Below are 60,948 nucleotides of genomic sequence, written 5' to 3' on the forward strand. Positions count from 1 at the left end.
TCACCTGTCCCCTAAGACCAGGCTTTTTGTTGCTTCCTGCACATGTAAAAAAATGCCTTTCTACATCTGCAGAGAACAAGCAGTTGTTGTCATCACTATACTTGCCCTGTGAAACCTTAGCAAGGTGATAGAGTTACACAGTCCATTCCTTCAAGAGGAGCACAGCGTTTCAGCCCTATCGTCAGGAGTTGCATCCAGGGGACCTCATAAACTTGGCTTTTGAGTTTTGTGCATTTAGACACGGAATTATTTTTTAAAAGAAAATAAAATCTGAAACGCTTTTCACAAACTAAAAAATGATTTTTACAAAAAGGAAAGGGTTAGAAATCTCTTGGCTGATGAAAATAAATTCATAGGGAAATGTCCAGTTGTTTTTTTAAGCTATTACATAACTGTGTGTTGTATGTGGTACAGGAAGTCATTTTGCCCGTGCACCTGCACAGAGAAACCCACATCAACAGGTTTGCTTCGGCCATCAATCTGTGGGACCAAGAGCTAAGCCTGAAAGCAGAGGTGAAATAAAATACGAAAATTGCACAGCAGCCACAGAGGAGTCAGCTATCCAGAGGCCCCCGCTGAAACCCCATCTTTAGGGTAGAGTTTCAGACACATTTTGATGTTTTGGTCACATGACCCAAGTTCTGGGGCCTGATTGGCCTCCACATTTACAGGCTAAGTAATGATGTAACCAGAGTGTGTGGGAACCAGAAGGAAGAGACAGATACAATTTTTCCCAGTCGTTTATTAGACTTGGCTACTAATTCTGCTTGTTGCTGGATTTGACTGCTGGTTATCAGGAAATTCGAACTACTTAAGGGACATAATGAGTTTATCTATCCCCAGGGTAGAATTTAGTCACATTCATATAAAATTAAACCACAGTTATGGAGAGGAGTAATTTGTGAAATTCAGTTATTTATGTTTGAGTATGGTAGCAGCTATCTATATTTTGTTTTTCCTGTCTCTGCTTTTCTTTTTTTTTTAACTAAACATCATTTACATTGCTTACAATATCATTCTTATGTTGCCTTAAAAAAATCCATCAAAACAAATGTGTTGATTTATCCATGATTTTTCTATTTTTTTCTTAATCTTAAAGAGTTTTCGTCTAAACAGAATTACTGTTTATGCTCATGTAATTTATCACTATGGCAACTTTGGCCTTTAAAATGCTGACACTATATCAGAGACAACCAAGAGAAGAAATTATCCTTGTTTGACAAGAATAAGCAGAACCAGTTTGGCAAACTTCAGGTATAACCAAACATAGCAGGGCAAGGATGCCTAAGGATAAAAAGCATTTGTTGTTCTACCCATATGACCTCATGTCAAGGAGAGCCAGAGCATATTCAGGTTTCATGGCAAAACTGGAGATGTAATGCCAGTAGCAAAACTTAAAGGAAGGTTTTTCTTTTCCTTTAAATTTCTTATACCTGGCCCCTTGCCCCCCCCCCCACCCCGTCTCCCCTGCCCAACCAAAGAAAACATTCAAGTAATTTCTAACACTCACACTGTATTATTACCTTTCTGAGGTGTCAGCATGGGTTCGTAAACAATTTTCCAGCAGTTGCACCTCACAAGAGTTTATCAACAGTTTTACAACAGAAAGAACATGTCATAGGTCTCAAAACTGGTGGTATGACTGGACTTTCTAATGAACTCCCCACATGATTTTTTTAAATTAACTGATGTTTTATTTCAGTGGCATTTATACTCATAGAAAGTAGTTCACATTCTCAAAATACTTAAACTGGGTAGCACAGATGTCTTTAGGAAAGAAATCCCTTAAAAAACACTTCTTTGTCATTTGTCCTATGTGTGTCATGCTCAACACGCATGCAATAGATATGGTGTCTGGCATCTACTTAAACCTGTTGGGAACTATATCAAACATTAATGGAGATCTGTGTTAGAACTGGTGTAAACATAGCAAACAACCTGCTGAAAGTGCATACTCACATTTCCATATGTTATGCGGTAAGCAGAGTCATTTAAGAAGTAAGATACTCAGGGAGATGGTGTTCAGGTAGCCAGTGTTTGGCTGGTGAGAAGTCAACACACCCTGGATGTATTTACTTCATAACGCTAGCATACACATCTCCATCCTTAAGCCTTGACTCAAGCAATAGGTCAAGTTCAAGATATGCAGTTTCATTATGAAAAGCTTCTAAAACACAGATAAAAAATGATTTAGTACTTCCAGGTGCACTGTACTTCTTGGCAGAAAAAGTTAATTCCAGGTGTGTAATCTCCTCAAGAAATCTGTTGTCAAAGCTGGATAAAACCATCACATTAGAAAAATAGAAGTTCACCCATGAACAAAGTACAAGGTATGGCTAGGAAAACCCTCTGCTCCTTGCAGAAATTACAGCATAAAAGTGAAACTCCCTTTTACTTATGTAAACATTGCTTGGTTTTGGGCATCATTTCAAAAGAGGTAGAGCTGAACATGCACGAGCATATAGAAATATGACATACTCTTGGTGGGAGGTTTGGGGTGGGGCCCTCGTGCCAAGCCAGACTCTAATACACAGACAAAGGAAGAAAGAAGATGCATTTTATAGCTTACAGATTTTTTCTTCATTTTTTTTTTTTTTTTTAAGCAGCGGACCAACCAAATAACTCAATCGACAACAACAAAACCGAGATGTGCCACAGAGTGGAAAATGTTATAACAACTTGAATAACAAGGGGGCCCTGGCAGGGGTGGGAATGAGGGTAGAAGGGGCAGGGACAGAGGTCCCATGTTATGGAATATTTAAACCTTGTAATTCAATGCACATTTATTAATTGGGTTCTTTTTAAGAGGCACTTATTTATGACAGGTTTATGAACAATATAGTATGTACAGAGCACTGAAGTTTTCCCATGACTTGTTTTTATTTCCATATGTTCAGATGAAATGAACATCACATTTAATAGTAGTACTAGCCTCTCTTGAAGTGCCTGCCAGGGCTACAGCCCTTGGGAGTTGTTACCACCAGATTAATATCCTGTGGGTCACTTAATTAAAAAAAAAAAAAAACCACATTATAGAGGCATTATATGATTAGACATACTGCTTTTACAAGCGAGTTGGGGTGTGTACTTCGCATCTGGGCTGGCGAGGCCAACTTATGAAGACCTCCAACCTGGAGTCTCTGAGAGGCCAATCATTGTCCAGACACATGGACGAGCAGAGAAAAACACGTCCTCCATCTACCCTCAGAAATGGCCTTGAAATCTCCATCTAAGAGGAACGACTCACTTAGTCAGAAACAGGCCTGCACAGCTGGTTGGAACTGGCTGCTTCAGAGAGGGAAGGGAGGTACACTCCGTCCCCCATCAGGCCGGCTTGTCACCAAATGCTCACAGTAAACAGCGGGTCGTGCCATTCCCATGTTATGCTCTCAACACGGAGTCCTACCAATTGTAAAGTATTTTACTTGTGAATTTAAAATATGCTCCTTATTCTTCCTTTAAACATTTTCAAATCTGGGCATTGGGCAGACCACCCAAAACAACAGGAAATGTGCCTTTTGAGTGAACAAGAGGAATTTGCCATTGGCCCCAAGGACACCCTGGAGGAGCATGCTCGGCATTTCTTGCAGGAGTTTCAAATAGCATCAGGTGCAGAAGCTCCAGGCAACATGGAAGCATCCATCAACGTTTACAGTCCACTATTGATTATCTGTAAGGAGATCATTCATTTAGGCTTCCTCCGGGCCAGGCCCAAAGAGGCCTCAGGCTCCCATCAAAAGTGAAAGACTCCAAAAGGCATCCAGGTGGGACACTGTGAGCTGGACAACCTATGAAGGACATTGTAGGTATTTCTGGTTATATTCACAGTCAAGTAAAAAGCGCTTTCCTTCGTAGAACAAATCTGCAATACTTACCTTTACAAATACTGTAGACTGAAATGATTGTTTTAAAATAAAATCATTTGGGGGCACCTGAGTGGCTCAGTTGGTTAAGTGTCTGCTTTCCGTTCAGGTCATGATCTCAGGGTGCTGGGATCCACCTGCACCCACTCCTCAGCAGGGAGCCTGCTTCTCCCTCTGCCTCTGCCCATTCCCCTACTTGTGCACAGGCATGAGCTCGCTCTCTCTCTCTCACTCTCTATCATACACACACATGCTATCTCTTTCTCTCAAATAAAATCTTTAAAAAAAATAATAAAGTCATTTTGTTAGTCCTTCAAACGATGGGTATGTTTTGGGAAATGTTTTTCTTTCCTTTTTTTTTTTAATCAATTATAAACTGAACTGATCAACTGTAAAGTTCATTTCACTTTGTAGAGGAAGAGGAATTTATCAGGAGTGAAGGCTCTTGGAAGTGCATTGGACAACAGAAATGGCCTCCCTATGGATTTGCCAAAGCAGAAAATTCCTGCCAGCCTCCCTGTAAGTACAATTGAGTTCTTATTTTTTGGAGGAAGGTGAGGTCCTGGAGAAAAGAGGCATCTCCTGTGGTTGCTTTTGAAGCTCTGCTTACAGGTTTAAGCAGTGAGGATCACAAGCCTTTCAGCCTAACCACAACCATTCAGGCTTGCCCATTACTTTATTTTTTAACCTGAAGCAACAGGAAAAATGTGGAAGTGAGAAAGGGAGTGCTGAAAAGATGAATCATACTCTTCATATTCTGTTCTGCCACTTGCCACATTTCTAAAATACCGAGGTTCCCAATCTCAAGAGGAAGCATGAATCTTTTGTTCTATTCATCTTAAGACAAAGAACTAATAATTCCCAATGGCTGAATAATGACGAGAAACAATTTCCAGCTTCTTGCCTTTGTAGCTTTAAACTGATAACAGGTGAAGATCCTGTTGGTACTGATGGAGACACTTAGATTCTGCTCCAAACTGTGCCACCTGGAGTGGGTCACAGAGCTGCTCTGTGTCTGTTTCCTTATCTGTAAAATCTTCATATTATCTCTCTGTCAAATTCACAAGGTTCCAGAGAATTAAATTTGCACATGACTATGAAAATAGCTTCAAGAATATGAAGCTTGCAACAAATTCCAGGAACAGTGGCAGTTACAAAGGTGACAATGACAACAAGAGAGAATGTAGGTGGGAATTGTGTACATTTATGAAATTACCTTTAGTGTTTGTCATTGGGGATCTTTATATTTTGGGACATCCCGGACTAGGATACCAATGAAAATTTATGAGCACGTGGTTATCCTTGAATGAAATATGTTTTAAATATACAATGTACACTATTTAAAAGAAAATTAATGATTCGCCTATTTCTGCATTTACTAGCACTACAGAAGCAATAAAGATATTAATGCAAAGTGAACAACAGTGTACACACTTCTGGAAGTTATCCTTCTCTGCTTTGCGTGCGTGAATCACCTCCTCTTGAATGATACATGGGAAAGCCTGGTGATGGTCACAGACCTCTTGTCTGAGATACTGTCCTGTCCTATTCCGGCACTGTGGTTTCTGTCAAAAGAGGAAATGAATGTGCTCCTCAGTAACATCACTCCAGAGATTGTACCCCTGACCCTCTGCATCTGCCTCAAGTGGCCACTGAGCCATGGAAGGATGAGAAAGAGGAAGAGAACATCACTGTGAGAACTAAAAAATATGCCCTAAAAGAAAGTCTAGTTTTCCTAGGATAAGATACTGATTTAATTTTGCAATATCAACCGTCACCCTACTAAACAAGCCATTGCACTATAAAATATTTCATCTTTCTAGATATCTGTATGTATCTCTGTGCACAGTGCCCTCCTATCACTAAGGCAAAGGAAAGCATATTGATTTTCCTGTAAAGTCCCATAACTTTCTTTTAAGTTAAGCCAGAAGTCTGCTATCTAAATAGGAAGCTTTGTCCTGCTTAGGTAGCTGCAGTTGCCAGCAGAGCTTTAATTGATAATATGACACTGAAGGACAAAAGCACTAATTCAAAGTGAAATGCAGGGGGCGTCTTCTTGGGGCTGCTCTGAGAGGACAGCAATTACTTATACTCCGCCTTATTACTCAGACACACAAAATAAAGCTAAAACAGGAAGAGCATTGCTCTCTGTGGAGAAATGAGAATTATGGCATTCTGGATGGATAGATTTTGACTATCTCTGTTTCCAGATAAGGAAACAGAGAACCAGAGTGCATGGATTACTCTGTGAGCGGAGGGTAGTAGAAAGCCCGTGCCCTATTTTCTTGTCTACTTTCAATATCCTGTGCAAGGAGTTCGAGAACACTTGAAATCCTCTTGCTTTCCTCTTTTTGCCCATTATATCCCTTGTCTACAGTGGGCATTTTCAACTCTGCCAGCGGTGTCTGTGAATCTGTGCTCTGGATGTCAGGACCCCAGGACTAGGTTTGCTAATTATCCTAACTCCCCCTGCTGGTGGGTTTAACTACAACCCAAACTCCAAAACCTCCTCTCCCATGAACACAGTAACTATTAAAATATCTTCCAAGTTAAACCGCATAGTAAAAGAGTAGGTCAAAGGAAGCAAAAAAACTTTAAAAGAAGGTGAATTTTACATGAGAAGGTAACCCACTCTAATATAAATAAATTGGAGGTCTGATATTATTTCTAAAGCTAGCCTTTGTGATTAGATTTATAAAATAAAAAAATAGATTCCTTGGTCTAATTTTCCCCTTATTCTCTTTGTGTTCCCACACCTCTTTTCATTTTTGTGGTTTGTGATATTTCCCTTTGTCTCTAAGCTCTAGACTTCTACTTAATAAGTACCAATAAAGATTGGATGTTATCCTTAAACAGTGGTAGCATTCCCCACCTGCTAATTGCTTTATTTGTACTCACTGTTTCCGTCCTCTCATCAACAGGGGCTTTAGCATAAAGGGCAATGAAGTAGAACGTGATGAGGCGAACAGGAGCCAGCCGAGTGAATGCTTCTATAATTACACAGTAGCCTGGAGTAGCTCTTCTCAAATCAAATTATGAGCCTGGATTACCTAAAACTCTCAGGACACAGCCTGGGTTTTCATTTGTCTGTAGGTTACTGTCTACAAGCAGCCCTCTTTCCTCTTGCCTTTATTCTTCACAGAGATTATCAAAACTCCAATTCCAATGCAATATTCCCAAAGCAACGAGATGTCGTGAATGCCATTTTCTGAAATGGCTTGCCTGACCCCGCGTGTTTTATAACTTATTAAAAAATATTTTTGAGAATCTTTCGTGTTTATAACCATCTCTGTCATTTGCATATCAAAGCTTACTCCCAGTTGAGCTAGTTCATGATTTTTTGGCAAATATTTATACTTATCGACATCCCAACCACCCACAAGACAGCTGGAAGAGGAATCATTAGGCCCCAGCAATGTTTGGGGTTTGAACACCTGATTGTTCCCTTGGAAATGTACACTGCACTGGAAATAACAGAGTAATAAAAGGACCAGACTTGAGGTCAGGCCATCTGGAATAGAGACTTAAATCTGAGGCTGACTAGCTGTGTGGCCTTGAACCAATTGCTTAACTTCTCATTTTCTCTGTCTGAAACCCAAGGAGATTGAACTGGATAATCTCAAGGTCCCTTCTAGTGCTGCAGCTTCATATATTCATAGTATTACATGGATAATGTACACAGAAGACCATACATATTTGATTGCAGTAGCTAAGCAAAGTTAAGTAAGACCATCTATTCCTTAAACAGTTTAAATGCTTATTAAATCAAGATTTGGTGTGTCTAAAATCATGTCAAAAGCAAAAAAAAAAAAAATGTATGGCAAGTCTTGGAGGGTTGATGGCTTCTGGAGAGAAGGCTGGGTTCATGGCTGAGCACTGCCAGGCTCTGAGCGGAGCTGGGTCAGTCCACAATTCAGAGAGGAGGGGGCCAGATGATCTCCAAAGTCATTTCCAACAATGAAATTGTGACTCAAACAAAAAAAAATTCAGATCACACCATTCCTTTATGTATTCAGTGCATTTGACTCTATATTCTTTTTTTTAATTTTTTACTCTATATTCTTAAGGAAAAATGGATATTTGAATAATTATGAAACAAATATTCTATGTTCCATATTACTCCATATTGAAGAATTTTCAGTCGATTTACAAATACGTACTTAAAGTGGGCATCGTTTTGGAGAAGACGAATAAGATTATAACCATCACAAAGGTAAGAAACCTTTTTAGATATGGTCATCATAGTGATGTGTTCTGACATCATGTGCCAATTTGTTAAAGTGACTCTTACTACCATTTAAAATATAATGGGATTTTTATTTTTATGGCTAATATCTTAATTTTAAAAGCCACACCAAAACCAACTGAAAATGTTAGTTGTATGTCTATTTGTTTTAAAAGGCTATGTTTCCCATACTACACTCCCTTTTAAAAGCCACTCATTAGCTAAAATGTTACAAAATAAGCTGAATTTTAAATTGATTCCACTTGAGAACTAAAGGACTTAGTTAATGATGCAAATTTAATTTACTTTTCCATATTATTATTCTTAATTTAAAAATTATAAACATAAGTGTTAGCACCTTCTAAGTACTTTCAGTACTTATTTAAAACGCAAGCTCTATCCTTAAGCGCAAGCCACCCAACCAGTCAGATGTAAACAGAGCTACTCAATGCATGAAATGACAATGGCCCCAATATGGACATGATCCTTGTTGCAGGCCACTGTTGTCCTTTGTGAGATTAACTGAGATGGATGGGCAAAAGAACATCAATTGGGAATGCATTAAGTAAACAGATTACCAAAGAATTTAGGACTTTGAAGTACACAAATTACACACAAGGTAACAGGAATTTGATTTCTGGTATTTCAAGTCAAACTTGAAGACCTTATTCCAGAATTTTCCTGAAACATTTGAAAAAGTTTTAAATCTACTTCACAAAACTGAAAGTTTACAATAATATTAAGATTAGCCCATTTGGAGTTTGCTCCTAAGCACTGTTTCCCTGTTTGGCTTGTGGTTGTGGCAGGGAAAGTAAATTTAATCAGGAGAATTATATATTATTTGTCATTTTTCAATTATAATATCCTTTCCCTCCTATCTCTGTACTTGCCATTAACAATACTATATCTGACTTGCTCATCTCATTCAGGTGAAAATTTATATGCATGTGCATGAATTTATATGTACTTTATACATATTTAGCATGTGTTTTATGTATTTTATACACATACAATATAGAAGGGAAGTATAGTTTGGTTTTCTGGCTGTTCTTTTTAAAAAAACAATATTGCTTTCTGTGCCTTCATTTCTTTTTTTTTTTTTTGTCTCTTTTTTAAAAAATATTTTATTTAAATTCAATTTGCCAACATATAGTATAACACCCAGTGCTCATCCCATCAAGTACCCTCCTCAGTGTTCCTCACCCAGTTACTCATCCTCCCACGCTCCTCCCCTTCCACAATCCCTTGTTTGTTTCCCAGAGTTAGGAAACTCATGGTTTGTCTCCCTCTCTAATTTTTCCCACTCAGTTCCCCTTCTTTCCCTTATATTCCCTTTCATTATTTCTTATATTCCACATATGATGAAACCATATGATGATTATCTTTCTCCGATTGATTTATTTCACTCAGCATAATACCCTCCAGTTCCATCCACATCAAAGCAAATGATAGGTATTCGTCCTTTCTGATGGCTAATGTTCCATTGTATATTTATACCACATCTTCTTTATCCATTTACTTGTTGAAGGACATAGTGGCTCCTTCCACAGTTTTGTGCCTCCATTTCCAATTGGCAATTGATTCTCAAAACTTTTTCCTAAAGAAGCCAATAAAATATGCTTGCATGGAATCATGGTTACACACCCTGTATCTAAAGCTAGGCTTTATACCTGCAATTCTGGTTCTACTTTTCCTTGTCTGATAACCTTAGAAAAGTGCTTAGCCTCACTGTGCCTCAGTTTCCTCATCTATAAAATGAAGCTAATAATGGTACCTATTCATAGGATGGTTACAAAAATTAAGTGATTTTATATGTGTAAAAAAATTAGAATAGTACATACTACATAAGAAGTGTTAGACAATTAGATATTATTGTTACTATTGGTTTAGTTTATACCACAGATGTCAATAATTAAACTACTCTCTTCATTAAAGATCTTTCAACTATATTGTCTTCAAAATATAAAATCTCATATTTTATCTTTCCCTTTACTCCCACCTTCTCTGATAAAATACAAGTTTTATTACTGTTATTTTCCCTGAATACTTATGCCAAGAAAAATTCTCAACTTCGTTATAGAGAGGTGCCATCTAGTAAAACTTTGGTGATGGGAATGTTCTGTATCTGTCCTACCCAAGACAATAAACAACTACATGCAGCTAGTGAGCATTTGAAATGTGGCTGGCTTACCCAAAGAATTGAATAGTTAATTACATTTAATTTGAATTTTTATTAAAAGAGTCATAGTGATAAACAGGACTACTATATTCGACAATACCATTACGAAGCATTTTGGAGTCACACCTAGTCTTGAATGCATGGCCCTGACACATTTACTACCTCTACGACATTTATTCTCTTGGAGTTTCCATTTCTTAATATGTAAACCAGAAAGAGTAATGTCTATTGCTTGGAATAAATACAATTAAATTTGCAAAAGTCGTGGTATAATGCAGTTTATAAATATTAGCTTTTTTTGAGTCTCTACCCTCCTTTAAATTGGTATTATTTGGACAGAATGGCTCTTAGAAGGACCAGACACAAAGCAGAGAGAACCTTTTAGCTCTTTTTAGATTTCAAAATGAAAGGCACCAGCCCCTCAATGTTCTCACTTGCTCTGCTGTAACTATTCATCTTGAGTGGAAATGTGATGTTCGGTTTTGACAGAGACCCCTGAAAATGCCTGAGCAGTCTCTCAAAGGCACAAAACTAAATGAATCCTCAGGACCCTCTCACAACCATAGAGCTGCCATGTAGGGTCTCCAGCACGCTGTGGTCATAGAGAGCCCATTTGTACATACTCCCCTGCACAGTGGGCCACAATGCAGGCAACCTCTTGTTGCCTCGGTCAAAAATCTTCATCAAAAAACTGATCTCAAATAGTTGGGGGCTCCCAGAAGAACCTCCTTATACTGAAAACTCCTCACAATTACATTTCTAAAAAAGAGTGGAAGAAATGTTCATGCTTCACGGAAATAGAAGTGTAGCTTCACTTAGGACCTTCAAGGACATGCTCATAAAGGTCAAGGATACACAACCTGAAGGCAGATTTGAGCAGAAAAATCACAAGCCCAGGTCTATTATAAAGACCTTTGGAAGTGCTGATTGCAGTATTAACATTCCTAATAGTGGGACTTGACTTCAAAAGGGCAGGGGTCCAAGGTAACTTTATCAACAGCTGTAGCCCTTTTTTGAGTTTATCCTCTTGGCTGAGAAAATCTACTATCAGACTTTTTATTTGATGCTTTGAAGATTTTAACCAAGTTGGCTCCTTACCAGGTCAGTGAGCATGAAGACTTACAGAACATCCACAGCTTCGTAAGAATAATGTATCATTTATTATAATCCAAAAACAGGAAAGACCACACATCCATTCAACCATTATAAGTTGTATGCCAGATAAATTGTGGTAGGGAGGGATACATTGATGAGAAATATTGATTTCATGCAAGTCTGGGTTGATACATACCCAAAGGGAAGAAAGCAAACAAACAAAAAGAGGTGCCCAAATTATGTGAAAAAGTGTGGTGTTATGGCAAAAGCAGTGGCTTGGTATCAGAAGACCCCTTCCTCATCACTCAGTGACTGTGGGATTTGGGTCCAATTACTTGATTTTTTTAAGCCTTGGTGTCTGTAATGTGGGGATAATACTACTCTATTTTGAGGATTATGAGGATTAATTAGATAATGCATAGAGTGCTCAGCATAATAACCACCACAGGATTATAGTCAACAAAGATTTGTCTTCTTCACTCCTTAGATATTTCAAAATGATATCATGCTCATTCTATTTAGCACCCACAGTTAGCCCCATCTCTCCAAAAGTATTTACTTAGCCTTTCATCCAGATTTTGAAAATGAATTAATCATGTATTAAGCCAGGACACCAACTTTAGCAAACTTTGATGAAGATTTGGGATTTGTACTCCTAGGTCTCAAATAAAGTTCCTGTAAGAAGGATTTGCTTTTTCTTTGATACATGAGTTAGAGGAGCAAGACATCTATAATATAGGCTCGGGTACCAGTTGCTATGATTAGCACAATGTCTACCTTACCAACTGGCCTGTTGTCATTGGTGCCAAAGAGATCTTCTCCACTGAGCGTTTGACTACATCAAATCTCTTCTCTAGAACTTCTTGTAGCATTACAAATGGGAAAGAAGACCCTTCTGAATGGCTTCTGAAATCTCTTCCAGGTCACAGTTATACCCAAGGAAGACCCTACTTCCTGCATTTCCACCTGGATCCCTTCACCAGCTTTCTGATGCCAGCCTGACCATCATCTTGTTCTTCCACTAGACACGCTCACCTTTCAGTGGGCTTCATTGTGGTAGAATTAAACACAGGGTGGAAAGAATTGAAAAAAAAAAATTGCTTTCAGGCCCATCCAATTCTGTGATATTGTGATTTTAAAGTTATAAAATCCCATTTTCTACGTCATCACTTCCTCCGCCTTCCATAATAGCCATTCTACCTTGTTCAACAAGTACCAAAATGAAAATGCATACCCTGCTCCCACTGTATACTTGCCTCCATAAAGTCTTCTTCAGAATACAAAGTAAACCTTTTTAGTTTCTCACTACTTAAAACTGCAATTTACAAAAATCCTTCCTGATCTTTATCCACTTCTCTTGCAGAGCACCCAAGCTCGGTGCTGAACATGCAATTAGCACACCATAAATACCTGTTAATTGATTGACAATGTTAATATGATTCATTCCTTTCACTTCACATACTTACTCAGTGTTTTACCTGTTGTCTATTTATCTTCTGTGCTACCTCCATTGTTATTCTCTCTAAAACTACAAGCTGCAAAGTGTAGGAGCCACGTTTCTTTGACTCACTGTGGATAATGGGCTAGAGAGAGATGCTTAAACAGGCTTTTCAATTGATTGATTAATAGAACGATTGATGGATGGATAGAGGAAAGGGTGAATGCATTACAGCATTCTTCATTTGCTATTCCAACAGGCTAAGTTTACCAAAGGGGTCCCACTCTGCCCCTGCAGCCTGAACAAAGCACCAGAGGTAGGTTAGTGAGAAGGGTCAAGGAATAGCTGTCCCCACCACACACAATAGAGAAGGGCATCTTGCAGAGGATACGGCTGCTGTTTCTTTCACTAATTGCTGAAAAATATCTTTTGAGGCAAGGTGGTTATTTTTCTATTATTTCTTAGGTCAACTTGTATTTTTTGTTATAAGAGGAAAACACTAATAAGCGCTATGCTTTTTTTTAACTCCATACTTTTTAACTTTAAGACTGAGTACAAGCGATTCCCCTGCCACTGATAACCTATTCATTCATTTTCTAGGCCAGTATACATTCAGTCTACAGATAAACTTTGTTTCATAAACCTAAAAAAGAAAAGTGATACATAAAGTATTTACATCTTTAAATTGCCAGAATTTAGAATGCATGTTCATTTCAAGGCCAAACTAAGGGTCCTGGAGCTCAAAAGTATTAATTTTTTTTCTAGATTGTTTTAACCAGTTGGAGGAGTGGACAGGAGTAGACCCATGGGAGCAAACAATCGATCTCAGGGTTTTCATGAATTCTGGCTAGAGCCATGTCTCTGTTTATGTTTATTTCTAGCAATGCCACGTGTAGCATGCAAGAAGAATGAGTTCCTTCAGGAGATATGCCCTGTGAGCATTCCCAGGGCACTAGCTAAAAATTCATTACTCTCTCTGCCACTCAAGAAAATGTACCAGAATCTAATAAGTGACTAAACTATAATATAGTCAAATTTATTTTTAACTGTTCATTCATTTATTCAAAAGTACACATTCAGTGCCTACTATGTGTCAGGTATCATTCTAAGCACTACAGATACACAGGTGAGAAGATATACAAGTTCTACGCTCTCATGAAACTTAGATTCACATAGTTTGGCCCTTTCCTTGCTAGTAATTACTTAAATGGGTACCATGTACCACTGGTACACTCATTCCTTCTCTCTGGCTCCTTAGCACTGATCTCTGGGCTATGGAGAAAACAGAATAGGATCTGAGCTAATGAAGGGATCCTCAACAAATTCTCAACACCCATTATGTAGGAGGAACTGGCCAGGATGGTACCTGTGCCCTTCCCTTTAACACTGGGACTATGACAATAACATCACTCTATAATCACTCTAGATTGGCCCTTAATAGAAGCTATTATAGAAGAATATTTCAATATAAATTGATGTCAGATTGCTAGTAAAAAAAAAAGCAGTTTATAAAACATATGCAGTACAGCATAACTTTGTTAAAAGAGGAAGGGTAACCATGTACAGAAAAAGATGGCTAGAATATGCAGCAACATGTTGGCAGTGGCTAGCTCTGGTTAGGATTGTGGGTGCTATGCATGTGTGAATGCATGTGAATATGTGTGCATGTGCTTTTCAGTGTTTTCAAAAATCTCTACAATGAAAATGTTTACTAAATTCTCTAATCATAGGGAGGAAAATTTTACTCCTCCTCCCAGAAAACTACATCAAATTTATGACACATGTCTGTCTCCAATGACAGAGGAGCCAGCCTCCTGTTCAGGTGTCCTCCTTTCATAGCTTATGAGGTGATAGTGTTTGGCCTTGTCCACACTTGGAACAAAGCTTTGAAATTTTTCTTATCAGATTTCACTGGGTCCTATCAACCAGCAGCAAGCTAATGACCACAATTCTTAAACCCCACTATTAGGTACAGTGCATGGGTGGTGTTTCCTCACCTAGGAGTAGCTGGTGATTTTCACAATAGCACTTAGTCTACTGAAATAGATTATACATTCTACACAAATGTCATCAAAAGAAACTTATCCAATGGTATCAAACATAACACCTTTTAACAAGTAACGTGTTTGTTTGTTTATTTATTTGTTTTTTTAAGGGAAGGGGCACACAGATTTCTAAACCAGCCAAGGTGTTGTCCTCACTTGAAATATATATACATTAGTAAGAAAGAGCCTTCTAAAACAAGAGCATCGGCATGGCATACCTTCTGTCATCCAAGTCTGTTTCTTCCAAACTGAATCGCCCTCCTCCCCTCCTTGGAGAAAGTACAAGGCCACTCACCAGTAGAGAGAAAATAAATGTGTAAAGTCATAAAATCAGCTTATCACAAATTGGCAAATACAGTTAATGGCTAATGATCTGCAAAGACTTTAGTCTTGTCACTTTTCAACTTTCTGGTCAGCACCTAACAAAAGGAATCAAGTGTAAATCGTAAAATGATTTTTCAGGTCTTTATAGAGCTGGTTCTCTGTAAAGCTCTTGGAAAAGCTTGCTTGTTTGTGTGTGTTCTAAGTTAATATAGTTCCCTTACTCTTACAGGAGAGCTTAGAGCACTTGCACCCTTTACCCACCTCCTAAGGAGGAAAATATTTTGTAACAGATTACTGTTTTTTCTTAAGTACAGATCTAGGTGCTCTGAGTTTCTGCTGCTATCGGGCTGTGCTCAATGGCACAAAGAGCTTAAGCCTCCCAGAGAGAAAGTTGTGTTTGAGGGGTGGTGTGAGATTTGCTTCACCCTCCCCCCCCACACCTTGAATTACCTGAGGACGGGAACAAAATCGGTGAAGACGGTAGGTAGAGCTAACAGAGGGTCAACATTATAGACATACGTGTAGATAGTTCCAATTAGCAACTGGCTCCACTTAGAATAGAATCTCCCCCTAAGAAAAGAGGGTTTGAGTTCATCTCCCTGCTCCTCACTCCTTTACCTCTGAGCTTTCTCTTGGGGGAGGGCGACGGGCCAGAAATGCTGACCTTAATTAATGGAAGATCCACTAGACCCCAGGCAAGGGTTTGGGTCCCAGGCCCGGATCTCCTCCTGCGTCTCTCCCGGGAGTAACAGCGAGCGGGCTTCATTACTGGCAGCTGAGGGGAAGGGTCACTGGGAATGGATTTGCAGGGCTCTCATTGAGCGATCACTCCATGCTGAGAGGAGCTGGCCGTGCTCTCGGACACCTGGTCATTAACATTGCTAATTAGCAGCCATTAATCAGGGCGCTCGCTTTTTCTTGTTGTTGTTGCATGTCACCGGCTCAGAGGAACCAAGTGAATAAGAAGATTGTTTCATTACCTCCACAAGAGGTGGAATGAAAGCAGTTCCCATCAGCTCAAGAAGAGATGGATTAAGGGAAAGGAAAGGTTAGACGACAGTTAGAGATGAGCCGGGGAGGGGGGGCGGGGAGGGGCCAAGGACCTGGGCTGTGTGCTCAGGGAAAATCAGTCACCTATAATTAATGGAATCTTCTGCACCCAATTCTAATCACCGTGTGAGCCTTCCTCCAGCACCAAATTGTTGGGCTTGAAGAGCTTTATTTGCTTCTGGTGGTGCAGCGAATTATCTTTAAGTCACTTTCATTCTATTTGGAACTCAGTAAGTTTTAAGTCTGGCGTTTCCTGCAGTCTCATTCTAACTTCATTTTTCCTCCTGCTAAAAGATTATGGCATGATTGAAATCTGTAAGTAGCTGTAGCTTAGGCACTTGTCGAACATCCTTCACTATGTTTACCCAAATGGATACATCCCAATCAGCAGTCAAAGGGTAATCAAAAAATAATAGTTCTGCAGATCTAGAATGGAAATAATAAAAAAGAAGCCGCTTATTCTTACTCCCAACTGCCCCTCAGAGGCAAGAGGGAATGAAAAGGCTCTACTGATTTGTGTGTATAGGGATACTGAGAAGTGTAACAGCTAAAGATTCTGTGCATGTGTGTGTAAACTGTTTTTGGTTGTTGTTCATTCAAATGCAATGGGATGAACAGGTTCTCGTAGAGCCTTTTCTCTTCTGGAATGTGGGGCGTCATGTACGTACAGCACATTATATTTATCTTAATTTCCGGAAAATGGAAATCTTGGTAACAACTCACATATCCCAGGGTTGTTGTCATCATCATCATTTTTTATCTAGGAAAAAAATAGTGAAGATACTTATGTAATTAGCAGCGAGTTAGCAGCTATGAATTCATTCATTTATTTATTAAAACGTGCTCATCCAAGAGCTGCAAAGTAGATCTCCCTGGCTTCCATGGAAAGTTCTCCTTATGAAACAGGGAGCATTTCGTCCAGCGTTTTGCTGTGTTTCTGCTCTGGATTTCTCTATAGTGGGTTACAAAATGTGGTTTGCAGTGGCACTAAGTGATGAGGAAGCAGAGATTGCCTAAGTATTTATTAGTGTCGTGGCTTCATTTGGACATGTGTAATAAATATACGTTTGCCCATATAATGTGTACCCCTGCACTTTCAAAGCAAAATTATTCATTTAGTGTGCCCTACATTTCAAAACAATAAAAGGCGAAACCTGTTTTTTATGTACTAATTTGCTCTGTTTACGAAGAACTATGAAGTTGTTGTGGGGGAAGGAAGCAAGTATGTAAAACTAATCTGAGGAGCATTTCAATTAGGTTGGAAATCCGTAATATGATTTCTAGGACTTCATGGGAAAGTTGAACGCTCAAGGGGAAATTACACAAAGAACAGCTGAGAAAAAGTTGCATTCTGGCACAGAATCATGCAAATGGGGCACATTCTTCAGTTTTCTCATGACGGATTGCCTCTGAAACCACTGAGCCAAGCTGCAGCAATGCTAATGAGGGGGATGCATCAATGAACAGTGTCATCCCAGGGGCTTCCAAAGGGGACAAGGGGGAGGGGGAGGGGGCCAAGAGGGAGTTGGAGGAGGAAGGAAGAAAGGAAGAAGAGAGAGAGAGAGAAAGAGAGGAGGGGGGAAAGAAAAAGAAAGAAAAAAGAGAAAGCAGTTGAACTTTGAATTAGTAGGGCTAGGCCTTTAAAAAACAAAACTAATTTGGCAGGTAGGGGTTTAAAAGGTACAGGATGCACAGTACAAGAATTATATCCCTTTAAGATTTCAGAGATTTCAGGAAACAAAATGGAATGGGAAATAGAAAATTTTTTAAGCTGTCTGCCTATTGGACTAAAACCGAAATTAAAGCTGGGAGCTAAAATGCTTTCACCCAGAGAATAGCTTGTGGTTTCTTTATTAAGGACTCTAGACTATAGTGGAAATGACTGGGGGACCATTTATACCAGAAAAAAAGTAGCACTTTTCAGTCCTAACTTCTTTGTGGTTACAGATTTGTCATTTGAATATTTAAAAAAAATTTTTTGTAAATGCATGCATTTGTAGCTCATTTACCACAAATGAAAGACAGTTTGCTTGTCATTCCAAGTGTGTTTTGAAAGATTTTTTATCTTTAAACGCATACATACAAAGATCAGTTTTTTAAAAAGAATATTTCTCTTGAGATTAACAAATGATTACCTTCCTAGATATCTGTGAGCAGATTGCTTTTTCTTGACTTGCTAAGAGCACACATACCATTGCTTCCATTCCCACCCAGTGAATGCAAAATTATTAATTGACTTTGCATTTTCCTTCCATTCTGGGCTTCCAATACCCTATATTTCTAAGGGAATTCAAATCAATAGCTATCTATTGAGCGCTTATTATTTTTAAGGCACTTTATAATATTTTTATAGAGAAATTTCTCAAAAATATGTAACGCTGTTAAGTTTTATGCCTTTCAAAGTGGTATTAAGTTTCCAAACATTGTGAATTAGCTGCCTTTATAATGACACCACACTGAGCACAGCCAGTTTGGTATTGATGTGAATTGTGTGGTACACTTCCAAAATGTCCCACAGAAACTTTTTTAGTGCTGGTTCAATCAAAAGTATAGTTAAAATGTATGGTACTTTTTTTCAGTATCTTATTTTATTAGCATCTGGTCTAAAAATGGAAACAGCCAACTGTGCCTCCTTGTTTGCTGGCCCTGTCATTTCACTCCTTTAGCTAGCTAAATAAACAACTGAAATAGAAAAAAATATGACTGGTAATTTTAAATTCCTTAATCAATGAGGAGTATATAAGGAACTCGGCTCCAACCCATCAATATAGGTTGATGCTAAAATAAGGGCCCTTTTATTCTTTTGCTTGATTTCAACCAATAGGAACTGCAAGATTCAGAATTAAAGCTGAAAAAAAAATCCCTAACTCGCTCTATTGTGTATTACAGTTCATATGGTATAGTTTCCAAGACCACCCACAGTTCTGAGACTGCCTAATGGAAGATTGTATCAGCTGCTGTACCTAATGACAACTAGATGAGTTAAGAATGAAGTGTTAGCATTCATAGTACTTGTGGGCATAAAGCAGATTATTCACATCATTTCAAAGATAACCTTTGGAGCAAAATGCATTCATTCATGTAACACATTTCTAACTAATCAAGTACATTATCTCGAAATTAGCTTAAAAATTTGAATTTCTCAGATAAAAAATTAAAATCTATTGCATCAAAGGATCTGTTAACATGTATTTAGACAATTTTAAATTATATATTAATGGAAACTGCAAAGCATTCTTCTGACATCTCACCGTGTCACTTAACAGCATAATTATGAGCAGTGTTATTCATTGGTAATCCACTATTGTCCATCACACACCTAAGAGATTCCAGAGGGTCTCAAAAAACTTCCCCTCTGAAAAAAAATCTCTAAAGACTGAGAGAATATATTTGAACCATAAGACATCTGGCGTAAAGGCAGAGGCAGATCCTCTCCTTGCTCCCCTGCCTTCCTTTGCAAGATGGGACATTTCTTTGAAGTCTCCCGTTTTGTTTATTAAATCCCTGTGATTTACTCCACAATATGGCCACGTTCATTTTAATATAAAAGTGATTTAAATTGCTATTTAAGTCTCTTGCTTGCTTTTTAAATCTTAGAGAAGTGACACTCCAGGAAGATGCACTATGTTAATTCCCCAGCCTTTACCCCAACCTAGGATACTGTTGTCCTCAGTGAGAGGTACAGTGATCAGTGAGCCTTCTTCTGGGCTAACGGACTCAAGTCTCTTACCTGATTCACTGTGTGGCTTCGGGCACCTCATTCCCTTAGCCACTTTGGTCCTTGGTTTCCTCATGTGTAAAATGAGGGGGTGGATTAGGTGTTGATCTTGAAATACTTTCTACTACGATGATGCTATAAGAATTCTGGTAACACATTTTGTTTTGCCAGTGGAGAAGAATGGCTACTAAAAGATTAATGTAGATTAACTCTATGAATCTTTTCCAATATGAGGATTTTAAGAGCGTATGGCCTCCATATGTGAAATATAAAAATAAAAACCTACTTACTGTTTTGGCAAATTTAAACCTCCAAAATTTTAAATAGCAAAACCTGGGGGGAAAATGTCCTGCTTGTATTTCCTTTTGTTTTTGGTTGTTCAATAAAACCATGTTTAACTGGAAACAAGTAATCATAACCCCTTATTAGTCAAAGCTTTTTCTTGGAGCAAAATTCCAAGAGCGAGATGCAGGGGAAAAAAATCCCCAAAATCACATAAAACAAAATTTTTTTTCTCATTTAAAAATGTCTCATTTTTTATTGAACTATAATTAACATGTAGTGTTATATTAGTTTCAATTGTAAGATATGATTCAACAATTCTATACATTCCTCAACACTAAATTCTGTAAACAGATATTTTTTTTTTTTTTTTGTAAACAGATATTGATTAGACTCCATGTCCAACACATCTACATCCTTAACTGTGGATTTTGGTTTCTACCTCCAGCTCCTGAATCAATCTTGGGTGGAAATCCTACCTCCACCATTTAGTTACGGAGTTATTCACGCTCCCTAAGCCTCAGTGCTCTCATCTGCAGGATGAAGATAATAGTACCTTGTCAAGTTGAGGTGATAAAATGAGATACTAGATGCCAAGTGCTCAGCACAGTGTTGGCCCAAAGTGAGTATTCTAGTAATGTGATCCCTTATGAATTCCATTGCCAGTTGGTGGGAATTTATATTCTCCTTAACATTAAGGACCCATTGCCAAGATAAGACAGATACATAAAGTAAGCCGGAGGTGTTACAATAGGAAAGTAATCCAGAATGCTTCGCCAACTGCTGTCCAAATTATTTTCCAAAGGTGCCATATTTGATCAAAAATAAAAAGGCTTCCATACTTCCCTCCACTCCCCTCTGCATGATTTCACCTGTAAACTACTACGATGGTGCTCAGCCTCTATGGATAGTCCTCAACGCTGGCAAGGATGACCACCTGCACATTCAGAATCAGTCACTAGGGACCCTGGTGAGGTAACCTCCTGTCTAAGCTGAGCACATAACCATATACCAGCAACCCCAGGCTCAGTCTGGCCAGGCTCACCTTCATCTCAGTGCCATGCCACCACTTATATGTCCCCTTCCCCTAGGGTGGCCTCTTTCTTCCCAGGTGTGAGTTTGTGCTCTTCACTCCTTCAGGAGCTCCCTACTTCATTCAGTATCAGTCTAAACTCCTTCACGTAGCCTTCCAGTCCCTTCTTAACTCTTCCACCTCAATTCTCCTCTCTGCCCACCACCTACCATCCAAGCTTCAGCCATGATGAACTGCTGAAATTCTCAAAACTCTCCATATTTGCCTTCATCTCCAGGTGTTTGGGGTTCTCTTTTTTCTAGGCTATTCTTTCTCTCTCTCTCCTTGAATGCCCCTCTTCAGACTTCCTGTAGCTAATTCCTATTTGGCCTTAAGTTCTCAGTTTATATGGGATCATCTCCCGACTGCAGAAGACTTGATTAGGAGCCTGCTCCAAATGTCCCATGGCACTTACACTTAGCAGAATCTTTTCAAATATCATTGCATATCATAAGTTATGTGCTCGTTTGTCCTACTCATAATAATAAATTCTTGACAACAGGGGATGTTTTACCATGTGTACTCCCATCCCTGAGCATAGAGCCTTTCACATATTAAGTCCTCAGTAAATATCTGTTAAACAGATTTCTTCTATATCTATCAGACTAATTCACATAGTCATCTACAGCACCTAACATAAAGCAGACATATTGGTTATAAAAGTCACTTTTAGTATACTGTACCAACATTAGAAACTGCCATTAACTAGCCAACTACAAAGAGATAGGGACCTAATAGAACACATTGACATCTTCTTGACCTGCTGTCCAGGAGGATAAATAAAGACATAGATGTTGTAGAACAGTCCTTACAGAGCTACTAAATTTGTACTGAAGAAAAATGTGCTAGCTTATTTAAGTGTCTCAAAACCTGTCTCTTTCACCCTAAATACTGAAGAACATGGAGGGTAGGGGGTGGCACTGTGGGGAAATAAAGAACATACAACTATAAGGAATGACTAGGAAGATTTACCTAATGAAGTTATTATGATTACTTGTGTGGAAATGCTTGAGACATAAAGTTCTAAAAAATTGGTTTACAATTAAGAAAAACTGAGGTTGGGATCCCTGGGTGGCTCAGCGGTTTAGTGCCTGCCTTCGGCCCAGGACGTGATCCTGGAGTCCCAGGATCGAGTCCCACATTGGGCTCCCTGCATGGAGCCTGCTTCTCCCTCTGCCTCTGTGTGTGTGTGTGTGTGTGTGTGTGTGTGTGTGTGTCACGAATAAATAAATAAAATCTTTTAAAAAAAGAAAGAAAGAAAAACTGAGGTTTTCCAACCCCTGTACCCCTGAAGTGTGTGCAGGTGAGATGGGCAATTCTCTCTGCTGTGTCTTATGACTCATACTCATTATTTAAGAAGCGCTCTTCTGTATCCTCCTCTACCGTGATGCGCCCCAGTGTTTGAACCAGCCAGACCTTTCTACACATCACATGCCAGTGAAGAAAAATTTCAAAAGCTCAGCTCAGATCACAAACACTCTTTTCAGACCGATCTCACTTCTCTTTTGGTCTTACGCACATTCCACTTTCTCTACATTTTTTACTCTAATTTGGTGCCCATTTTTGGCTTCCGTTATAGATCCCAGAACTAGATATTGCTCAAGTTTTCCCCCTTGGTGTTCTTTTAGAACTTTGATTCCTTATGCTCAATGTTTTTTTTTAAGATTTTATTTATTTATTCATAAAGACATAGAGAGAGAGAGAGAGAGAGAGAGAGACACAGGCAGGGGGAGAAGCAGGCTCCATGCAGGGAGCCCGACGTGGGACTCGATTCTGGGTCTCCGGGATCACGCCCTGGACTGAAGGTGGCGCTAAACCGCTGAGCCACCCCAGCTGCCCATTATGCTCAATGTTTGACAAATTCCACTACTAGACTCTAATTCCGGAAAGAGTAGGGTTGTTTTTTTTTTATCTTTCTTTTACTAGAAATATTTATTTCATATACACATCAAGAGCCAATTTTAAAAAATAAACAGCCATTCTATAACAAAATACCCATGGTGGACTTTGGACCATCTGAGCCACCAGCCACAGGATGGGCTGGTATTTCCCAAAGTGTAGGACATGCAGCACATGTGGACATGCCCCCCGTCCAATGGCAAGAAGGTGGAATGTTAGCATGGCATAGAATACCAGCGGTCTGCAAAGTGAGTGAGAAAGTGATTCTCTTTTAAGTTCTCTTTTACCCCTTCTGACTACACCAAGACCAAAGTCTCAGTGCCAATCTCGAACACCTTCCCTATATTTTACAACACCTCTAACACAAAAGAATTTAATAACAACTGTGTTCATTGGTTTACTTTAATACTACATTCTTTTCATGGCCTATCACATCTGTTTACTGTGAGAGTAGTAGTATTTTCATAGTAAGTAGTTTCCCTTGCAACCAAATTACATTTAAGAGGCAAATCTGTCAAAAGAAAATATTACTTAAATAACAGTACAGGTTACAGGTAATGTGTGGCTGTGATTAAATAAACAAACAAACATGACAGTGGTCATGAATTGCTGAATTTTGGTAAACAATAAAAAATTTGCCAAAGTTGTACATTAGACTGAGGTATATCAGTAACAGTTTAGATATTTTCGGATCCTCAAAATACCAGTTTTTCTTTAAATCAACAATAAAAACATTTTCATTAATTCTCTAAGCATTTCCTAAGGACATTTAAAAAAAAATAGAATCTTCATACTTTCATCCCTGGCCCTTTCTTCCTCAAAACCATGAAATGATTGTTCCATACACTACAGCACTCGTGGGTCAACCAAAAAAAAAGGATCCTTTAGTTCCATAATTGCGAAAGGAATAAGCAGAACCTTGAGAAAACAAGCTGGTGTTCAAGAAAATAATTTTCATTGCCAGCACCTAACCAGCGGCCCCTTTCTTAAGAAGAGGATGAGGCCTACAGGGTAATAAAAGGCCCTATAGAACTGCATAAAAGTTCCACATGTGCTACTCCCTGAGTGGCCTTCAAGGGGGTAAGGGCTAGAGGGGGGCAGGGAAACAGGGCTAAAAGCAAGACAAAAAAAAAAAAAAAAAATGTCTTGCTTCTGGAGAAGCAGTTCATGTCACACAAAAACCTAATTAACATGACAGGTTCCTGTTTGCAGAAGATCTTGTTATCAGTGAAAAACAACAACAACAATAACAATAATAATCGCAATAATAATAATAAGATGAGCCCTAGCAGTTGGGGTTTCTGCAATTACAGTGTGAATTGCATGAGAGGATTATATGAAGTGCTCTTGGCTTGGAGGGGGAAGCACGACGCTTCAGCTTGCAAGTCGCAAGCAGCTGCTCCGGGCCGTGCACCTGCCGGTTCCAAGGCTGTTTTCACCTCGAGAGGAAAACAGACCCCTTCTCTTTCCCTTTCACAGACCCCAATCCGAAAACCACCTCTAAGGAGCGGGGAGAAAATGGAGAGGAGAAAAAGGCAGGAAAAAAAAAAAACAACTAAAAAAGTTCCTCCATAACAGTAAGGGCGTCCTCCCCCTCCCTCTCCCTCGCCTCCCCCTCCCTCCCCTCCCCCTCCCCTTCCACCCCCCCCCCCCCTTTGTGAGAAAATCGTGGAGCTGCAGAGCAAAGGGGAAAGGTAGCGGGTAGGAGGAGGGCGACAAGTGGGAGGGAATAACTTCATTCTAATGCAGCAACAGACAGAGCTCGATCTGATATTGGCAAAGTTTCAACGAAAATGGGGGGCGAGGGGGCGGGAGAAGAAAGGACTCTTTTACTGTTTCAGGCGTCTAAGTCTTCCCGAGGAGCATAAGCTCAGCTCGACATTCTGGGAATAGCAATGAGGCACACACAACAATCAAAACACACTAAATCTGTTTGATGATTCAAACACATCATGCATCTGCACCCACAAAATAGGACTTCAATTAAATAACCTTGCAGATTTGAACAGGAAAAGAAGGGAGAGCGTGAGGATTTTTAATTAGTAACTCGGAATACAAGCAGTTCTGGAAAAATTAGGTGTTTGCACTACACTTTATTCTAAAGTGAGTTGTAAGCGTGTGCTGCTAAAGAGCATGGACAGCTCCTCCCTAACATTGGCTTGAAGTTGTGTTTTCTTTCCTTATCAAGAAGACTATAGGAAGTGGCTTCAACAGGGCCTTTACCCAGGAAGTGAGAAGACCCTACATGAGGCTTTTTCCTACACATTCACACAAATGCAGGCATGTACACAGACCTTTTCCAGTATTACGGAAAAATTCTTTATGGTTTTTTAAAACAAAACACACACACACACACACACACACACCAGAAAAAGAATAAAAGCCCATATCTCAAACCGGTTCATTGTGCAAACTGCAATTTCTGTTCCCAAGAATTCCTACTTAGAGGGATTTCTATTCCCCTGGGAGGGATAAAATATTTCACTACAAAAATATTACTTGGTCTTTGAGCATATGACCTATCATATATGTTTGTATCTTCATTGTAGAGTAACACACAGTTAGCTGTGAATGATGTGCTTGAGTGCCCCAGAAAAGGCCTTTTTTTGTTGTTAGAGAGATCCAGATTCGTTTATTTTCAGACTGACTTCCAAATAAGCTTGGCTTGGTCTCTGCTTGCTTTAAAAAAGTCAAAAGGAAATAATTCATATTGAAACGTGGGAAAACGTTTGTAAGGCTCTCTCTTTGGACTCTTAGAAACACTTCTCTCTTTTATTGAAAATTTATTCTACCCATCAACAATCAACTTAAGCAGAAATTTGGAGAAATGGGAACAAGATTTTATAACGTCCTAGACTACAAAAAAAAGGCTCCATATATATTAATTATCTGAAAAAATATAAATAAAATCTATTTGAAATGTAAGCATCTTTTTTTCAACATGAACCTCTGCCATTAATACAAAGACAATTTAGTATAACAAGAAAGCAAAATTTGCAAATTAATAAGACATGAAAATTAGCTAAATCATTCTTTAGAGTCTGAAAATATAAATGAATCACAGAAAGAGAGGCAAGAGTTCAAGAGTAGGAGCATGAACATAAAATGTGTCACCACATTTATATTTTCAAAGAGGAGTTTAGGCAATTGGGTGGTTTGAACCATGGTGGTAGTTATCCTTTTTAGAAAGCATACAGCTTTGGGTAAAAAATGGAATTGAAGTGTTTCTACATGCTAACAATGAAGTCACAGAAAGAGAAATTTAAAAAACAATAATATTTACATTTACAATTGCACCAGAAAGAATAAAATACCTAGGAATAGACTTAGCCAAAAAGGTAAAAGACCTGTATTCCGAAAACTATAAAACACTGATGAAAGAAATTGAAGATGACACCAAAAAATGGAAAGATATTCCATGCTCATGGATGGAAGAGTTAATATTATCAAAAAGTCTATAAACTCAAAGCAATCTATAGATTTAATGCAATCCCTATCAAAATACCAGTAGCATTTTTTTTGCAAAACTAGAACAAATAAAGCTCATATATTTATATGGAACCCAAAAATATCCCAAATCACCGAAGTGATCTTGAAAAAGAAAAAAGCTGGATGTATCACAAATCCAGATTTCAAGATGTACTACAAAGCTGTGGTAATCAAAACATTGTGGTACTGGCACAAAAATAGGCACAGAGATCAATGGAACAGGATAGAGATCCCAGAAATAAACCTACGTATACATGGTCAATTAATCTATGATAAAGGAGAATATACAATGGGGGAAAGACAGTCTTTTCAACAAATGGTGCTGGGAAAACTGGACAGCTACATGTCAAAGAATGAAATTGGAGCACTTTCTTATACCATACCAAAAATAAACAATCCAATTAAAAAATGGGTAGAGACAGGGTGCCTGTGTGGCTCAATCAGTTGAACACTGGACTTTTGGTTGTTTTGGCTCAGGTCATGATCTCAGAATGGTGAGAACGAATTCTGCATTGGGCTTCACACTCGCAGGGAGTCTGCTTGAGATTCTTTCCCTCTGCCCCTCCTCCAACTTCTGTGCACATTCTCTCTCTCTCTCTATGTCTCTCTCTCTCTTTCAAATAAATAAATCCTTTTAAAAATGGTCAGAAGACCTGAACAGATATTTTTCCGAAGAAGACATCCAGATGGCCAACAGACACATGGAAAGGTGCTTAATACCATTAATCATCGGGGAAATGCAAATCAAAACCACAATCAGTGGGACGTCTGGGTGGCTCAGTGGTTGAGCCTCTGTCTTCGGCTCAGGACATGATCCTGGAGTCCCGGGATTGATTCCCACATCTGGATCCAGGCATGGAGCCTGCTTCTCCCTCTGCCTATGTCTCTGCCTCTCTCTGTGTGTCTCTCATGAATAAATAAACAAAATCTTAAAAAAGAAAAACAAAACCTCACAATGAGTTATCACCTCACACCTGCCAGAATGGCTAAAATCAAGGAGACAAAAAACAAGTGTTGGCAAAGATGTGGAGAAAAAGGAATTCTCGTGCACTGTTGGTGGGAATATAAACTGGTACAGCCATTATGGAAAAAGGTATGACACTTCCTCAAAAAATTAAAAATAGAAATATCAAATGACCTAAGTGCTCATTATTAGCTGAATGGATAAGGAAAATGTGATATATATAAACCACGGAATATTAGGTAGTCATAAAAAGGGTGAGATCATGCCATTTTTGACAACATGGAGAAACCTAGAGGGTATTGGGTTAAGTGAAATAAGTCAGATCAAAAAAAAACCAAATCATATATGATTCCACTCATAAATGTAATCTAAAAATAGAACAAACAAAAACCAGAATCAGAATTATAAATACAGATAACATACTGATGGTTGGCAGAAGGGAGGGAGGTGAGGGTTTGGACAAAATAGGTGAAGGAGAGAGGGAGCTACAGGCCTCCAGGTATGGAATGACTAAGTCACTGGAATAAAAGCCACAGCATAAGAATACAGTTGATGATATCACAATGGGACAGATGGTAGCTATACTTGTGAACATAGCACATGTATAAACTTGTCAAATCACCGAGCATATACCCCAAACTGACATAACATTGTGTATGTACTATACTTAAACAAAAAGAAAAAAAGATCATCTTCTTTACTTCACTTTTAAAAAAAACAACAACAAAGAGACCAGAGTTCAAAAGGAACTCGAGCCAGGGACATTAGATATACCCATCAGTCCCCAGGAAAATATGCCCCTTTTAAAGGTCTGCAAGCCTTAAAATACAAAAGGAAATTTAAAAAAGATGGACAACTTTGTTAATCGTGGAAAGGGAAATTGCCTGCACTTGTGGTAACCTGTGAAAGTAGCAAAGTTCAGAGACTATTCACATCACTCTTCAGCCTGTGCCCCTGGGTAGATGGGTGAAGCTTTGCCTCCCGGTACAGAGTGAGGCCCGATTTGGGGCAAGTTCTTCCTTGATGGACATGAGGAAGGTAGGTGTCCTCAGTCCCAGTCCTAACTTAGTGTGGCCTTGAGGAAATAACTTGCTTTCTCTGGCCTCAGTGTTTTCATCTATGAAATGAGAGAGTTGAATCAATGCAGAGTCTCAGCAATGTCATCTAGTCTCCAAATCCTGTGATTCTGTAGGTAGAACCAGGTAAGACTGATAATACATTTTGTACCAAGTGGTAGATAAAGAGATTTCTATTCTTCTCCTATTTCCACGAATAAAAACCCCAAAGAAGTGAATCCCCAATAATTCACAGCTTCTGTGGAAGCTCTTTAATTAGGCTAAGTAATCCCAAAAGAGTCTGAAAGAGTAAAAGTAAATGATTGGTTATGGAGTCTCCAGAAGTTTTGACCAATCACTCACCTTTGAAGCCCCAGTATTTTTCAAAGTGCATCATGTGAGTTGAGGGTTGAGAATCTCAGTGGAAAACGGGTTGAAGGGCATTTATTTACCTACTCAAAACTTCTTTCCCCAAACTCAAACCCCCATTGCTATTAACAGGAGTGTGTCCTGTCCCATGCTAGGAGGAAAAGAGATGAAAACCATGGTACTCCTTCACCTCCCACCAAGCCAGATTTAATCTATCCTTCAAGCTTCCACTTTGCTTCAAGAAGATTTTGCCAACCATTCCACACAAATCCTTCTCCTTTACATATCGGTACCATAGAGAGTATAGCACTCATCCGACATTAATTATGCCTTGTGACATCTCATATTTTTATTTAACTTCTAAAGCAGCATTCCCTCAAATATGATATTACTTCAGGGTTCCTGAGTATGATTCTGTGGCCAGAATCCAGTACATGCTGAATGAAATGAAGTTGAACAAATGTTATAGCAAAATGTCTCCGAGCAATTACTCAATAAACAGATGCACAGTGTGATACACCGCGTGGTATGTATAGCGTTTGGCCTGTGCAAGCTGACTTTTTCAAAAAGGCCTACATCAAAAAGTATTCTCTGATCTATCAATAACAGGGTTTCATGTAAGAATTAAGATCCAAATTTTGCCTATTCATTTGATCATTAATGCCACAAATATTTACCCAGTACCTGCTCATGTCAGGCACAGCTGTGCTAGGTGTGAGCTTTGAGATGAGTAATTCCCAGCCCCTTAGTCCAGGTGGAAGAAGAGTAGTCAGGGGGATAGAAGACTTTCTTGGGGGAGGGGGGGTGACAATGGAAGTGAGAATGGGAGGGAGCTATCAAATCACTGACATATGTATAATAAATAAATTCAAGATAGCTCATATTTTAATTTATTCTGTGCTTTAATTTGCCCTTCCAAGAGGGTGCATTTCCTTTAAAGTTTTCCCATAAATTTTTTCCCATCTGAAATGCTTCTATCCCACCTCAGATGAACTTGAAAGGCAAATTAAGTTTGAGCCTCCCATATATGTGTTTTTCTCATATATTCCTTGAAACAAAACTCAATAAGCAATATCTATCAATTCTTAAGGAAAGAATACAGTACTCTTTTTCAAAATAATAAGACTTAATCTTGAAAGTCAAATCACATAAGATAAAGTTTTGTTTGTTCCTGGTAAAAGTTTGATTTGGAATTCCTCAATAGAGTAACAACAGACAGACCTCTGACCCTGGAAGGAGGCTAGCTTCACAAAGACCATATGGTTTTGCTTGACAACAACCCTTAAAGATGCTGCCCTAGAGGTAGGACCAAGGCTCACCTTGTTAGCTAAGAGGTATTGTGAATCTTTCAACCTACATGGTGAGACAACTTACAGCACACGTTTTAACCATAAGCCATCCAGATGCATTGTTAATACCCCGAGGTTGATTGGGATTCTATAATATCTACACCATTGGCAGTTCCATCCAGGTGTAAACACGATGGGTCACCCCCATGGGACACATTTCTGATTGCTCCTTTAAAATTCAACACCACCTATTTTTCTGCAATGACATGTTAGATGATAACATCATAGGCTGCATTCTTCCTTTCATTAGGATAATTTATAAGAAAGAGTACAAGGTAGGTTCTTCCCATCCTCAAGCCTAGGAAAGAAAAGATCTGTCCTCCATTCCTGCCTAACTGTGTAGAGAAATTTTCCTTGGATTTTTAAAATCAAGCTCAGGACACTTGGTGGTGGGAGGATGGGACAGGGGAAGGGAGGGGTGGTGCGTGGGGAAAGTAGTAATAACTTCTATGCATGTGACAGACTCCATTCATTCTGTGGTGAATAGAGCACTGTACCAGAAGTCAAACAGGCTGAGTACTGGCCCAGCTCTATCTCTTACTAAATGTGTGACATTTTCTTATCTTTACGTGGAATAATAACATCCCTCCAGAGGTTCATCCTCAGGGCTTAAGAGGTTCCAGAGTCAAAATAGGAGAAAGCACTGTGAGAAGTCTACAGTACCAAGCACAGTAGCCAAGGCCTCTCTTCACTAGTATGCTGTTTGGTCAAGAGCATGGGCCCCGGAGTGAAACTCACCTGAGTTAGAATCCTGCTTCTGCCTTACAGAGCTGTGTGACCCTGGGCAAGTTTCCCTCCCTAAGCTTCATGTTCTTCATCTACAAAATGAAGAGTACTAATCCTCAAAGAGTTGTGAGGATTTAATGAGATTATAAACAGCAAACCCTAACAGTGTCTGAAATAGAGGCTTCTCATTGCATGCTGGTCCATATCATTAGTGAACCGCTACTGCCATATGAACCACCCTATTGCTAAAAGGTGGAAGGACGATATTCATCCAGTGCGCTCGGCAACCCCATCAGATATAAAAGTCACAGGTCAGTTTCTAATTTGGGGCTTTCCTCACTTCCCCATCCTTGCCTAAGTTCATTAGTCTCTCTCCCAAACCACCTCTGATAGTAATATTCTATCGTACTTATTGGGCACTATTTTGTAATCTATTTATTTACATGTGTCTTTGACTAAATTATAAGAAATATGATGGCAGGACTCTGTCCTGTTCATCTCAGAATCTCCTGTGCCTAAGACAGAGACTACCTCATAGTACCCACTAACAAATGAGCAAATGCTTGTGGAATCGGATACGTGAGTGTATAATGTTCTGCTTCAAGTTAGCCCTCAAATATGTGATAGAAAAGTAACATGATGCAGAGAAGAAGCAGCGTGTTCAGGTTCTAGACCTTCATTCTGGCATCCCCTCCCACTCACTCTGTAGTGTGGACTTATGCAGATCTAGTGCTTTTGCTATGGAGTTCAAGCAAACATTCGTAACTCATTCATTTTACTGGCCTTGTGAGGCCACTGAAAATGAAGCGAGACAGTGTTGGAAGTCAATTTTAAAGATCATCTCCATCTTTCTCCAGATTGTGCATCCCTAATATAATATCACAAAATCCTGAACTCCCAACCAGATAGAACAAACTTAAACTTTGTCTGAATCAGAAGATTAAAGTAGGGGCCAAGACAAGATGAAGTTAATGGCTTCTCAAAAAGTGTGACTTCCAGAGAGAACCATAAGATCCTGCCCTTTCAATAATTTTTTCCCATAAATCTCTACTACCTTCCAAACTAACTTGAAATCCTTGCCATTGTTAAGTTTATGTCTATTTGTATGTATTTGTGGTGTGGGGGTTGGGATGGGCTAAACGTGGCATCTTCAGAAAAGCCTTGCAAAATGTGTATCTTTCACTTGCCTTTTCTCATTTGCATATAGCATCATCCGTGGGAATGTGCCTTATAAATAAAAAAAAAATTATTATTATTGGCACAGAATAATTTATTAGATCAGCTTTTTGGTCCCACCAAAGACAGCTTGACCTTAGGGAAAAAGAAACTGGAAAAGACAGATAGATTTTAATCATGGGTCTCAGGTTGTTGTGGAATTGGAACCAGGTGCAGCCTGGAGAAGGTGGGTCAGAGAGAGGTGACTTAATTAGAGTCTGGGCCCTGGGCAGCTGGGAAGGAAGTATAATGATGGAAACCGATGTCAATATTCAATCCTGTTGTCCCTTGAGTCTACTCATTATTCTTTTTGTTGTTTTAAGTAAGGCTTACTGAGTGCTAAGTATGTGCTAGCATGAGGACAGGTCTTAGTATCCAGTGGTGTGAACGCACATGTAGTACCACTCTTATGGAGCACACTATCCTAGTGTGAGAGACAGGTATTAACATGCCCACATACTGATTAAGAGTTAATTTTAAAACATGCCAGGAGCTAAAAAGGAAAAAGAACAGTAAATTATGAGGCACAGGGACCTGCCTTTTGGATTTTGTGTAAAAGTGGATTTACCTTGAAACTAATGAAGTTTAAGCTTAAAAGCCTCTCATTTCTATGAGCTCTTTCCAAGGCTCTGGAGATAGGGGAGCTCTACAGTGTGGTTATATGGCTCTATATTTTTGTAAAGTTTGCAAATATAAGGTATTTTCACTGCAGTGCGTTAAGACAATCATCTCTCTCTACTCTGGTTTCATGTCGTATTTCCCCTTATGTTGTGTGGAGTTGGAGGGCCATGGGCATTTGGGGGATCTAGTTAGGGGAAAATTGAGATGGAAGTAATTAATTAGTTAAGTAAGTAAGTAAGTAATTTGGGTTTGGTGGGACATATTACAAAATATAATTAAGTTACTGCTAGCATCCCAATGTAGGAAGAGTTTCCAAGAAAACTCCTCCCAGCCTTTATACCAGCTCATACAGCAGAATGACACAAGGTACATGACTAGAAGGTGTCCCCTGAAATGACTGCATCCTCCATTGCTCAGCACCAGCAATAGACAGGTAGTGGGGGAGAAACCAGATATGAAATGCAGGGAGGAATATAGAGCTTTTCCCTGTGTGAAAATAATACTAATAAATATTTGCATAGCGGTACTAAAAAAAAAGTTGTGAAGCTGAAATAAACTTTTCTAAATTGTCTATAATTTAAAAACAAATTTTATTATTATGCAAGAGGAAAAATAAATTATCTTTCTAGTTCTCACTGTGGAAAATATTATAATATCATTGTCAATGAAAAGGCAATCAAAAGATATGTAGTCACATCAATTCTTTCTCCCTTCCTTCCTTTTGTCCTTCCTTTCTTCCTTTCAAGTAGGCCCCAATGTAGGACTCAAACTCACGATCCCAAGATCAAGACTGAGCTGAGATTAAGAGTCAGATGCTTAACCAACTGAGCCACCAATTATATCTCAATTTTTTACAAAAAATTTATATATATATAAATTATATAATATATATATAATTAATATATATATAATATAATTTATATATATTATATATATATTCAGAGAATGCTGGGAAAAACTATTAAAGGAGCGTTTATGATACAAGTTACATTTTTAAATTTATTATTATTTTAAATTTATTTTTATTATTGATGTCTGTACTGATTATTCTAAATAAATATTCACTTTTGAGTATAAATTTATGTTCATGATTTTGTACTTTTTCTTAAAGAGAACCCCCAAAGTATATCAAAGTATATAAGCTCTAGGACCCACAAAACCTGCCTCTGGTCACAGCTTCTCTGTGAAGATGACATTTCAAGTACAACCCAAGGAATGTGAAGCAAACATCCATGAGAGATGAGAATCTGAGCCCATGGAAATGCCTGGAGATGAGAATGAGCTTGGAGGGTTCACCCATAAGACCACAAGCCCCATTTATTTCTGACAGTGCTTGCTTGTTTAATTATAGAAATAATCCATATTCATTGCAGTAAATTTGAAAAGCTCAGAGAAGCACAAAGAAGGTAAAAAAAACCATCATTTGTGTCCCAATGTTTTTACTAGAAAAATATGATTGCTCCAGTTATACCACAAGGCTGTAGACCAAGCAGGGTAGCTTGGGTAGCTCTAGAATGAGGTAGCTCTAGAATGATCTGGACACTGGCAGGGTAGCTCTAGAATGATCTGGACACTGGCAGATTTTAGAGCATTATACAAATTTCAAGAATCGGTTTGCTCTTATCATCATCATCACCATTACTGTCATTATTGATGCCCAATCAGGAGAAAGCATTAAAAATACCCTCTTGCAAATCTTTTGCCAAGGTCATCTGGCTATGAAGATATGCACAGCACCTCTGTGGCAGTAAAGGTTTAGGTGAAGTGAGGTCCCTTGGGATTTCTAGTGAAATAAATATTTATTGTTCTGCTGCCCACCACTCTCTTTTATTCTAAGAAATAGCTTCTCTTCTTTGGGGGAGCTAACTCTACCACTCTTTCAACGACATGAGTTTGATAGAAAGTGACAATTACAATTTCTTCTCCCAATTCTCAGCCTCCATTGATGGGTTTGAGAATGGATACATGATCCATCTAGGCCAATCTGAGTCCTAACCCCATGATTTTCTAGCTAGAGATCAGAGAGGTTTGACTCTTTCTGTAGTGTCAAAGTTGGGAGACATGGGCCTAAAAGCACCAGATGGCCATGTTTCAAGCCAAACAGAAGTTGGCCTGAGAATATTAAGCTGTGGATTGGGAAGAGGAATAGAAAAGATGATTGTCCTGGTGACCACCCCAGAGAGTCCCTGTTTCTAGGCATCTCTGAGACCTAGTTACCTTTACAGCATTTCCTGCTGATTGGCTAGGCAAAACAGTAAATTTACCTCTTGCCTAAATTAGTTTAATTTATGTGTCTGCTACTTGGAATCAAATAATCCCCAATACGCTAAATTTGAATGCCTCAAGTGGATCTTTATCAAGTACAGAGTACCACACTGGATTCGGGGTTGCTAATAAAGAGGGGGACAAAGACTAACATATGAAGTGCCCACTGAATTTCAGGGACTATATATACTTAATTTTTTCCCTGTAGTGACTCTAAGAAGTAGATATTTCTTTCAAAAGATTGAGTCTTATTGTGGTAACTTATCCAAGCTCTCACAAGAAGATAGAGGTGAAATTTGAACTTAGATCTGGCTGCGTGTCTCATTCTTATTCCTCTACTACATGTTGCTCTTTATGAAGTCTTATAATATGAATCAGAAAAGAGATATTTATACAAACAATATAAAGGGATATGAACTGTTCCAAACAAGGAATGGCAAGAGAGGAAGCATGGAGAATGGACTGATCACCCAAATTCTAGGTACCCAATTGGAATCTTGAGGCCCTATTACTGCTTTTAAATCTTTTCTTTGCTATGAACCTAAAAAAATAAATGTCATTGTCACTAGATAAGAGCTTTAGTCAAGGCTCTTAACTTAAATATGTTCAGATCTATAAGCTGGAGGTAGAAAATAAAGTCTTTAAAGACAGCAATTTTATTGGGAGAGAAGTAATGTTTAACCAGACAAAATGTGTAAAGATAGCAAAATACAGCCATCCAAAGACAGGGCAGGGAAAATGGTTCTAGCCACAGCAGAAATTACTGAAGTTCTTTACATGGGAAAACCACTGGCTGATGGTGAGGGCTATAAAACATTGAAATGGGTTACCAGGGCAAGCTAAGGAATCTCCTCATCTACAGGCCTTTAAAATAGTAAAATTTGCTTCATCTGAATGGCTTTACGTGTGGTCTTCCTTGGGGCAGGGTGGAATTGGGGAGCTACAGAGGGAGGGATGACCTCCAAATCCCTTCCCAAAGCCTGGGATTCTCCCTACCTGATGGTCATCACCTTGAGGAAGGAGCTCTTTGCCATTCATCAACCTGCCCCCTCTCCTATTCCTGGCCTACCTTAGTAATGCACGAATTCACAACTGCTGTAGAAATGATTGAAATATTTAGACATAATGGAGGAAGTTTAATAGGGTCCAGTAGGAAACCCAGGTGTTTAGATCAGCTTAAAAATAATAACCACCTCCCCTGCCGGGGGCTTTCTATTCACAATCAGCTCTGCTTTTATTCTTAACCATAAAGGCTACCTCAGACAGGAAATTATTCACGTGATTGGTCTTTACAAGTGCTGTTGGGTTTAAACTGAGGGCTGTAGAGGTCATTAGTGGGCAGCCATGTGATTAACCTTTGCTAGCCCGTTGCTTTTCACACTTTGTTAACAGCTTCCATTATTGCCCCCTCTGAGTCTTGAGGAAGCTGTTTATTGACAGTATTAAAAATACATAGCTACAAATTCTTAAGAGCCTTGTGTTAAAGAAAAAAAAAAACCTCCCAACATCTTATAGCCAGCCGACTGGGGAAATGGAAAACCTCTAATTTGCCATAAAGGTTTATCAAGAACTGCATTAAGTAACACTAACGTTCAGCTCAATGCTAGTACCCGATGTTGCTCTTTTCTTTCATATTTATATACATTAAGGTGGCATTGAGAATTTCTTTTTAACACCAGAGAATTTTAAAATTTGAGGAGGGAGCTACAAAACCTCTAAGCATTGGAAGCTTGGACTCTGTTATTTCTGAGGAAATTAAGTTGTATGTGTTTGGAGAGGAGAGCAGGAAAGAGCTTGATAAGGAAAATGTCTCTCTTAAGGAAAAGTGAAGTTCTTGCCCACATAAAATGACCAAGAGTTTTAGAAAGGATTTTTGTATGTGGCTCTGTACTTATTCTTATGGGAATAAATGATGGTTGTTTGAGTTTTCACCCCTCTCTACACTCCCACCCTGGGCTATAAAATGTCTTGGGAGGCATTTCCTAGAATTGTTTGTGCAAGAAAGACCATATTGATGCTTCCCAACCAATAATATGCCTAAAATCTACTTAAAGGATGGCATTCTTCAAGGGATCCTCGGCCCATGACCCCTCCCACTGCCCCCATGACCTTCCTAAGAGAATTGAATGCCCTCTCTATGACCCCCCACCTCAGCATAAGATTTCTTCCCAAGCACTTTCCTTTTACTTTCTGAATTCCAATGAAGAATTTAACTCCTTGCTTCAGAAGTATCTAAAACCTCCCCATTCCTAAGGCCAGAATTCATATTCAAGGGGGGGAAAGGCTCCAGAGATGATTCCTCAAGAGATTTTATCCCAAGAGATTTATAAATGCATATATAATACATGATGTATGCACACACACTAACTACATCTATAAATACATATACATGGCATATATGTGTATATATACACATAAATGATTAGGAGAAGAGACCCTTAGAATTCCACTTAAAACTTCTGTGCTTAGAAGATTTAGAGAAAGGAACTAAAGAAAGATGATTCTCCTTCAATTGCCTTGAGTCTTGTTTGTTTCTATTTTAATGCTTTTGCTTTAACTTATTCATATGCTATTTAAAATGTGTAGCTATAGACCTAAACTCATTTCCTGGGAATAGTCACTGGGCAACTATTACTTCTCTCCCAGAAAAATATGAATTAATTAATGTTCTTATTGAAAAAAGACAAGCCATAGTGAGTGGGGCTACTGCCTTCTCCCAGAACTACTATCTGCTGTAATGACCTCTGACATTTGCATAGCCAGGCTTTAATCCCCACCGGTATACTCTGGCCAACAAATCCAAACAAACAAACAAACAAAGGTCAGTTTCCCTTTTTAAAAAATCTTTATAACTTTTAAAACTTAAGGACACATATTCCTATACTTCATGATGGAAAGGTGGAGGGGAAATTGTTGCTAGGATAAGACTTTGTGTTTTATGTCAAATTGTATCTGGAAGCTCATTTTAAAAGTGAAATTATAACCCGCCCACCCCCCAAAAGCAGGGATTTGAGATGAAAATGCCAAAATAACTTTAATTATAGGTTTGTTGGGGGGTGTGACATTAAAATATCAGTCAGTGGAAAACTTCACATTGTTAACATGTCACTCAAAAAATTTGAAATTTGCGTTATACCATTACTATTTATTTGTACATTCTTGGTCTCCAAAGCACATGCTTTCTAGATAAGAGCCCAAATCACTATAACAAGTGGTCCAACATTTTCAAATTTCTTTTTAAATCAGAGTTAAATACAAATCATTGTAGGCTTCTTAATGTAAAACCTTGGTTCTACTTATTGCAGATTTTTGAAATTGGTCTGAATCACATACAATTTCTTTAAGATAGAAAAATAACAAATTTCAATTCAATTTATAATCTTTCCATTTTTTACTACAAAATTCAAAATAACATGTGCCACTGGTGAAAAAATATATAGTAGCCTCCAACATCAAACTACTACTTCTTACCCTAGACGTATTGTAGACAATAATTGGTTTTCTCCGCTCCCTCTCCCAGGCTGCATGAGAAAGGAAACCATGGAAACTGGGCCGCCATAAAGCAATGCTTTCTAACCTCAGCTGAGCTCTCACTGATCCTCAGAAATGGTTTTACACATCCCTTGTTGACTAATCATTATAGGGAACCACAGTGGCTGTTTTCAACATTCGTCCTCAAAGGCCCACCCCTTGACTTCCTTCAACTTAACCTCACTCACAGGACATGACCTTATGGCCTACTTCAGTGAGGAAGGTCAGTCAGCATGAGCTCCTTGCTCTGGTCTTTGACCAAAACAGACCTGGGCCTCGGCCTGCCTGACTGGCCTAGCCGGCCCCAGCCCATGCAGCTAGTTTGGGTTCTCTCCATTTATGTATGCTATCTACCTTGACCAGGCAGCCTCAACTTGGCAGTTCATCTTTCTTTAAGGCCTGTATGTTGCTGGTCCCAGCTTACTTTAATCCAGAGTCCACCATGACTCATGACAGTATTTTTTGTCTCTTCTGCCAGTGGCCCCATCCCTATGTCTGAGAACATGGCCAAATCTCCTTTATCCTTACAAATTTCCTTTGAGGCCTCTCTTGACCACCATTTCCTCTTCTTCAAAGCTTTATCCTTGCCCTTCTTCTTTAGTTCCCTCTCTTTTACAATGTCTTTGCTGTGTGTCATCTTTGGTAAACTCCAAAATGAGAGCGCTTTAAGCAACAAACTCTGCGGTCCATAAACTCACATTTCTAACTTTCAGAACCATGGATTAATTCCTCAAGCTAAAATCTCTTTGCCCATCAAACTAGCCCTTCTCCTCAACTTCCTCATTTCAATATTGTTACTAATGTCCCAGAGCCATGAGTGTTTTTTGCTCTCTCCGTGGCCAATAAATTGTCATGACATTTAAAATGAATCCAAACTCCTTTCCATTTCCTAAGACTCTGTTTAATCTCTGACCTCATACACCTATATCCTTCCCTGGCTCACCATGATTTGGTCCCACTGGTCTTGTTTCTGCTCCTCAAACCCACCAAGCTTGCTCTTTCCTTGAGGCTTTTGTGGGATCTACCCTGCAGATCATCCCAGAGTGGCTCCCTGTCATCTGACCAAAATGTCACTTTATCAGAAACATGATTCTAGAAACTCTGTCATACCACACTGTTTATATTTTCCCAATAACAACTTTCATGACTGATAGTAATCAGCTGGGATTAAGAAATGATGAGTAGCTAAACTACAGTGGTGGCAGTAAGCAGGCAAAGGAAAAGACAGGCTTGAGAATTGATTAAGAAGCAAAATCAAGAGAATTTCATGACAATTACACAAGTAGCAAGGGTGAAAGAGTTAAAGATTATTCCCAAGTTTTTCACATGAAAGACATGGTATAGAAGACTTACTAAGCAGAATCAAAAATATAAGCCAAAGAGCTGATTTTAGAGGAGAGACAATCAGTTCAGCATAGAGTGTGCTGAGGTTGTGGTGTCTACAATGCAGATTGAAAGATTTCCATGAGGCAATTGGAAATATGGGTCCAGAACTCATGAGAAAGCATTTGAAACTACATGCATAAAAGACATGGGGTAAGAAGAGTAAATTTCAATCTTTCAGCTGCAAAATTATTTAATGCCCATTAATACCATTCCACTTAGAAAAGAAAAAAGAAAGAAAGGCTAGTCTTTTCATATAATTCAATATTATTTTGGTTCCATGACACCCACGGTCCTCAGAACAGCATTATAATATTTTTTATAATCCTCTTATATCTTGAGACTTCTTAATCTGAGCCTATTTAATTAGCTCCCAAATAATAGCTACTGACATGACATCTAAAGCAGGTCACCTAGCTGTATGACCTTGAGCAAGTCATTTTACTTCTCAGAATATAAATATCCTACTCAAACTACTTTCAGTTCATGAAATCGAATCTCACATTAAACTCTTATCACTTGCTGTACTGCCAGCAGGACATACTGCAAATCTGGATAAATCTTTGGGGATATGTAGAAGAATACCTATTTTAGCTGCTAAGTCACAGCAGAAAGTTGAAACTTGGAGCTTTGGGGAAGCTCACAAGGTCATTCTACACAAGGGAAAGATCAAATAATCTTACTGCAAACTGCTATTGTAATTCATTCTTCCATAAAGATTACCTCTGTTGTACTAGCAAGTTCAGCAAGACCCTGGTTTATCAGCCAAATAAATGCCACTTCAGTAAGTTATTGCTGCCTGGGGCCAGCTTTAACTTGCATTGTCAACTTTTTTCCTATCTAAAGTTCTACTGTAAGTTTTGCATTCATAAGCTGTGTTCCCCTTGGCTTTATTGCTTGCCCTCTTATGACTTCTCCCATCCTCTTGGTTGTTAAAGAGAGCCCCATTGTGTCTACTAACACCCCAGAGCTTTACCCCGTGATGCAAAAGAGTCACATTCAAATAGTTCTGAGGTGGAACAAAATGCAAAAGCCCACTGAACATTTCCTTACTATGTGAAAACTGTTGCCTGCATCTTTGTGCCACATTTCTGGGAATTCAATTCAAACGAGATGTGTTCAAAAGTGTGTGACTTTGGCTGTCGTGTATGATCATGAGACAATAGAAGAACACTAAACTTTGTGACAATTTTTTCAAATTTGTGGTTCTATGCAAAATTTTACCAATTTTTCATCACTAGAACTGAGTTCGAAATGGATTCAGAAAATGTGGTACTTGTATAAATGAAAATAAATGTTGTTTCAACAGTCTTTTCTCCCTCTTTAAATTGATGGTTAAGTGTATAACAAAAGGAGAAGACAACAAACAACATATATAAACTTGCCTGAAAAAGCCAAAATAATGCCACCCACATAACACAGAATACCACACACAGTCGCTTTATAAAGAAAAATCAAATGCCATATAGGGTAATGATTGAATATTGATGACATTTTTTTCTACTCCATACAAATAACTCCTGCTAAAGTGCACCCAGCTTCTTTTTTGCTAGTGTTTCACTCCATTATGTTGTCAAGTATAGATTAAGGACATACCCTAGGAGCATTCTTCATAAGAACATTTCTCTCAGTGCTACTTAAACATGGCCTCTCATGTATATCCTCTGTATCATTGGCCTTTGATAATAAGTAAAGTATATTTACTTTAATAAAAATGAGTAGAAGTAGCCTTTTCTTGGAAAAAATCAAGGAGTATAAGTAGGTAATGGAGGTTGAGAGTACAAAGCCCAGAAACCTAATACAAATTCTTCTTAAGGACACACCATTCTCCTGTAACATGAAAATGACTGGCATTGCCTGAATATGTCCCCTATGCATGTTAAGTGATTGTAGAACAACTTTCACTAAGTTGCTGAAACTGATGTCTTTAAAAGCATTACCCTAGTCCCTCATGTTCATCAAAAGATTCCAAGTAATCCCAAATAATTCCACAAGGCAGATCATACTGATTTGAGGAGGGGATTGTTGTATTTATATCAAATAAGAGTATGCCTGATGTTTGAAAATGGATAATTCAGCAGAGACATAAAATACACAGTGGGGACACCCGAGTGGCTCAGTTGGCTAAGTGATTAAGAGTCAGGTCGTGATCTTATGGTTGTGGAATCGAGTTCTACATCAGACTGAACATGGAGCCTGCTTAAGATTCTCTGTTTCCCTCTCCCGCTGCCCCTCCCCCATCCCTCTCTAAAAAAATAAAATAAAATACACTGTGAAGTTCTGAGTTCTCTACTTTGTCTCCTTTGCTTAACTCATTCTCTCCTTCCAACTCCATGCTAATCATTTATTCATTAATTTAACAAATATTTATTGGTATCTCACATGTGCCAAGTACTGTTCTAAGCACTGGAAATATAGCAATGAACAAAACAGACAAAAAGTCATGTTCACATTCTTCATCTCTCAGATTTGTATATCAAGCTAAAGTAGAGCTGTCTTCTCTCTCCCAAATCTTGTTGGTCTGCACTTTCACTTAGGAAAAAAGCCAGTTGTCTACGAAAGAGAGCCCTCTCATTTGTTATAATAAACAAAGGTTGTCAACAATCATACACACATTCACCCAACAATTATTGCTGAGCGTCCCCTAGATGCTAGGATGTAGGCTTCAAACTGGGGACAGCAAGATGAAAACCATGCAGTCCTTGGCTTGGCAAGGATTATATATTTTTGCAATGCCTTTCATGTGAACAAATTAACAACTGATAGTTTTTAAATTGGACTTGAATTTTTGAAGTCTCCTGATAGCTCAGAGTTAGTTGCTTGTCTTTTTTCCCAAGCCAAGTGTTTGTCCTGATGTGCTTAAGTATAGACTCCAAGGATAATGGCCACTTCTCAAAAATATGCTACTGCCCAACTTGAAAAGAGTTAGGCTAGGCTTGGACGTGCATCTGAGTGTTCTCACTCCATTTTCCATAGTCACAACTCCTGCTATGTTTTCAATTAGCTACAGTAACTGAAATTAATATTCCATTACACTTTTTTGATCGGGCTTTAATGTAACCAACAATAATGATCAGGGCATAAAATAGCCCAAGTCTTTTGTTTAGGGTTTGGTGAATAGAACCATATGTCTGACCTCAACCCTTTAGGGAACGGACATTCAGAAAATATTTACATGGCCCTCAATTTTGCTTGTTATTTTCCTGTTGCTTTTTTGGTCTACGTGGCTTTGTTTTCTCTACTCACGACATGTGGGGGATGAGGCTGGAGTCAGGGGTTTTACTTTACTTCTGGAATTATGGCATTTGAAAATGTCACCCTATTTGTCATCTGTTAAGTCTCTTTTCTGTTAAGTATTTATTCCAGAAGGCTTTGGTCAAAGTGTACACAAAAAATTAGCAAATATTTCTTTTCTTTTTTTCTAGTTAGTCCTGTGTATGTGTGTGTGTGTGTGTGTGTGTGTGTGCTTGCATGGTCATGCACATGTGTGCGAGCACACACACAGATAAATAGATATCTACTTTAAACTGTTGATACCTAGATGTTCCTGGAGTAGCAGGTTGACAATCTACAGCAATCTATAATCCAAATGCCCCATGGGAGGCATAAGGTTCTTAGTGGTGGATCTCTGTCATTGCTCACCAGGTGAACATACTATGACTTTGAGCCAGAAACTCTTGAGAGCAAATCCTGCCCTTACTTTTCAGTAGTGTGTGACTGGCACTTATTAACATCTGAGTCTGTCTTCCCATCTGCACAATAAAAATAATAAATGTTACTGACATTGGGGCATCTGAGTAGCTCAGTTGGCTAGGCTTCTGACTCTTGGTTTTGACTCAACTCATGATCTCAGGGTCGTGAGATGGAGCCCCATGACCAGCTCCACACTCAGCAGAAAGTCTGCTTGAGATCTCTCTCCCTCTGCCCCTCCCTCCACTCATGTTCTCTCTCTCTCAAATAAATTAATTAATTTAATTAAATCTTTAAATGTTACTGACATTGTTGACAGGTTATGAAAATTAGAGATAATATATATGTTGAACAAAACATAGAATCTCTATGAAAGGCATTTGATAAGTGGCAGGTGTCACTAGCCTTGTCCATTGTCATTATATCTCTTCCCTTTTTCTCTTCCATTCTTTCCCTTGGTCTCATCACCTGACCTCTCTCATTTCATTTTTTTCTTTTTTTTTTTCTCACTTTCCCATTCCCCTTCTCTCTACTCTGTCCTGTGACTGACTCAACTGTCTGAGTGGTGTCCAAAGACATTGCTTAGGCCTACCAGCCACACTCAGAGACAAAGCTGTTGCAGATCATTGTTCTCCAGGACTAGCCAAATAAACATCCAGAGAGAACACCATCTAGGAAATATTGTCTTATGTACAAAAATGCCCGGTGCATTCAAGCAATGCGGTCTGGTTACAATTACCCTATTGGCTAAAAGTGCTATTTGTCCTTTTCTCAGGTAGAAAAAGGCCCAGAAATTTAACATTACTTCCTTCATTTATTTATTCATTTAGAAAATGTATTAAGGATATACAATATTCTGGATCCTCTCTAAAATTGAAGCTGTGAAAGGTTTGTTTCTTATCTATCTTTATCAACCAACTCTATAGCTACATGTGGAGTGAATATGAACAACCCAAAGTTTCCAGTTTTGAAAACATTGAAACAAAAAAAAATTATATTCATTAATGTAAGTCATGTATACATACTTTAGCTTCTTTTTCTGTTAAAATAAGCCCACACCCTCTATTCGTCAGGTTCTGAAAGGATGCCAAAATACAAAGATGAAAAAACAAAATATGGTCCTTGCTTTTTTTCATTCATTTATTCATTAATTCTCTCAGTAAACATTTTCAAATACTTTGTGCCAGGATTGGGCTAAGGGCTTCAAATATAAGTTGATCAAAATAGACATGAACCCTGACCCCATGTAACTTATTTTCTAGCATGGAAAAGAAAAAAGAAAACAAACATAACCACCACCACCCCCAAATAAAATAATTATAAATTATAAGAAGAGCCATATATAAGACAACAATGGGCAGATATGGACAAGACAGGTACTTAAAATAGTTTAGAGGGAGACAGAAGGGTAATCTGATAATCGTAAATCAATATTTGCTTATCTGCCTATCAGCTTATAGGTACATTACTGCCTCCTTCATCCCCAACAAGTTTTGAAGAAGCAATAAAATATTCTAAGAGCAGTAAAGGAGCACCCAGTACAATGTAGACACAGGTGAATGAGGAACCAAAACTGTGTGGGATCCTGATATTAAGACAAAAATACAGGAGGGCAAGTAATATACTTAATAGAAAGACCTAAAAGATCACAAGAAAGAACCAATAAAGAAAGTGGTGGTAGTGGAAAGCCATCTACTTCCAGCCCAGGCCCATGAGGAGTGGCAGCAGCCTCTACCTAGTAATGTTGTCAGAGTGTGACTGTGGAACTCAGACCTTCAATCTGCATATATGGTTTCTCAGTACCATCTTAATGATCCTGGAGGCTTCCATGGCCTGTTACTTGATTCTGTGCTTGACCTGTTACTGAAGGAGCCCTGACTTGCCATCAGAAGACCTACACTCACAGTCCCTCTCTGCCACCCATTAGTTTTGTGACCTTGAAGAGGTCACTTCCTAGCTCCAACTATGAGTTTTCTCTGCTGCACAATGGGTGTATTTGTCAGAGCACAATTATAAACGGCAAAATCCACTATAATTTATTAAAACAAAAAGGAGTTTATTACCGAGTATGAGTAGCTTCTCAAATCATTTGAAGGGCTAGATGATCAAGCTCTGTGCTGTTTCCAGGTACAGCTTCCAGCCCTTAGAACCACTTAACCTCTGGCATCTTCTTCACTAGCGATATAGATGTTTCATGCCTAATTTCTGTCCCTATATTTAACCCTATGACTAATCCAAGTCTCATGAGAGTGCAAGTGATAAAACTGAAATTGCATCAAAAATTATAGCTGCAAAAGCATGTGGGAAATGTCATTTTTAGCTGTACAGCCTCTGTAGATCAGGAAAGCACACCACAAGAGGTTGGAACAGGTGAAGCAATACAATCCATACAATTTGCTACAAAAGACAACACTTATTTCCTCACAGGATTGTTACAAGGATTAGTGTTTGTAAAGAGGTTTCCATTTAGTAAACACTAGCTTGCCTTAGCACCATTGACCAGCATTTCTTGTGCCTTAACACTGGGTCCCAAAGATGGTAAGTCAAGCTCAGGAGTCCAGCCCTACAACCCCAGACACCTACCTTTCTCCTGGATCTTGCTTCCAGCAAACCATGATTCCTGTCTGATAGATCTTGCTGGTTTATCATGAATTCATCCAGAAAAGGAGATTCCTGCCCCCAGCAAACCAAAGTTCACAAGGTATAAGCGATGAGTGCTAGATTCACATCTTCATTGAGCTATGAAAATCCAGAAGGGGGCCAGTAATTCTCCTGGAACGGTTAGGTAAGACTTTACATTTCATCACGCCTAATAATAAACTATCCAGCAGGCAGGACAGAATATGGCTCTATTTGGCTTTCTTTCTTGGCCTATAATTCATAAAAAAGGTTTCAAGGCTAAAAGCTGCCCATATGGGCATTAAAAACTCGGTTGTATGCATATTTAGCTGTTTCAGAATCTGGTACCAAAGCACTAAAGCCTGTTCAAAAAGGAGGACCTCTTTTGACACTGTCATTTCTTAAATTAAAATTTTTTTAATATAATTTTTTCTATTTATAAAAGTAATATATACTTTTCAAATAAAATTTGGAAAATACTGAAAAGTATAAAGAAAATAACAATTACCTTCCATACCTTTCATCTCATCATCTAGCATTAGCCTCTCTTCACATTTGTAACCATTTCTTTCCAAGCAAATACCAGCCAAAAGAAAGCCAGTGTAACCATATTATCATACAAAATTGACTTTAAGGTAAAAAGCATTTTAGAAATGAGAATGGTCACTACATAATAATAAAAGCTTCAATTCACTAAGAACATATTACAATGTTAAACTCTTAAGTATGTGTTATAGCTTCAAAATCTATGAATACAAAATTGAGATATCTATTAAGAAAAATGTATATGTTCACCCACTCAAACATACTTCTTTCTGTAATTGATAGATCTAGCAAACAAAGAACAGCGAGGATATAGGTTTGAACACACATAACAAGCCTAATCTAAAGGATATGTTATAGAACACTCAATCCAGCTACTTGCTGAATACACAGGGGCTATTTACAAAAATTAACCATGGATTAGGCTATAAAGCAAGTCTAATAAATTTCAAAGACTCTCTACAGACCACATCAGCAGGTAACAATGTAATAAGTACAACTTTTTCAAAAGAACAAAATAAAAATCTACTCATTAAAAATTTTTAAATACATTTTAGAAAATTAGTGACAAAAGAGAAACCATAATGGAAATCAGATTATTATATAATATTTCAAAATAATTACATATGAAAAATCAATATATCAAAACTTAAGGGTTACAGCTAAAGCATTTCTTGTAAGGAAACATAGGTTTAAATGCTTACAGTAGACAAAAGTTTCAAAATTAATGCGTAAAACATACCACAAAACTATAAAATATTTAGAATTAAGCAACCAAAGTAAGGTCATTTAAAAGACTAAAATTTTTATAAAGACCAAAATAAAACTGAAAGGTTTTTTGTAATGTTAATCGAGAAAAAAGAGAGAAAGAATAATAAGCAATATTAACGAAGGCCATAAATACACATGCTATATAAATTAAAAGATAATAAATTAATAGAATGAAATTTCTTTGCTTATAGATTTAAAAACTATGGAGCTAGAGATAAATTCTACAAACATACAACTTAGCAAGTGAATGCAGCAGAATTTTAAAAATTAAAAAATAAAAGAAACTCTGAAGAGGTCTATAAAAATATGAATATATTTTATGCTAAAAATGCAAGGTTGGTTTAATATTAGAAAATAATATATTATGGGTAATTGTTGTGTATCCACAGTAATAAGCAAAAGAAGAAAAACCATCTCCATAAATGTAGAAAAATCATCCAAATAGATGTAGGAAAACATTTGAAATAAATGCAAATCCTTTCAAGATTTTTTTTAAAAACCCTTGGAATGAAAGGATCTTTCTTTACCTAATAGAGGGTAACCAGGAGCACCTACTGCCAATGTCATACGTAATGGTAAACTGTTGAAAATATTCCTTTGAAATATGTTCACATCTCTATTATAGCTCTTATTATGATCTTTTTACATGTCTCCCCTCTCCCAGCCCTCCTTACCCCACCTCCAATGCTCACCACGGTTCCTGGCACACAGCAAGCGTGCCATTCATGTTTGTTGAATGGATGGATGGAAGAATAAAGCAGAGTTCCTTACTGGTAAAAATGCAGATTGCCTAAAGGTTACCAGGTAAGTTCTGATTCCCCAGCTGTATCCATTTAGCACTCAAGGGCTCTTTGAATGGAATTTGAGTACCACGAATATGTTGCCCTGTGATATTTAAGACATTCCAGATGGCTCTTGCACCTTCCCAACTCTACCATGTAAACATATCCTCAACCTGTTTTCACTTGCTTAACTTTTCTGAGAATCAGTTCTTTCCCTTGTAAATGGGAATAATAATAATAATAGCATATTTGCTTCATAGGGTTGTTGTGAGAAGTGGATGCCCATGATACAGCTCAGTGCTTGTCATTTAGTCAGTATTCAATAAATGTTGGCCATGGTTATAATTATTAGTAACATTAGGGCTATTTCAGATTTCCAATGTATTTATTGTAGTGCTTTGCACAGAAAAGCAGCTTCTCAAAAATTATCTGCTAAATGAATGATTGAGTGATCAGTCTGTGATGCTGAAATATACTGTGGCCTTTATGCAATCTGCAGTCTCTCATTTGTTCATACATTCAACCAGGGTGAATTGTATGATGCGGCATGTCAGATGTAATACTAAGCACTGGGAATATATGGATGGCTAATGATTAAAACATGATACTGGATATTGAGGAACTGACAGCATAGCTGAAATCACTAGACGAGATTATTTTAATTTGAGAAATCTACATTGTCAGATCTCTATATTTCTGCCTACCTTTCATAAGCAAGGTATATTGACCCTATGAAGAAAATTCAAGCTATATCAGAGCAGAGATCTGCTCACTAAGATTCAATTCTAGGGCTAGGGCAAACTCACTTAGGTGTAGTGGTTGGTCTTAAAGGGCAACCCAAAGAATCAAAGATATGATTTCAAAGAGTCGTGAGCTGAGATATGGCTCAGAAAATTATTGGCAACTAAAAGTCCCATACCAGAGGTGGGCCACAGCCACAAGGGTTGGTATCTAAAGTCCCACTTGAAAGTCTCCAGTAGAAAACATATTCCATGCATCAAGATCCCCAACAATATGTGGAAGAATGAATTCTGGAGAAAAGATAATGTGACGAAGGTGATAAAAAGCAACATCCTTAGTTAAGAAAGAGATCTGTCAGGAATGGGAAAGGTGAGCTATACCTCAAACCCAGAAAAAAAGTTTCACATACTACTAAGTTGCCAGATAAAGGAACTTGATATAACCATGCCGTATTGTTTTATATTAGTTAAAATAAAAATGTTAGTGCCTTACAGGACATAGTAGATTTTTGTCACATTTTCCAGTTGCTCAGCACCTTCTGAGAGCCCTTGAAATATTTAGACATTTTCTGTCCCATAAATTTGACTTCCTTAAGGTAGAAACAAGAAAATAAGTCCCCCCAACTCCTTAGCTGCACCGGAGACCTTGTGTTCACGAATCAAATGCAGCCATGCGAGACTTATATTCAAAAGTAAGCAATGTGAAGAAGACCTGTGAAATTCACCTTCTAGAGAACCTGTAGCAAATGTATCCAAGTCTTAGAGGGCAAGAAGCAGTGGAGTTCCTGGTGTCTAGTCCCTTATGTGATTGATGATAACTGCCCAATGTTTGTTGAGCTATGGAGTTGAGGCATGGGATGTCAGGAGTGGCGCTTTTGCCAACAAAGGCCCTTGTGGCATAATTAGCTATGGTTTCTAGTTGTGTAGCATTCAAACCGGAGTCTCTGATCTACCACGATATTTGGTGGGTTTTTTTGCTTAAACCAAACTGACTGAATTCTTCCAACCACAATCCTGACTATAATGGGTTAAACCAATTTCAGAGAATGGCCCTACCCTGATGAGGGACAGAGAGTGCTGTGATTTGGGACTACCATGAACACTCAAGACCACCCCCCTTGGTCACTAAATGCCAGATCTCATTGATGGTAAGTAAAGCAGACAGTGTGTGGAGCTTGTTCTATCAACTGTGACTAGATCACTGAATGCTTTCTCTATAGAACATGGCTTACCTCAGGGGTCTACTTATCGTCAACTTTTTTATCCTCTCGAGAAAGCTCAGGAATCAGAACTGATCTGCAGTCTACTAGGTGATAGAGCCAGGAATGGAGAAGAAAATGAGAAGCTGGGAAAATGAGGTCAAGTATAACTGCCTCCACCCCACACTTAGAGCCACCTCCGTTTCTCCTATCTGAACTTTGGGTTAACATTCCAAGAGTTCTCGCTACAACCAGTATTACCAAGTAAAACTGACAACACAAAGAAGAGGAGGAAGGAGAAGCACAACTTTTCTTACTTATTATCAGAGAACTGCCTTTATGGCTTTTAGTGAATGAGTGTTTGCTTTCTGCTTACTCTGGTGGTTGCTATGAACTCTCAAGACACATTTGATATAAAAAACATCATTTCATTTCTTCACCTTCATATCAAAGGCCTGACTGCTCATACTTCTGTGATTACTCCCAAAAGGCTAAAGACTCCTCTTCTGGGAGTAATCCTTGAGCTAAGCACTGAAGTATAAAAATGAAGAAAGCCACCCAGCTCCTGCCCTCAGAGAGCTGGGTTGAATGGGAGACACAGGACAGATGTTAGATGTGCTAACATAGGACAAGGGATAATGGATACATAGACAGAGTGTCATGGAAGCCATGCTTGCCTTCTCCACAGAATAGGGGAGTGAGGGGGATAGAAGTCTTTTGGCTTCATAGAAAGAGGTAACATTTTGGCTTTTGTGCATGAATGATGAAAACATGAAAACATATCAGAAAGAGGGAGCAACATAAACACAGACATAGAAGTATAGAATTGCAAGTTTGTGTTCAGGAGACATTGAATACTTATGGAATTGAGTATAGTATGTGTATAATGGAGCAATGGGATAGTGGAAAGGACAAATTGCTCCCTAGGCTTCTTTCTAACTGAGAAATATACTTGACTGAAAAATTATAGCACAGAGTGACTATAACTCTGAAATAGAGTTAATACAAAACAAAATAGAAGCCTGGAAACTTCACCTCAATATCCCATTCGCTGAACTCTTCAAAAATTTCCAAAAGAAATCCTAATATTTCTTGGTGAAATAAGATCTTTTTTAAGGGGGATGGTCTTTGACAAGATTTAATAAAAGTATTTTTTGGTTGAAAATCAACATAATGATGATAGTGAGGAATCCACCAGCTTTTGAAATATGAAAAGAGATAGATCATAAAAGGGAATATCCAGATTCAGAAGACTGTGTTTATGCTCTGGACCCTAAAATGGCTAAATTTTCAGGATACTCCAATTTCCTCTTGACTGGTTCACACACTTCTAGTTCCTTCCCTATCTCACCCTAAGCCCTCTCCGCCTCCCAGAAAGTGGGAAATGTCCCTCTTAAAGAGATCAAATGAAACAGGGAGAGAAACTATATATTTTAGTCTGAATCCTCCATCAGCTCAGAAAGGAGGCAACATTGACCTAACTTAGCACCATATACCTCACCTTTCAGCTGGTACCTTTGTGTACCCTTGGCTGATGCCGGCAACTCAGCCCCACATCTCCCACTCAGCTCTCCCAGGCTTCTTAGAACTCAGATTCCCAAGACAAAGCACAATTGAGGCCCAGTTAGTGCTCAGGTTTACTGAGAATTAAACCATAGGCAGATACCATCAAAACACATTTCACTTGTGACCTTTCACAGCCAACGAATTGGAAGGATTTTCCTTTGCCGGGATTGAATTTAAAACGACTTCCCAGGAGCGAAAGGTCAGCCCATGGAATCATGATATCCAGTTAAACACAGCTAAATAGAACATTTTAGCATGACAATAAATGGAGTTATATTTAGCTGATTTGGGAAACTATCTGGCTAAGGGAAAAGGAGGAGTACAGAGATTCTTCATCTACCACTCCTCCTGTCCCAGCTGGAAAAAGTAATGGAGTCATGCAGAAAAAACAAAGATGAAGAATTTTACTAAATCTATCCAGCAAGACCATTTTTGCTTTCCCAACATTTACCATGTTCTAAGTAGGACGTGTTGGTTGAATTGCATAAAGGCTATATTGTCTTCTTGACACACACATGAAATTCCTATTAGCATGACTAGAGCAAAATGGGCTCCAAAGGGAGAACATACCCTCAAATAACTTTCGAGGCAGCTTTGATTTCTAGATATGTATGAGGTGAAAGCACATTAGCCAAACTGGCTTTGATAACAAATGCATTCTTTTTTTAACAAGGAAAGACTAAAGAGAAAAAATAGTTGGCACCCGTCTGCCCTTAACTTGAAATGCCCCATGCCATTTTGAAATAGCCTCATATTTTGCTGTTGTTAACTAACAGATGGTTTTGTTAGCTGATGACTGTTTCTCTAAATAACTTCCGAAAATAAAAGCCTGTGACACATGAGAGCAAAATGGGAACCATAAGTGGTAGCCTTTTACCTCTAGACTCTTACCTTGTAGTCATCCTGAAATTTGATGTGTGTAATTGCAGCCACTGGGAAGATGTAGAGTGCTATAGCATCACAGATGTGCCAATAGTTAGAAGAGATTATAGGTGTATGTTGTTTTCTTAGAAGAGAAAAAATATATTTAATTGAAACCAATTTAGAAATCCGGATCCTCGTGAGTTTAGAGAATGTTTTCAATGAAATACTGTTTCATCCTGGCTATGAGAGACCCATAACATTTCTCTCCCAGGTGAAGTGTGTTATTTGATAAGGAATCCACTGTTTTTACTTCTCTCCCAACACCCTATCTACTACACAATGAACTGGGACTCCAGGTAAATATAATCCATAGTGACTTAGCAAAAACCATCAGCCTCACCCTTGTGGATTCCATCTAATGGTATTTCACTTACAGTGGTGGATCTCTCTGTTTTTTTTTTTTAAGTTTTTATTTATTTATTCATGAAAGACACAGAGAGAGAGGCAGAAACACAGGCAGAGGGAGAAGCAGGCTCCTTGCAGGGAGCCCAATGTGGGACTCGATCCCAGGACTCCAGGATCACGTTCTGAGCCAAAGGCAAATGCCCAGCCACTGAGCCACCCAGGCGTCCCTCTCTCTGCTTTTAAAGTCTTTTTCATATAAAGCTGACTTCTTTCATTTCATCTTTTATAAAAATCACACCTGATCTGGCTACCTATAATTCTGTTACTTATCTTTTATTCTGCTTTTGGATATCCAAAATGGGCATGACCCAATCTGCTTGAGCACAATATTGGCCACTTTCAAATCTCTAGCTAAGGAAAAATTATGGCCAAAGAGCATTACAAAACTCATAGAATTAATACTTCGGCTTCAAGCCCTTAGCTCCTAAAGGTCTATGTTGCCCCAGGCACTTTGAGTCTACCCTCAACCTGGGAAGACTTTGATACCATATAAGTGAGAATATATAGCCTTTATATAATTCAACAAACATGTCCTACTTAGAACACAGTAAATGTTAAGAAAGTCACCATTTCATCTCTCTGACTTTATCACGCTCTTTTCTCCTCATATAATAATGCTAGCATCCATTGTTCTGTTAATACATTTACCTTGCCTCAAAAGTATGGCACGTTGATCTGTTAAGCCCCAAATCCAAAACTGGCTCCATTTCCTGCTTATTAATTTAATCTCTCATACTTGGTTCAAAGGGTTCCATCATGATTTTAGCCTCCCACTAAAATGAACCACCCCAATCTGTACTCTTGCTCCATAGATGGTCTCTCATCCAGGTCTAGGACCATCCATTATCACTTAGTCTCACCCTCTTCCATATCCCTTTAGGATCACAAATAATTCCCCAAAATGCCTGGCTCCAATAGGTCTGCATAAGCATATATTACCTGAGATATTTCCTTTTAGGTACAGCTAAAATATTATTACATTAATCCCCTTATTGGAAAAAGGAGATCCTGGTAAACTGAACTACAATGACAGCAATAGAAAGGAAGATAAATAGTCATATTCAAATTATATTTCTGACAAGATATGATAACCAATTTAACAAAAGAGAGTGAAAAAGAAGGAAAGACCAAGGATGACTTTCAGATTTCTAACTTGGAAAATGTGTTGGATGCTTGGATGTAATAAAAGAATAGGGTTAAAGAATTTGAGATGAGAAAATGACTGAAATAAGGGCTAAATAGATCGGTACATGTCTTGCTTTTATCCCATTATTTATCAAGACTCTTATGTGACATCTCTGTACAAATATGCAGGATTAGGATATCTTTCATTTGAAAAAGTTGTCAAAAAGCAGAGTAGGGAAACCTATGTTAAATCATGGAACTTTGAATCCCAGTCCTCTTGTCTATAAAACGGTGATAACAATACTTACCAAGGATATTGGTGAACATAGAACACACTTTTTACAAACTGCCTAATACAGTGCCTGATATAGTACACTCAATATGTGGTAGCTGCGGTTGTACCTATCATTTGACATGGCTTACTACACACAACCTAAAGATTGAGCCGACAATTTGAAAACAAATAACTGAACAAAGAATGCAACGGGTACCCTACCTAGACTGTGATCTCATGGAGTCATGGCTATTAATCATTGTTTACCCAACAAAATTCAAGTTCAGTCATTATCATCTACCAAACACAGGAAATGAGAATAGCACTTCAGAGATGGAGAAAACACAGCCCTCTTGATGGTAGGATATATACAGTTCAACTCAAAGAAGTTCGAACATTTGATATCCTAAAATCATCACCTGTGAACAAATCTCCACACCAAAATATCAAGAGAAACAACCAAAGCTTCCTCTGGTCTTCTCCTTTATGAAGACAAGAGTCCAAATAATTGTGTTATGTAATTGTCTAATTATTGTGTAATATATAAGATATGCAATCTCAGTTCACTCGAGGGGCAGAGTGGTGAAGTTATGCAGCCATTTACTCAAAGAAGGCCTCCATTCTTTCTTTCTGAAAATGACAAATTATGAACAATCTGTCTTTTTTCAAATGAAAATAAATAACCCTAAGAATATTTATACACATAAATATAGAGACAAAAATGTGCTTCAAAAAAATCCTGTTTTGTAAATAAAAAAGACCCATACATCCCTTGTTACTGACTGAAATTTTCTCTAAATGAACTAGTTATGTCATCACACAAATTATTTTTAGAATCTACCATGGTTAGAAGCTACTGGCAACCCCCATACCCACCCACAAAATGGGCATATAAATTAGGATTACTTAGTCACAGATTATAGAAATGGACTCTGGTTAACTTAAGCAATTTTAATAATAATTAACAATAATAAATTACAGAATCTAACAAAACAGTAAACAATCAGGTCTTGAGAAGGATAGGATCAAAGATGCTCCCGAAAATTAGAAAATAGGCATTAACAGATGATCTCTTCAGGGGATGGCCATTGGAAAGACTCATTGCAGAGCTTTGTGTCAACGTCTACTCAATGAAGATTTCAACTCCTGGGAGGGCAAAAATATTCTTACCTTAGACATGCATCCAAGGAGTATAGGTAGTACACATAACTGTCATATTAGAACAGCACAGAAAGAAGGAAGCAAAGGAAAATTGGAGTATTATTAACAATAAGAGGGGAAGGGCTCCTGGGTGGGTCAAAAACCACAGATCCCACCATAGCCAGAGAATATTGGTACTGAATAGAAACAAACCCTGGTTTATGAAACACATTTGTGCGATTCAATTCATATTACCAATACAATACGAAAACTTATTATTAAAATTTTTAATTTAGAAAAAAATCTGATGTAGATCATACTCCTAAAAATATCTCTCCCAGCCTGCTACTAAAAGTCCTGCATCTATTAGCAGCAGCACTTGCATGTACAACTTGCCACCATGAGCCCATAGGTATAATTTATGGTTTCAAATCCCACTCAAAGGAACCAGGACTCTTTGAAGGGTGCCTAACTTCATGTCTTAGGGCAGAATAAGTTAAAATGATGATAGTACATCTATGGCTATAGAAGATCAAGACTCTTTCTAGGATGACAGAGTGTGCTGAAAAGACAACAGATCCAGCTGAAGGAGCTACTACTCACCAAGCTGTGATAATTCAAACCTCCAAACCAGACAAAAATATAATAACAACTATTGTTAATTAGAACAATTGAATCTGTGGAAACAGAATTCATTATGGCACTGAAAAGAAAAAACTTAGTTTATAAGGTAGGCAAAAGTAGTTGCAATATAAAAATAATATTTTCATTTTAATAAGTAATGAAATATTGATGTAAGTAGGTATTTTGCCTTATTCCTATAAAGATATGTATATTTTTTAAATTTTAGCCTAGTACTTGTTTCTAACTGTACGTACTTGTCTACAGCAAGGAATGCACATAGGAAAGTATAAGAAGTCAAACAGATCCAGAAAAGATAGTTACAATACCAACAGTAAGGACTGATTAGCATCAGTGGTCACAGAAAATAAACAACTATAAGAAGAGTTTATCAGTTGATCAGTCCTTGTGATCACCTACCACAATTAAAAAAAAAAAAAAAAAGGTTTATGGTGTGTTACATCATGAATAATCAGACCTAGATTCCAAAGATGAGAATTAGTTGAACAAACCTGATCTCTTGATGCCTAGTAGAGAAAATCTCTGTCTGACCATACTAATTAAAATTAAAAACTAATTTGACATATAATTTGGCTATAGTAATTCCCAAACTAGAGCAGTATATCACAATGGTAAAATAATACCCAACTTTAAGATGGTACATCAGATTTTAAAAAAAAAAAAAAGGAAAAAGTGAAGAATTTTAACATTCTACTATTAACTACCAAGCATAAGACTTAACCATAAAAAATGTTTCAATGATCACAGACTTGGCTTTCATTCAACTTGGGCTGTCCAGTTGTCTCATCAGGAATCAATCCAGACCTTGCAGATTTAGCTAGTTTTGTTTTCCCCTCTTGGTATCTGGTAATATTACAGTAACTAGGAAGATAACTGCAATCATAGAAATAATATCTGTTTAATTATAGCAGACAGGAAGGTCATCTTGAGAAAGATATAAAATCAAAATTAAGAATAAGAATATCAACAAAGAGGGGCACCTGGATGGCTCAGTGGTTGAGCGTCTGCCTTTGGCTCAGGTCATGCATGATCCCCGGGTCCTGGGATTGAGTCCTGTATGAGACTCTCCACAGGCAGCCTGCTTCTCCCTCTGCCTGTGTCTCTGCCTCTCTCTGTATATGTCTCTCATGAATAAATAAATAACATCTTTAAAAAAAAAGATCAACAAAGGTACTGAAGAACAAACTGAAATCCATGGCATTAGTACTTTGATAAATAGTTTTAGTGTAACAGTTTTCCCTGAGTTTTGTAATCACTATGATATTTTGTAATCAATGTGATATTTTTCATGTTTGGTTTATTTGAGAGGGATGTTTAAATTATTTAGGAGAATAGCTTATGGATTTAATATAAAGTGAAAAGAGTGCAATTAAAGATGGAATCAATGCTTATATTTTGGGTTACTTATTATGTTAAAGCTATCAGTTTTTCACATTTAACAGGGTCAGCAGGATAAAAATATTTAGACCAGAGGCCAGCAAACTTTTTTTATATTTTATTTATTTATTTATTCATGAGGGACACAGAGAGAGAGGCCAAGACATAGGCAGAAGTAGAAGCAGGCTCCCTACTGGAAGCCTGATGCAGAGCTCCATCCCAGGACCCCAGGATCAGAGCCTGGACTGAAGGCTGATGCTCAACCACTGGTCCACCCAGGAGGCCCACAAACTTTTTAAATAAAAGACCATATGCCAAACATTTTAGGCTTGCAGGCCAGATCATCTCGTCAGAACTACTTGACCCTACTGTTGGAGCATGAAAGAAACCAGAGCTAATACTTAAATGAATGGTCACAGCTGTGTTCCAATAAAACTTTACAAAAATAGGCATCAGGCTGGATTTGGCCCACAGGCCATAACTTTTCAACTCCTGATTTAGAGAAGTATTAACTTTTATATTTTAGAAGATTATTCATCTTTTTAAAGTAAACTCAAAAGATAAACAAATTGAGCATTAAATAAAATAGAAATGGTATCATTTTTTCCAGGTGCAGAATTCCTTGGGATATGAATGAAACCAGCCCTTCTAAAATAAAGTCAAACCTGCAGTCAGTCACAGATTTTGGCAGCCCAAATTTCCTCCTTTTCTACTGTTTTGTGCTGATAATGTATCAACATTCCTTAATCCCATCCAAGCTGAAATGTGCTTTGCCCTCATTGAGCTTAAGGTATAATCTCCAAATGTACTACCATCTATAAATGTTCTCTCATTAGAAATGTGTGTTATTAATTATTCTGATGGAAGTAGGAAAAGAAGAAAGGATAGAAAGAAGGAAGGGAGGAGGGGGAGGGAGGAAAAAAGATGAAGAAGGAAAAGAAGAAAGGACAAGGACATAAAGAAAACTTTTAGACACAAAGTTGCTAAAAACTGGGAAATACTCATGAGCTACACAATCTTATGGGATAATAAATAAGTGGAAAATAATAACCATTTAATTAGTTTCCTTATAAATGTAGATTCTATTCGAAACATGAATCCTGTCTGCCTTGTTCATTCCTGCATCACTAGTGTCTAGTACAGAGGTATTTAGCATATAGTAAATGTTCAAAAACTTCGTAAAATAAATTGAATAAATGAATGAATTCATAAGTGTCAGTACTCAGGTCCAATTTTGCCATGACATGCCTCAGTAGGATAGCTAGTCTGACCTGTGTCAGTTCAGATACTTCTGGAAGCAGATGTAAAGATGGGATACAGGGAGAAATAAATCACTGTGAAAGATAAAGCATGCAAGAATAGTAAGGAAAAGCCTTCGTAACACAATAGTGATTTGACACTTGTGAAGGAGAGGGGGAAGGAAGGAGGATTGGGTAGGAAGAGCCTCCAACTGCAGTGTAGCTGCAGTCCCAGCCAGGGGCAGTGCAGAGTCCCAGAGCAAACACTGCCCATTACAGGGGTCCCACCTTGGGCAGAAATGACCTGGTGTACAACACTTGGCTCACAAAACCCCTGCTCTGCTGCTCCTGGCTGTGAGCAGCCCTAGAAAAGTACAGACTTAGAGTTGAAGGCTGTGGGGGATCCCAAGTTGCAATATCTGGAGGCTATCTGCTAGTTACACTCTCCTTGAGGTTGTCCCTTGGTGGGGAGTCGTAGTGGCACAAAAGGAAAACCAAAAGGCTTGTTTCTAACAATGAGTAAATTCAACACCAACACTAAATTTTCTCTCCTCTTTCCTACCATGAACTCTGTGAGCTTTTCTCCCTGAATACAGGAGATCATTCCTTTCTCCCATTCAAATGTGGGCATGGATTTAAACCTTTCATTTATGTGAATGTTTCTTTCATCAAGAGAGTTGACAGATGTCAACTTTTAAAATAACACATAGAAAGCGTATCTCTATATGCCAATACCTTCAAAGACTACAAAGCCATTCCATCATTTCTCAAATATCTCCCACTTCAGTAAATGTTCATATCTACCTTAGAAACCCAAAGCTGGCATTTCTTTGCTTCCATACCCAATTCTGGGATGCTTCTCTCCTCTATTAATAGTCCAAAAACAAAAACTCAGGGCAAAATAGTGGTCAAGGTAGCAGGATCGATTCACTGACAAATTTCAGGCAGTTCTTGTTAGCTAGGTTTTAATCCTAAGACCCTGTCAGTATGCAGGTCACTATTTGATATACTATTATTGTTGTTATTTATTGCCCATAAATTTGACGTCAGAAAAATTCACTTGAATGTGCACCTGAAGATGATTTCATGGCCATGAGGACTATTCTGCCTTGAGGACTGGCTTTATTAGTATGTATATACATTAGAAGCCTGAACTGAAGTCACCCATAAAGTGTAGCTATTGCATGACAGACAGAGTGTGTTTAAAAATAAGTTTAAGAGGGTGTCATTAGTTCAAGTGGTGGCTCTGACACTGGAATAGCTACTCTTGACTGATCTACAAATGAACGCATTCTCTCCGTACGGTGTTCCATTAGTGATTTTAATTGCATGCTAAGCTTTATAATTTGTTGCTGTCATTTAGGTTCATGTACTGTACTAATATTTATTCTGCATATTATATAACACCTTATTAAGTTTATTGCCCGCTTTCTATAAATTTTTCATCTGACATGTATGTGAGGAGCTAACTTACATATCTATTAAAACTAGTGCTTGAGTTACAGGTCTTAATATTCTCAACAGAGTTTCTAAATTGTTTACAGAAGGAAAAAGAGACAGTTTGCTTTCCAAATTAAAATATATATATATATTTAAATATATATATACATCCTATTATACAATATCTATGCCCTGAGGATTGCAGATAATACATGGTAATTACTTGGTTTGTCTTTTCCATGCCCTGCATGGAGCCATCTGTGAAAAATGGGACCAGAATATGTATCTTTCTTCAACTCACATCCAACAAGTGAAG

The 60,948-nt window shown here is 38.2% G+C and overlaps 1 long non-coding RNA gene across 3 annotated transcripts; it reads left to right on the forward strand.

The window, feature by feature from the left end:
• The first annotated feature begins 27,665 nt into the window (after positions 1 to 27,665).
• Positions 27,666 to 58,761, forward strand: LOC144302212 (uncharacterized). 3 transcript variants are annotated; one of them, XR_013369058.1, is made up of 4 exons: positions 27,666 to 27,772; positions 48,445 to 48,584; positions 50,346 to 50,450; positions 58,565 to 58,761. It is a non-coding gene; the product is annotated as an uncharacterized LOC144302212 (long non-coding RNA). The 3 variants fall into 3 exon arrangements; XR_013369059.1 differs by lacking the exon at positions 27,666 to 27,772 and adding an exon at positions 28,257 to 28,681; XR_013369060.1 differs by lacking the exon at positions 27,666 to 27,772 and adding an exon at positions 28,699 to 28,845.
• The last annotated feature ends 2,187 nt before the right edge of the window (positions 58,762 to 60,948 follow it).

This window comes from Canis aureus, chromosome 31 (assembly GCF_053574225.1).
Source record: "Canis aureus isolate CA01 chromosome 31, VMU_Caureus_v.1.0, whole genome shotgun sequence".
NCBI classification, from domain to species: domain Eukaryota; kingdom Metazoa; phylum Chordata; class Mammalia; order Carnivora; family Canidae; genus Canis; species Canis aureus.